At 38.3% G+C, this 72,089-nt stretch overlaps 2 protein-coding genes across 2 annotated transcripts; one reads left to right on the forward strand and one right to left on the reverse strand.

Annotated features, from left to right (window-relative positions):
* Window positions 1-31,733: 31,733 nt before the first annotated feature.
* On the reverse strand, window positions 31,734-32,498 carry LOC142168244 (uncharacterized). Its single transcript, XM_075228903.1, has one exon. The coding sequence runs from the start codon at window positions 32,496-32,498 to the stop codon at window positions 31,734-31,736; it is 765 nt and encodes a 254-aa protein (XP_075085004.1).
* An 8,731-nt stretch (window positions 32,499-41,229) lies between these two features.
* Window positions 41,230-42,416, forward strand: LOC142168245 (uncharacterized). The gene is made up of 2 exons (XM_075228904.1): window positions 41,230-41,691; window positions 41,799-42,416. Exons 1-2 carry the CDS (start codon window positions 41,230-41,232, stop codon window positions 42,414-42,416), a joined length of 1,080 nt encoding a protein of 359 aa, XP_075085005.1.
* The last annotated feature ends 29,673 nt before the right edge of the window (window positions 42,417-72,089 follow it).

Genomic DNA, 72,089 nt, shown 5'->3' on the forward strand with positions numbered 1-72,089 from the left:
GACGATGTTAGAATATGCCATCAGGTTCAATAAGTTAGCCCATCATACTCCTACTTTTCTTCCTAGAGCTAGAGAGCGAGTCCCCTGACTCATTAAAGGACTCAATTATGATCGTAAAATTTTGTACGACTCGGGAGCTATAGGTTGATACTTCATTTCCGCTAGTGGTAGAAATTGCCAAGATATTAGAACGTGTTCGGGGTGAGGAAAAAGGAAACTAAGGAGACCAAGAGGTCTCGAGGTTCTGGAGTATTCAGTCGATTCTACTCTGCAAGTATAAATTATTATGGCGGGGGCTCGGGCAGTCGGCCAGCCCAGTCAGCACATCAGATTACTCGGGGTACTCCAGTAAGTTCTTTTAATGCACCACTGACATGAGTTTCCTACAATGGTTATTCTAGTTATCTGGCACAGACTCAGTATGAGCAGCCAAACCCGCAAAGGGGTTGTTATGAATGTGGTGATACTAGGCACATCATGAGAAAATTGTCCCAGACTTGGGAGAGACATATTTCATCAAAGCACTCATGCTATGTGCCCTATTATAGTTACTACACTACCCACATGACCAGTAAGGGGTGGAGGACGGGCGGGTAGAGGGCGTCCTATAGGTGGAGGCCCAACCGTTGATATATATATTTTATGGTATGGTAGAGGTCGCTACATCAAATGGTGTCGTTATAGGTATGACCTCAATTTAATATAAAGGAATAATTTTCCTAACTTGATTCGGTTCTGAGTATCGAGACGAGTCCTCCTATTTTGCTCCACTTATAAGTGAGCTTCGTAATTCTATAATCTACTTTTATGTTTACTCCTGTTGGGAGATTCTATGGAGATAACTACGCCTATCATTCCATGTTGGTCACTAATAAGAGTTACGAGGCTAAAAGTGGCTTTCTGTTACTCATTTCGGTAAGTTTTGATGAAATTTCCGGATAATTAATTACAAATTATTAATTATACGCCCTACCGGTGTGGGGTTAATTATGTGTTGTGATTTTGTGTAACCGAAATTATTTAAAATGAGAAAATGGAAATTTTCGATTGGCACGATGTGCATATTACTTGTGATTCAGAACTGAGGACGAGATCCTCGCATTTTAATATATATTGATATGTTTAAACCGATCTACGAGCTGCGGTGGAAGTTATATAAGGATGAGATCCTTGTGAGGAAAATTCTTGTGTTTAAGTTCTCCCTTGTGAAATTAAATTTGTACTATAGCAATAATAGGGAGTCATGCCTGTTAGGCTTATTTAAAAATTCTTGTATGAAATTCTCTGTGCATACTTGCCAAATTCATGTTGTAATTATTGAGTTTTAACCTACGAGGTAGGTGCCCGCCCAAGTGGCGTTAAACGTGACTCGTTAATTCGGGTAAATAATTATGAGGTCTTCATGCCTCACATCTCGTTATCAGTATTATGACGGTTTGAAACGAAATTTTTGTTAACATGAAGTTAATTGACGATTCTGTAATTGATTGTGAACAACTACTAAGACCGGATTGACCCAGAAGGGTGCCCCATTTAGATGGCCAGACGAGTGTGAGTTGAGCTTTCAGAAGCTTAAAACCGCTTTGACTACAACGCCAGCGTTGGTATTACCCACATGTTCAGGATCTTATACTGTATATTGTGATGCATCTCGCATTGGGCTTGGTGAAGTATTGATGCAAGATGGCAGGGTGATTGCATATGCGTCACGGTAGTTGAAAGTTCACGAGAAGAATTATCCTGTTCATGACTTGGAATTGGCAGCCATTGTTCATGCGCTGAAGATTTGGAGGCATTACCTTTACGGTGTCTTGTGTGTGGTATTTACTGATCATCGTAGCCTTCAGTATTTGTTCAGACAAAAGGATCTAAATTTGAGGTAGAGAAGATGGTTGGAGCTGTTTAAAGACTATGATATCACCATTTTGTATCACCCCAGAAAGGCTAATGTAGTGGCCGATGCTTTGAGTAGAAAGGCTGTGAGTATGGGAAACCTTGCTTATATTCCGGTTGGTAAGAGACTGTTAGCTGCAGATGTTCAGACTTTGGCCAATCATTTTGTGAGGTTAGATGTTTCAGAGTCCAGTCGTGTTCTATCTTGCACAATCGCTCGGTCTTCCTTGTATGAGCGCATCAGAGAGCGACAATATGATGATCCTCATTTGCTTGTCCTTAAGGACACGGTACGACACGGTGGTTCCAAGCAGGTTGTTGTGGGGGAAGATGGCATTCTACAGATACAGGGTCGCATTTGTGTGCCTAATATGGATGGACTTCGTGAATTAATTCTAGAAGAGGCCCACAGTTCCCGGTATTCTATTCATCCGGGTGCCGCCAAAATATATCAAGATTTTGTGGAAACATTATTGGTAGAGGAGAATGAAAAAGGACATAGTGGCATATGTAGCTCGGTGTCTAAATTGTCAGCAAGTCAAGTGCGAGCATCAGAGACATGGTGGTTTGCTTCAGAAGTTAGAAATTGCTGAGTGGAAGTGGGAGCGTATCACTATAGATTTTGTTGTTGGGCTCCCAAGGACTCAGAGAAAATCCGACGCAGTTTGGGTCATTGAGGACAGGTTGACCAAGTCAGAACATTTCATTCCAGTGGCAGTTACCTATTCTTCAGAGTGGTTAGCTGAAATTTACATTCGTGAGTTTGTCCGCCTTCACGGTGTGCCCGTGTCTATTATTTTAGATCTAGGTACGCAGTTCACTTCGCACTTCTGGAGGGTTGTACAATATGAATTAGGCACGTGGGTTGAGTTGAGTACAACATTTCATCCTCAGACAGACGAACAGTCAGAGCGCACTATTCAAATATTGGAAGATATGCTTCGTGCTTGTGTTATAGACTTTGGAGGTTCTTGGGATCAGTTTTTGTCTCTAGCGGAGATTGCATATAATAACAGTTATCATTTAAGTATTCAGATGGCTCCATATGAAGCATTATATGGTAGACAGTGTCGTTTGCCCGTTGGCTGGTTTGAACCGGGAGAGGCTCGATTGTTGGGTACCGATTTGGTATAGGAAGCCTTGGATAAGGTCAAGATTATTTAGGATCGACTTCGCACAACTCAGTATAGGAAAAAGAGTTATGCCGACCGTAAGGTTTGTGATGTTGCATTCATGACTGGAGAAAGAGTATTACTCCGGGTTTCACCTATGAAAGGTGTAATGAGATTCGAAAAGAAGGGCAAGTTAAGCCCTAGGTATATTGGACCGTTTGAAATTCTTGAAAGGGTGGGCGAAGTGGCCTACAGGCTTGCATTACCACCTAGTTTATCAGCGGTTCATCCGGTGTTCCATGTGTCTATGCTCCGGAAAAATCATGGTGATCCGTCCCATGTGTTAGATTTCAGCTCAGTCCAATTGGACAAGGATTTTACTTACGAAGAGGAGTCATTAGCTATTCTAGCCAAGCAGGTCCGACAGTTGAGGTATAAGAGTTATCCTTCAGTTCGGGTGAAATGGAGAGGTCAATCAATTAAGACAACTACCTAGGAGTTCGAGTTGGACATGTGGAGCAAATATCCACACTTTTTCACCTGCTCAGGTACTTTACTAATTCCGTTCGGGGACGAACGTTTGTTTTAGAGGTGGAGAATGTGATGACCCAAAAGGTCATCCTTAAATTTAATAATTATTTCTGTATTCTGAGACCTCAAATAGCACCATTCAGCTTTCCTCGACTTGCATGCACAGTCCGTAAATTGTTTCGGAAAGTTTTTATGTGAAATATTGATTAAAATATGAAATAGAGCTTTAAAACTCAATAATTTTGAGCAAACGGACCCGAATCAGTATTTTGACAGTTCCAGTAGGTCCGTATTGTGATTTGGGACTTGGGCGTATGCCCAAAATCGAATTCGGAGGTCCCTAGCTCGAGTTATCGCATGTTGTCGAAAGTTTGAAGTTTAAGGCTTAATGACTTTAAAGAATTGACCAATGATTGACTTTGTTGATATCGGGTCCGTATTTTGGTTCCGGAACACGGTATAGCTCCATTACTATATTTATGACTTGTCAGTCAAATTTGGTGAGAAACAGAGCTAGTATGACGTGATTCAGATGTCCGGTTGTTAAAATAGAAATTCTAAAGTTTTCTTAAAATTTTTATTTGATTTGGTGTCCGATTCGTAGTTCTAGGCATTATTTTGGTGGTTTGATTGCGCGAACGAGTTCGTATTAAATTTATGGACTGGTGTGCATATATGGTTTGATCGGCGCATTTCGGAACCTCGAGGGCTCGGGTGTAATTCGGATCTTGATCGGCACATTTCGGAACCACGAAACTGCTGAACCTGCTGCTACTGGTTTCCTTCTATGCGATCGTGTGATTGTGTCCACGATTGTGAAGGCTTGATGGTCACGGATGAAATTTGTACTATGCGATCACATAGTAAGGTCCGCGATCGCACAGTTGCAACAACTAAGTCACCGCGAATGCGAGGGCCAAGCCGCATTCGCGAAGAAGGAATGAGCCAGAAGCTGAAGCACAAAATTTGTGCTACGCGATCGCATAAGGTAGTCCGCGATCGCGAAAGGCTGAGAAGCTGTGCTTCGCGTTCGTGAGAGCACTACCACGTTTGCGTAGAGCAAATGCTGGGCAGCCTAAAAATGTGCTTCGCGATCGCGAAACATTGTCCGCGATCGCATAAGGGATAAACCTGGGCAAACAGAAGTTAAGTTCTGTAAATGGGATTTCGCCCCATTTTCCTACCATTTACGATTTTGAGCTCGGGTAAGGCGATTTTTGGGCAATTTTTACGAGAAAGCATTGGAATAAGTGTTCCGTATCCTATATTGATTATATTTCATGATTTCATACTCATTTACATCATGAATCCGTGAATTTATGGAAGAAAAATCAGATTTTTATAAAATCTTCCAAAAATATAAAATTTAGATTTGAAGGTCAATCCGATGTCGGAATTCGATAATTATTATATGATTGAACTCGTATCGGAATGGGTGTTCGGGTTTCGTCTGTTTTTTTGGGATTCAAGATGTGGGTCCCACTGTCGAATGTTTAGATGAATTTCGGATTTTAATCAGATATATTAGTAAATTCATATGGAATTATTTCTTACGATTTGTATTGAATATATTGAATTGTTTATGACTAGATTTGAGAATTTCGGACACGAATTTGTGAGGCAAAGGTTTATTGAAATCTTGAATTTGGTTGCAAAGCGAGGCAAGTGTCTTGATTAACCTTGACTTGAGGGAATAGAACCTTTGAATGATTTGTTATATGAAATTCATGTGAACGGCGGATAGGCGAGGTGACAAGTGTCTATACGTCGTTAAATTAATTGTTTGCATAATTATTTAAACATTATAAATTATTTTAAGACATGAATTGATTGTTATAATAATTGTTTCTCTCATATTCCTTGTCAAATATTAACTCTTGAATTCATGCAATAATTTTTACATGCTTAATTGATTTATGTGTATTAATTGCTGCTTAACATTTAGCATATTAAATATGAAATTGCCTATTTTCTCCCTGAAATTTTCACAATTAATTGCTACTTGTCATTACTTATTTCCTGAATAAATTATAATCATTGTATACTTTGTTGTCTAATAATTTCTTATTGAATGTGGTATTTATTGGAGTATTTTTATTACAATCAAGAGTTGTTAATTTTATATTATTGGAGCGGGTTGCACGCTGCAATGGAAATTTATTGAAGAATTATATTGTTGGAGCGGGTTGCACGCCACATTGAAAATGGAGTGAAATAATAGTTGGATATGACTGCCGAGTTGGCTTAAACTATTGAAATAAGTTACTTGTTTTATTTCTATTATTGTTGTTATTACTATTATTGCGTACAGGTTAATGTAAGTGACCTGCCTTAGCCTCGTCACTACTTCGTCGAGGTTAGGCTCGGCACTTACCAGTACATGGGGTCGGTTGTACTGATACTACACTCTGCACTTCTTGTGCAGATTTCGGAGTTGGTCCCAGCGGCGTACTGTAGATTGTGCTCGGATTCAGCTACCATTGGAGACTTGAGGTAAGGCTTCACGGCATTCGCAGTTCTGAAGTCCCCTTCTACTATATTTTAGCTGTGTGCTTTCTTTCAGACAACTTTATTTTGTTTAGACTCTTGTTTGTAATATTCTATAAGCTCGTGCACTTGTGATACTAGTTCTGGGATAGTATTCATACATCGCTAGTATTATGGAGTATTCACTTTATTTCAGACTTTATTTCCGCATTTATTTCTTTGTTATTAATTAGTTTAGAATTGTGTTAAAATGGCTAATTATATTCTAATGTTGGCTTGCCTAGCAAGTGAAATGTTAGACGCCATCATGGTCCCGAAGGAGGGAATTTCGGGTCGTGACACACTGAGTCATGAGCATCTAGATATCTAGTCTAACAAAATAGTGTCTAAGTATAAATACAGAAAAGAAGGAAAACATAGTAGGAGAGACAAGGTCTGCGGACACCGGCAGCTACCTCGTAATCTCCGGTACTCGATCGCGCACGAACTCAATGCCCTCCGTGATCAAACACACTTGGAGCTTCACATGAAGTGAAGGGTGTAGCATGAGTACAACCAACTCAGCAAGCAACAGAAATAAATAAGGAACTGAGAAGGTAGTGATGAGCTATACAATTACAGTTCATTTTCAATAATTCCAGCAAAGAATAGACATGCTTTCAAATCCGGCAGTTCAAATCAAATCAGTTTTATACAGTTAAAGTGTAGGTAAATCCGGATATAGAATCTTTCAGAAATTTCACAACAATGACAGATAGCAACTAAGTGCATCAACAAATGAAAAAGCAAGTACAACCTCTCAAGGCAGCAGTCACTCAACTCATCTCAACAGCTCATACTCTCGGCTCTCAGCCCTAAATACACACTCTCAATAGGTACTTGCACTCACTAGGGGTGTGCAGACTCCGGAGGGGCTCCTTTCAGCCCAAGCGCTATATCGTTGCGGCGTGCAGCCCGACCCAATCATATAAGTAGCCATAAGGCTCGTTGCGGCGTGCAACCCGGTCCATAATCCATAAATAGCCATAAGGCTCGTTGCAATCCATATATATACAGCCCTAAGGCTCGTTGCGGCGTGTAACCCGATCCATATACATACAGCCCTCAGGCTCGTTGCGGCATTCAACCCGATCCATATACATACAACCCTCAGGCTCGTTGCGGCGTGCAACCCGATCCATATATATACCTATAGCTCACAGCTCGGCACTCAGGCCCTAACTCAGTCACCAACCTCTCCAGTCTCTCGGGCTCTCAAAAATAATAAAGATAAACCCAAACAAAATAACATAGTGTATCAACAAGAATCAAGAAGAGACTGAGATATGATGCGCAAGTAAAACCATTACTGAGTACATGACAACAATTAGCAAATAATTCAACAAGTACGCGACCTCTGCGGGTCCCAACAGTACTATCACATAGCCTAAGCATGATTTCTAACATGATTTGCAGACAAATTTTCATAACATAGAGAGAAGAGGTAATTAACAATAGTCTATTCGACTTTACAGTCTCACGAGACAGACCAAGTCACAATCCCCCACGGTTCACACCCACATGCCCATCACCTAGCATGTGCGTCACCTCCAAAATAGTGACATCATACCAAAATTCGGGGTTTCATACCCTTAGGACCAGATTTAAAACAGTTACTTACCTCAAACCGCGCAAAATCCTACTCCGCAATGCATTTGCCCCTCGAATCAATCTCCAAACGCCTCGAATCTAGACACAAGCAGTACAATATAATTAATATAGGCTAAAAGAATCAATTCCACAAGAAAAACACGAAAGCATAAGCCAAAATCCGAAATAGGCTCAAACCCGCCCCCAAGGCCCACATCTCGAAATCCAATAAAAATCAAAAAACCCAAAAGCCCATTCACTCACGAGTCTAACAATACTAAATTCATCAAAATCCGACATCATTTGGTCCTCCAAATCCCCAAAATCCACTCTCCAATTCTCAAGCCCTAAACCTCCAAATTTCACTTCAAAATCTCGCTAATTAGGTGAGGAAATCAGTGGGGAATCAAGATTAATGATCAAAAATGAGTATAATAAGCTTACCTCAATAATCCCCTCGAAAATCTTCTCCAAAATCGCCTAAGTCCGAGTCTCAAATGGTGAAATAAGACTAAAATTGCGATTCCTTGCTTTTAAACCTTCTGCCCAGACTTTTCGCATCTGCGGACCCACTGTCGCATCTACGACGCCGCACCTGCGGAAATCCATCGCAGGTACGGATCACACTTAAAATCCCAGATTCCGCTCTTGCGGCGACAAGACCGCATCTGCGCCTATCGCAGGTGCAGAAACCCATCGCATCTGCGGCTAAAACTCGCACCTACGCCCAAATGCCCGCTTTTACGACCATCGCAGGTACGGGAAAATCTTCGCACCTGTGGCTTCTGCTCAACTCCTCCTTGGCCGCTTCTGCGGTCCCATCCCCGCTTATACGATCTCGCACCTGCGGTTCCCACTCCACAGGTGCGATTACACCAGCAACAGCAGCACTTCAGCTGCCCCTCTCAAATCCAAACCAAGTCCGAAACCTCCCGAATTCCACCCGAGGCCCCTAGGACCTCAACCAAATATGCCAACAAGTCATATAACCCAATACGAACTCAGTTGAACCTTCGAATCACTCAAAACAACATCAAAACACCGATTACACCTGGATTCAAGCCTAAAGAACTTCTAAACTTCCGAATTACGCAAACGACACCGAAACCTAACAAACCACGTCCGATTGACCTCAAATTTTGTACACAAGTCATATTCAACATTAAGGACCTATTCCAACTTCCAAAATCGAAATCCAACCCAGATATCAAAAAGTTACCCCCGATCAAACTTCTCAAAAATTCTACTTTCGCCATTTCAAGCCTAAATTAGCTACAGACCTCAAATTCATAGTCCGGATACGCTCCTAAGTTCAAAACCAGCCAACGGAGCTAACTGAATTGACGAAACTCCATTCCGGAGTTGTCTTCACACACTTTCGACTATGCTCAAAAATCCTGAGGCTTAAGCTTTCATTTTTAGGGATTAAGTGTCCCAAAACACTCCGAAACCAAAAATAAGACCTCCCGGCAAGTCATATAAGCAGAAACAGATACGGGGAAAACAGTAAATAGGGGATTAGGTCTAATACACTCAAAACGCCCGGTCGGGTCGTTACAAATAGTTAGTTGATGGAATCCATGTCTCGGTTTAGAGATTGATAATACACCTTTATGAAAGTTTATAAGTTTTCATGTGTAAACCCGGCCGGTGGATTTTGTATCCGACACATAAAATAAGTTAAGTGAAAATCTAAAGAAAATAATCAATAAATTAAATTATCAAAAATTTAATTTAATTAATTAGTATTTGAATCTTAACATGGGAAGTTAAATAATATTTAATGGCTGAATTTCAAAATTAAATAAGGAGTGAAATTACAAATTTTTAGTGGAATAATTTGTAATTAATTATGATGGATATTAATTTCAAAAATTACTAATTAATTCCATAATTGGAAGCCTTGTTAATTAAATTCGGTGGTCCCTGCTGTGCCTAAATAATAGGAAATAAAGGAATCATTTTTTCTAGTAGAAAGAAAAACCCAACAGGTTTTAGAAAAGGGTTTTGACCCTTAAAACTTGTGCTATAAATACATAAGGTTTTCCACCTAGATGAAGTAATAGATGGTGGATGAATTCCAGCCCCTTTTTCCTAGAAATTTTGCCCACACAAAATTGCTATTTTCGAATATTATTTGGGTAACACAGTCAAAGAACGTGGGACGTTCGGAGATCGTGATCGTGCGGGTGGTGGAGATTTTATTGAGTTGCTGTGGAATTGGAGGCTCACGTGATAGAGGAGCTTTGTTCAAGCTTCAAGAGGTAACCCGTGAAATCTCGTTTATGCTAGTTGTCTCGATTACATGTGATTTTGTACTGGGATTGCTTTCGCTGCTTATAATAATCCATCAGTGCGAACAACCCTACAGAAACTAATCCCAAAAATTCTTCGTATGCTACTGCAATCACCACCGCTACTCCTCTACCTCCTCCCAAAATTAGACACCCAAGAGAAGCTGTTATTGCTCGACATAAAACACATAATAGGATGCCAACAGTAATCTTCAAGGCCACAGATTATTATGGGGTCATGGTTGAAGAATGTAGACTCACTATTGTGGGTCGCTTCTTGAAACCTAGGCCCCAAATCGAGAAAATTAGGGCTATTTTCAGTAAACGATTTTCAGTTAAAGGCATGGCCAAATTTGGGGTGTATGACAACTATAATGTCTTCTTAGACTTTACTAATGAAGATGATTTCAATTCGATTTGGTACAGAAGAATGGTGGAAATTTATGGGCTTCAGATGTGGCTTAAAAAATGGACCCTAGACTTCCGACCTGACGAAGACATTCCCATTGTTCCTATATGGATTCTATTGCCTGGTCTTCCGTTTAATATGCATATTTGGCAATATGTTAAACAAATCTGTAGTGAGGTTGCAACTCCTCTTGCATTGGATGTTGCCACCAATGGTACAACTAGACCTAGTATGGCTAAAGTTCGAGTTGAAATTGATCTGCTTAAACCTTTAGTAGACAGTGTGTTTATTGGGTCGTAGGATGAAAATTCTCCACTCAAAGGCTTCACTTAAAACATTGAGTATGAGGGCATCCCTAAATACTGTAAGCAGTGTAAGAAACTTGGGCATAATCTTATGAATTGTAGAGTTATGGAAAAGAAAAGAGCTTCAGAGATAGAGAAAATAAACAATGAGGAAGGCTTGACACAATCAACTGAAGGCACTAGCAAAGATCAAACTGGGAAGAGTGAAGAAATAATAGATAAACCAGCTGATGATAACAACAAAGAAAAGGCTACTAAGGCTCAGAACAACAATAAAATAGACCTCAGTACCAATGAGGGAACTAAGGGCGACAGAATAACCCTAGAGATATAACACAAGAAGGAAGTTACACTCGACTATCATAATCAACAAAAAGGAGAAGGGAATTCAGCAACAATTGCAGAAAGAATTAGAAAGTAGAAACAGAAAAGCAAGAAGAAAAAGATGCCAAAGAAAAAAAGCAAGGTGACCTTCAAACCTGGTCAAAGTTACAAAAGGAACAAGCAAGATAGTACCTCCAGAAGCTCCTCAAATCACAACTATAAAATCATAGAGGGATTAAATGATACAAACTACAGGTTGGAAGCAAAATAAAATAATGACACTCAGAGTAATCAAGCTACCTCCATGATTAAGGAAAGACATCCTCACAAGCCTCCTAATGGTATCCAGATATCTGCAAATACTACAGGGGAGGATACAAATAGTTACAATGAGCTGACAGGAAATAAAAGTTAACATGAGATTTCTACGGATCAAATAGAAGAAGAAAAAGACATTGAAGTGAATTCAAATTCTTGCTCTATATGTCTTCCACCCAATATAACTGAGCAGCCGGGTATACAAATACTTGTTGAGATATTTGAAAATCAAGAAGACTATAAAGGCAACAATACAATGAAAGAAACTGATAACACTATGCTTGACCCACATCAAAGCATAGGCGTACTACAATAGAATGAAGGTAACAAGCAAAACAAAGAGAACCTGGATGAGAAAGATTACTTACTTGAAGGCAGAGGAAGAAGTAGATCCAAAAAGGTTCACACGAATCACAAAAACAGAAATACTTCCTATGTGAAGAGATTACAAAAGAAGGATACTACCTCCACCCCAGTTATCCATGATTAATACAATCTTTTGGAATATTAGGGGGGTAAGGTCTAAGAAGTCCATCCACAGGAAAAAATAATTGATCAAGATCAACAACATTATCTTTGTTGCAATCATAGAACCAATGGTCAGCAAAGACAAAATCGATAGCTATAGGAAGTTTCTGGATTATCAACAGTGTATTTCCAATGATAACGGGAAATTTGGTGCTTATGGAAAAATGTCAGTCAAACAACTGTCATTGAAAATCATGAACAACATATTTCTATCAAAGTTAATGATGGTGCAAGCAATCTCCCCATTGTCATCACAGTTATTTGTGCTAAATGTACTAATGGGGAAAGAAGAGAGTTGTGGAACAGCCTTGAACACATCACCCTCTATATTAATGGCCCATGGTGCATTGGAGGAGACTTAAATATCATTCTAGGCCCTGAGGAGAAATTGGGGGGAAACCCTCATAAGATGTACAGAAGCCTGGAATTCCAGAATTATATGGATAATTGTGGTACTACTGATATTGGCTATTGTGGTTCTAAATTTACTTGGTGCAACAATAGAAAACCAAGTAAAAGAATCTGGAAAAGGATTGATAGAGTTTTTGTCAATGATAAATGAACTAAGAAATTTCAAAATAGTATTGTTAAACATCTAGTTAGGTCGGGATCTGATCACAAGCCTCTTCTGATGAAATCCTCTAACACTTCTACCAGCCACATTAGTTACTTTAAATTCCTCAACTTCTGGACTAATCAGGAAGGTTTTCTCAATATTGTTAACGAGGTATGGGATACTGATATCAATGGCAATAGTATGTGGAGACTTCAATCGAAACTGAAATTACTCAGTAAAAGATTGAGTCAATGGTCCAGGAAAAAAATTGGTAACATTCATGCTCATGTCCTTGAATGGGAAGAAAAAAATTCAGAATCTAGAGGAAATTGATATTACCAACAATACTGAGGATGGCAGGGAGGAAACCAACAAAGCTCATGCTGAATATATCATATGGTTGAACACGCAGGACTCCTTTCTTAGCCAAAAAGCTAATATCCAGTGGTTTGACAAATGCGACAGAAACACTCAATTTTTTCATAGAAAGCTTCGAGAAAAAAGAATAAGATTACAATTGAATAGGATTAAAAATCACAAAGGAAATTGGGTTCAAGGTGACGAGCAAATAGCCAAGGCTGCTATTAGGTATTTCAACTCCAACTTCAATCTTCGGACTCCTACTCTGGACCTTTCTATAATGAACTGCATCTCTACTAAGATCACTCAAGAAGACAGGGACAACTTGGATATAGAGCCTTATGTGGATGAAATAAGACATGCAGTATTTAGTTTGTCTGCCACCAGTACTGCTAGACCTGATGGAGACAATAGAACTTTCTTCCATACCTGTTGGGATATTATCAGAGATGACATCAACGACTTTGTTTAGGACTTCTTCAAAGGTACTCCTCTTACTAAATATTACACTCATACTTGCTTAGTGCTTATTCCTAAAAATGACCCCTACATCATTTAGTGATTTTAGGCCTATTAGTCTTTCCAATTTCACTAACAAGATTATTTAAAAAAATCCTCTCTATTAGACTCAATCCTCTATTGCCTAGATTAATCAGTGCTAATCAGAGTGGTTTTGTTAAAGATAGGCTTATTTTTGAAAATGTCCTCTTAGCACAGGAAATTATTCAATACATTACTAAGAATAATAATGGTGGTAAAGTTGTTTTGAAACTTGATATGGCTAAAGCATATGACAGACTATCTTGGAATTTTGTTACTTCAGTTCTTAGGAAATTAGGTTTCTTGGAACTTTGGAACAGCATGATCATGAATCTATTGTCTGGCATTTGGTATTCTATTATTGTTAATGGTAATAGGAAAGGCTTTTTTTTAACCTCAATTCAAAGTTTGAAATAGGGAGATCCCCTATCTCCTACACTTTTTATCCTAGCTTCTGAGGTACTTACCTGCTCTCTTAATAATTTATACACTGATGCCTCTTTTACTCCTTTCACTATGCCTACTAGAGGTTCTCAGATCAATCACCTTGCCTATGATGATGGTATTATTATTTTCACTAGTGGCAACAATGATTCTATTAATCTTATCATGAAGATCATTAAAGATTATGAAAATAGCTCTGGACAGATGGTCAACACTCATAAAAGCTTCTTCTTTGCCACAAATACTTGTGCACATACCATCAATAGAATCAGAACTGCTACAGGTTATATGGACAAGAATTTTTTCTTTACATATCTAGGTTGCCCAATTTATGTAGGAAGGAAAAAAGTTGCATATTTTGATGATATGATCAATAAAATTGTTAAGAAGCTTAATGGCTGGCATGGTAAGATTTTATCTTATGGTGGTAGATTGATTTTAATTAAGCATGTCCTTCAATCTCTTCCTATTTATACCCTTTTCTGCCATATCCCCCCCAAGAGTACTTTTAACTTGATTGAAAAATATTTTGCTAACTTCTTTTGGGAATCCTCTGGAGATCAAATAAAATACCATTGAAGATCATGGAAAAACCTATGCTTCCCATGTGATGAAGGAGGCATAGGTGTTAGAAGAATGATTGATTTTGATAATATTTTAGCAACTAAAAGGTGTTGGAGACTCAGGACCATTCCATCTCCTTGGGCTAACTTCTTGACTCAAAAATAATGCCAAATATCCCATCTAGTGAGTAAGAAATATGCTCTAGGGGATTCACATGTATGGAAAATATTGAGAAAAATAAGAGACAAAGCAGAACCGCATATTCATTAGGTAGTAAATTCTGGCAACTCTAACATGTGGTGGGATAATTGGTCAGGGATGGGCCCTTTAGCACTTCTCTTCCCAAATGAAAGGAAGAATCCGAAAACTCGTGTGAAACAATACATTCACAATGGTGAATGGAACATTGAAAAGCTCAGAGATACAGTCCCAGATGATATTGTGGACCATATCAAAGGAATCAACATTGGAGACCAAACATCCCCTGATCAAGCTATATGGAATATCTCTGATAGTAGGGGTGGGCATCGGTCGGTTCGGTTTAGCATATCGGTTATCGGTTTACAAATATAATAAACCGACAACCAAATCGATAAGATATTAGTTATCGGTTATCAGTTAATCGGTTATCTATCATTATCGGTACGGTTATTGGTTTACCCGATAAGATAACTCAATCTAGAGTTAAGCAAAAAAGAGAAGAGTAAAACTGTTTTAAAACTCGTTTCTGGCCATAACTAAAAATGTTTTATAAAATAATTTTATATTGGCTCCGGACACAACTAATATTTGAAGCTTCTGCTTGGAGAAACTAATATTCAATTTGTTGAGAGTTGTAAAACAGTTTCACTTCAATACTGTCGTAATAAATGGAAACCCTACTATTGGTATTGAAACAATTTGACAACATTTCTAGTTTTCAGTTTGGTGCTGCTACAACTTTCCAGTTTCCAACACTACATTGAAGTAATATTCAATCAAACATAATGTTGATGCTACAACTTTCAATATATTCAACAAAGAATCTGCAACACTACATTGAGGTAATATTCAATCAAACATAATGTCGTTGCTACAACTTTCAACATATTCAACAAAGAATCTGCAACAACATAATCAAACACTACATTAAACAAAGAATCTGCATTAATATTTAACATAATGTTGCTGCTACAACTACTCAATCCTTATAGGCTTCACCAAATTGCGCTCCAAACAATGCTCAACATACCTAATTAAGGACTTAGTACCAGTTTGCCGTGCATTGTAACATAAATCAAGAAGACAATGACTACATCTTACTTTCCACCATCCATCATCACCTTCTTCAATCCTTTCATAGTGACTCCAAATATGTGAGATAGCTTTGAGACCATAAAGTCGAGGCATGGTTACACCTATTAAACATAAAAAGAAAAAATATTAAGTCAAGTAATATGTTTAAACATACTATGTGTTAAATAAGTTGAATAATTAACTTACCAAAGTTTTAACTCACAACTATCTAAGATTCTACACATCATCATCGCAAGGTTCGTTTTCAAGTTTGGCAAAATCTATGAGAATATATATTAACAAGTCAAACAATAAAAATATTAAATAGAAGCCTAAGTATATATTTTGCTCAATAAGAATGTCACGTATAGCATATATAGAAGTTTAATTTATGGAAGTTTTGTATACTCAGGGTATCTTTGTGATTATTTAGGCATAAGTTCTTTCTTTTCTGTCATTCACTTAATAAACGATTGAATCAACTGAAGATGAAGATGAAGATGAAGCAACTAAAAACTTACACGAAGAATGAAGATGAAGCTAAAGAATGCGGCTAAGAAATGTGAACTTTGAAGCAACTGAAGAGTGAAAAGTCTGAAGAATGCGGCTGAGGCTGAGAAAGAATAGGAAAGACCGAAAGAATGAAGCCCTAGCATATCTGCATATGTATATACTTAAGGGTAAAGTAGTAATTTTGTTAATCCTTATTGGGTTATCGGTTAACCCATTAACATAATTGCCAAACCGAGGCCCGAACCGATAACCCAATAGTGAAAACATTCTAAACCGTTACTGAACCGTTAACCCAATAACCCAATACCGATAACCCAATAAATAATTAACGATTCGGGTTATCGATTTTATCCAATAAATGCTCAGCCTTATCTGATAATGGTAGGTACTCCAATAAAACTACTCAGAACATGTTTAGATCTATTAAAACTAAGGATCAATTCCTTAGTAAGGTATGGCATTCTAGCATTCCTTTTAAAATTTCCTTTCTAACTTGGAGATTATGGCTGTCAAAACTTCCTTTTGATAAAGTACTACTTAACTTTGGTAGACAAATTGTTTCTACATATGTTTGTTGTACTAACCATGCCAATAAGTCTATACAACATGTGTTTATGGAAAGTGATGCAGCAAGGTTTATCTGGAAAGAAATAGGTGCTCCCCTGTGAATTAAGAATATACACATACCTATTCGTGGGTGGCTCAACCACTGGTGGCAACAAAGGTCCAAAAATGCTGTTCACAAACAAGCTTTGCAAATAATTCCAATCATCACCTGTTGGGAAATTTGGAAGAATAGATGCTCGTATAAATATGGAGATCAAAAGTTCAACTTGTACAACATGAAGCAATAGATCATTTGGAATGTTATGGCTGTTGTACAACGGTCCTTTCTAAAATGCAAGTTGACATTACCTTAGGTCAAGTACCGTGATGATATGGTCAGACTACAACCCATCCTTGAAACCATTATGGTAACATGGATGAAGCCACAATAGGGAACTTTCAAGTTAAACACAGATGGAAGCTTTATCCATTGAAATAGCAAAGCAGGGCTCGGAGGTGTTTTGAGGAATGAGCAAGGTGATTTGTGTATGGCCTTCTCTCTGTCAGCAAACTGCAAAAGCAACAATGAAGCAAAAGCTTTGGAGGCTTTGGCTGGGATTAAATGGTCTATTCATAATGGAATTTCAGACTTCGTGCTTGAAATGGACTCTATGCTCATAGTCAACATGATCAAAGAAAGACATACTGACAATTATAAAATGAAGAAAATGATAGATGATATCTTACAGTATATGAACCCAGCCAATATCACTCATGTGCATTGCTGTAGGGAAGCTAACCAAGTAGAGGATTACTTGGCAAAAATGGCTTCCAACATATCGGAGAGTAAGATGTACATGTTTTTCTACCTTTTGCCCAAGGAAATCAAGGGAACTTTCATTTTAGACAAATTTCAAGTACCTAGCATTAGAACAAAGTATGATAAGGAAACTTTCTTTGTGAGTTAAGCCTCCCATCTTGTAATTTTGGGCACAAGAGGATGTTTTACCCCTGACTATGTTTTTTTTTTTTGGTTAGGGTGGACTCTACAGTATTGTAATCTTGGAGGTAAGGCAATCTCCCTATAATGACCCAACCGGTCATTTTGACTTTTAGAACCCTGTTCCCCTAAATAAAATTCTCAGTATGTACTTTTATTAATTTATGACTTGCAGGGTTGGTTGGTTCGGGATTTAGAAGTGTTCGGGTTGAAATCGAAATACTCGGTTCCTTCATTTGGTTTTAAAAGCCCAAGTTTCACTTCGGTTAATATTTTGAGAAAATGACCCCGGAATCGAGATTTGACGATTCCAATAGGTTAGTATGATGATTTTGGACTTGGGCATATACTCGAATCAGGGTTTGGACAACCCGGGAGCGTTTTAGAGCTTAATAGTGAAAAATCAACTAATTGAAGGTTTAATGTTCTTTAAATTTGGTTTGGAGTAGGTTTTGGAGTAATTGAAGCCCGTTTGGAATTTCGAGTCTGAGAATAGCTCTGTATGATGATTTAAGACTTTTACGCAAAATTTGGTGTCATTCCGAGTAGTATAACTATATTTCGGCACGTTCGTGATAAGTTTGAAAATTTTAAGTTGAATCAATTTGGTTTGAGGTATGATTCTTAGTTTTGATATTGCTTTACATGTTTTGAGGATTCGAACGAGTTCGTTTTATGATTTCAAACTTATTGGTACGTTCGGGCGGGGCTCCGGGGGCCTCGAGTGTTAACCGGACGAGGCTCGGATCGATTTTGAACCTTGGAGCAGCAGCTGAAGCTTCGAGCTTCTGCTGCAACCGCACCTGCGCTTGGCCAGCCGCACGTGCGTGAAAGGCACCGCTAAAGTAGACTGGGCGCAGATGCACAGGTACAACCGTAGAAGCACATCGCAGATGCGATGTACAAGCCGCAAAAGCGGACGGGGCCGGCTTAGGGAAGAGCCGCATCTGTGATGCCTTTTCCGCAGATGCGGAGCCGAAGAAGTGGCTTGCGAGCCGCAGATGCGAAACCATTGCTTGGCAAAATGGGTTAAAAATCGGGGCTCATCCATTTTTGAGCCCATTTTCTCCATTCTTGGGCGATTTTGGAGCTTTTTGAGAGAGGATTTCAACTAGCAACTTGGAGGTAAGTTAATTCTACACACTTTGAGTTAAATATATAGATTATGGGTAGATTATAACCTGTAAATCTTAGAAATCAAGGGTTTAGATGAAAAACCTAAGTTTTGACAAAAATGAGATTTTAACCACGAAAATGGTTATGGAATTGGATGGTAATTGTATATTTGAGTTCTTGAGATAATGGGTAACGTTTTCCTCCAAATATTTTCAGAATCTGGGCATGTGGGTCCGGGGTGAAATTTAGGAATTTACCATTTTTGATAGGGTAATTTATTTAATAGTATAATTTTGATTTTTCGAATATGTATTAATTATTTTATATAACATTTGGATAATTTCGGATTTTTCCGCACCGAACTGGGATTTTTACGCGACGTTGTAATCGGAAAGTGGGCTTTGAGACAAGGTAAGTCTCTTGTCTGACCTTGTAAGAGGGAATTTACCCCATATGTGATTTAAATTAATAATTGTTGCTAATTGTGGGGGCTACGTATGCACGAGGTGATGAGAGTCCGTGCGTAGCTACTAATATTGCTAAAGTCCGGGTAGTTTAGGACTCAAATCATGAATTACTTGTGATAATTGTATCCTTATTTAATTAAAGCAATAGAATTATGTTGCAAATTGTTAGAGGAAATGGTAAAAGGTTGAAATCTCACATACTTGAAATTTTGTTCAGAATATTTAACTGTTGTAGAAATTGGTACATCCTCCTGCGTTAGACCTGAAATGTATATATATATATATATATATATATATATATATATATATATATATATATATACTCATTCTGGAGGTTCATAAGAAAATGTCCTCCTTTCTTGTGGAGCGGCCGAACGCCTCGGCAGTATAGATGCATCTATGGATCGCGCCGCACGTCCCTCGGCAGTGTACACGATACTCTGAATCGGACCTACGACCTCGGCAGAAATGGTGCCTAATAATAATAATTACACTATACCTTGATTTTTTAATTGCTTCTTGTGAAGTTAATTGATAAAATTGAAAATTATTGAAATGTATGGAATTAATTACTTCTGCTTGTTAAGAAAATTATTGTTGTTCATCTAAAAATCATGCTTAATTCAATATATTCTATTGTAATATTATTGACCCATAGTGAGTGTCAAAGTCGACCTCTCGTCACTACTTCTTCGAGATTAGGCTTGATACTTACTGGGTACACGTTGTTTACATATTCATGCTACGCTTGCTGCACTTTTTGTGCCGGACCTGAGACAGGTACTATCGAAGGACCTATCGGCGCGCACCCATGTTATCCAGAGGCTTAGTGGTGAGTTGCCTTTCTGAGCCGTTCTGCAGCAACTAGTGCCTTTTCTTATATTCATATTCTGTCAATTTTATTTCAGATAATATTTAGAATTTTGTATAATCTACTAGATGCTCATACATTTGTGACACCAGGTCTTGGCACACACTAGTAGAATTTGTGGATTTAATTATTTTACTAGGGTTTTAATTTATCTTTTTTCTCATATCTTTCTTAATTTTCAAAATTTCGAAGAGTTTGATTACTCAGAAATTTTTTAAAGAAATGGATATATGTTTAAATCATTAGTTGGCTTGCCTAGCTAGGATATTGGGTGCCATCACGACCTATAGGTAAGTTTGGGTCGTGACAACATGGTATCAGAGCACTAGGTTCATGTAGGTCTCACAAGTTATGAGCAGGCCTAATAGAGTCTTGCAGATCAGTACGACGACGTCTGTACTTATCTTTGAGAGGCTGTAGGGTGTTAGGAAAACTACCTTTCTTCATCTCCCATCGTGCAAATAATATAGTACTAAATATCTTTCTCTTATTCTCTCACAGATGGTGAGAACGCGCTCTAATGAAGTTCCAGACGAGGGAAAAGCTACTCCCCCTGTTGTTAGAAGTCGAGGCAGAGGCCGAGGGAGGTCTCCAGCTCGTGGTAGGGGACGAGGACGTCCCAGAGTTGTTCCAGTTATGCCACCAGTGGGTCCAGTAGAGGATCCTATTATTGAGGAACAGGGCGAGGTGCCCGTAGCAGAGCCAGCTCCGGTGGATTTCACGTCTGCACCGAGATTCCAGGAAGTCATGAGCCGTATACTACGGTTCATGGACACTATGACTCAGGCCGGTTTATTTCCGGCAGACCCAACCACATGTCAGGCGGGCAAAGGAGCACAGACCCATACCGCACAGGCTAATGGGCAGGCAACTGTTGTATATAAGACCCAGGGTGCACTACCCGTGGGTGGAGTCCAGCTAGTGACAGCAGCTACACCTGATCCCAGACCAGTTGCGGCCGCCTAGCCGCAGAAGCTATTGGACAGATGGACTAGACTACATCCTTCTGTCTTTGGGGATGAGCGACATGAGGATCCCCAGGACTTCATTGATCGGTGCAGGGAAAGAATGCACAACATAAGGATATTAGAGTCTCATGGGGTAGATTTTGCTACTTTTCAGCGGGAGGGCATGGCCCGTGGATGGTGGAAGTCTTATCTTCTTGGCATACCAGTAGATTCTCCTCCCATAACTTGGGACAGGTTCACCTGTATTTTCCTGTACAGGTATATTCCACCCTCCCAGAGGGAAGAGTTGTAGTTCCAGTTTGAGCAGCTCCAACAGGGTCAGATGTCAGTGACCGATTATGAGGCGAGGTTCTCTAAGTTATCTCGCCATGCACTTATGATACTCCCTACTGAGGCGGAAAGAGTACAGAGGTTTGTTGCGGGTTTACATATTGGCATTCAGGCCACTATGGCCCGAGAGGTAGAGATGGGGACTTCTTATGAGTTGGTTGTAGAGATAGCCCGAAGGATAGGATGTGTGCGTCAGCGTAGCCGAGAGCAGGTTATGAGGTATAAGCAGTTTAGTTATTTTGGAGAGTTCAGATGTACTTCATTTGGGGGTAGAGGTCAGTTCGTGAGAGGGCAGTCCAGCAGGCCCCCATATCCAGCACCACCGCCTCCTCGGGGTTCCCCAGTGCGACCTTATTTCAGTGCTATGCTAGAGAGTTTTTATCGCCCACCAGCTATTCAGGGTTCTTCCAGTTGGTATTCAGGTCCCTAGGGTAATATTTCTAGTCAGCAACCCATCGCACAGAGAAGTTGTTACAAGTGCGGGGATCCCAGCCACATGCGGAGAATCTTCCCCAAGCTTCGGGGTAGACCAGTGCAGCAGGGTCGGCAGCCTATGATTACCGCACCAGTTGTTCCACTAGCCGTCCGACCACCTAGAGGTGGAGGGAAGGTGGGTAGGGGCCGTCCTAGAGGTGGAGGCTAGCTAGTTGGCGCTCCAGCCCGGTTCTATGCTTTTCCGGCCAGACCAGATGTAGAGGCCTCGGATGCCGTGATTACAGGTATTATTTCTGTTTGCGGAAAAGATGCCTCCGTATTATTTGATCCATGGTCTACGTATGTGTCATCTCAATTTGCTTATTTTCTGGGTGTTTCTCAAGAGTCCTTGAGTACTCCTATTTATGTGTCCACTACTGTGGGCGATTATGTTGTTGTGAATCAAATCTATCGGTCCTGTGTTGTTACATTCTGTGGTTATGAGATTAGAGCAGATCTTCTGCTTCTTAATATGACCGACTTTGAATTATCCTGGGCATGGAATGGCTATCCCCATATCATCACGTCCTAAATTGCCATGCTAAGACTGTTACTTTGGCAATGCCGGAATTTCCTATGTTGGAGTGGAAGGGTTCATCTGTCAGCGCATCTAATCATGTTATTTCCTTTCTAAAAGCTCGACATATGGTCGAAAAGGGTTGTTTGGCTTATCTAGCCTATGTTCGGGATACTACTGTAGAGACTCCGACTATTGATTCAGTGCCTGTAGTTCAGGAGTTCTCTGATGTATTTTCTTCAGATCTTCCAGGCATGCCACCGGATCGTGATTTTGATTTTTGTATTGACTTGACTCCAGATACCCAACCTATATCTATCCCACCGTATTGCATGGCTCCAAAAAAATTAAACAAATTGAAAGAACAGCTTGAGGAGTTACTAGCAAAAGGGTTCGTCAGACCGAGTGTATCGCCTTGGGGTGCACTAGTATTATTTGTGAAGAAAAAAGATGGAACTATGCGAATGTGCATTGACTATCGCCAACTGAACAAAGTCTTGTTGAAGCGTATTGATGATCTATTTGACCAGTTGTAGGGTGCTAGGGTGTTTTCTAAGATCAACTTGAGGTCGGGGTACCACTAGTTGAAGATTCGGGATTCGGATGTTCCGAAAACTGTTTTCCGGACCAGATACGGTCATTATGAATTTCTGGTGATGTCTTTTGGGTTAACTAACGCCCCGGCGGCATTTATAGATTTGATGAACATGGTATTCATGCCATATATCAATTCATTTGTCATTGTCTTCATTGATGATCTATTGATTTACTCGCGCAGTAAGGAAGAGCACGAGTAGTATATGAGAGTGGTGCTTCAGACACTGCAGGAACAAAAACTTTATGCTAAGTTCTCCAAATGTGAGTTTTGGATAGATTCTGTAGCATTTTTAGGACATATTATATCGGGCGAGGGCATTAAAGTTGATCCTAAAAAGATTGAGGCAGTTCAGAATTGGCATCGTCCCACTTCGGCGACTGAGATCAAGAGTTTCCTAGGTTTAGCAGTTTATTATCGTTGGTTCGTAGAGGGCTTTTCATCTATAGCAGCACCTTTGACCAAATTAACCCAGAAGGGATGAGTTATTGCATATGCCTCACGTCAGCTAAAACCCCACGAGAAGAATTACCCGGTACATGATTTGGAGTTAGCTGCAATAGTTCACGCTCTTAAGATTTTGAGGCGTTATCTTTATGGGGTGTCTTGTGAAGTTTACACTGATCATCGCAGTTTGCAGCATTTGTTCAAGCAGAGGGACCTAAATTTGAGGCAGCGTAGATGGCATGAGTTACTAAACGATTATGATATTACTATCCTCTATCATCCGGGCAAAGAAAATGTAATTGCAGACGCCTTAAGTATGAAGGCGAAGAGTATGGACAATTTGTCTTTCATTTCAGCAGAGGAGAGGCCATTATCTTTGGATATTCAGTCCTTGGCTAACAAACTTGTGAGCTGGATATTTCAGAGCCCAGCTGAGTTCTTGCGTGTGTTGTGGCCCAGTCTTCACTATTTGAGCAGATCAAGGCTCGCTAGTTTGATGATCCACACTTAATGGTTCTTCGAGAAACGATACTATGGGGTGGTGCCAAGGAAGTTACTATTAGCATTGATAGTGTTCTGTGACTCCAGGATCGTTTATGTGTTCCTAATGTGGATGGACTGAGGAAAAGGATTCTAGAGGGGGCACACAGTTCTCGGTATTATATTCATCCAGGTGCTATGAAGATGTATCGTGACTTGAGGATTGGTGGCGGAGGATGAAAAAGGACATAGTTAAGTATGTAGCAAAGTGCCTAAATTGCTAGCAAGTTAAATATAAGCACCAGAGGCCAGGTGGCCTACTTCAGCAGATGACTATACCGGAGTAGAAATGGGAACGCATTACTATGGACTTTGTAGTTGGGTTGCCGCGAACCTTGCGGAAGTTTGATGCAATTTGGGTCATTATCGACAGGTTGACCAAGTTGGCACACTTTATTCCGGTTGTGACTACGTATACTTCGGAGAGGTTGGCCTAGATTTATATTCAGGAGATAGTTCGGGTGCACGGTGTGCCAATTTCTATCATATCAGATAGAGGCCCTCAGTTTACTTCACATTTCTTGAGATCAGTACAGAGTGAATTGGGGACCCACGTAGAGCTCAGCACAGCCTTTCATCCGCAGACTGACAGTCAGGGCATGTATGATTGACTTTGTAGGTTAGTGGGATCGTTTCTTTCCTTTGGCCGAGTTTTCTTATAACAACAGTTACCAATCCAGCATCGAGATGGCTCCATTTGAGGCTTTATATGGTCGACGATGTCGTTCGCCCATCGTATGGTTTGAGCCCGGTGAGACTAAGTTACATGGTACTGATTTGGTAAAGGATGCCTTAGAAAAGGTAAAATTAATTTAGGAGCGACTTCGTACAGCACAGTCCAGGCAGAAAAGTTACGCGGATCAGAAAGCGTGTGATTTATCATTTAGGATGGGTGAAAAATTTCTCTTGAAAGTTTTGCTGATGAAGGGAATCATGAGATTTAGGAAGAAGGGTAAGTTGAGCCCAAGGTTTATAGGACCATTTGAGGTGCTGAGACGAGTTGGGGAGGTTGCTTATGAGCTTGCTTTGCCTCCCAGTCTATCAGGAGTTCATCCGGTTTTCCATGTATCTATGCTCCGGAAGTATCATGCCGACCTATCTCATGTGTTAGATGTCAGCACGGTTCAGCTAGATAAGAGCTTGGGTTATGAAGAGGAGGCAGTTGCCATTGTTGATAAACAGGTTCGCCAGTCGAGGTCCAAGAAGATTATTGCAGTAAAAGTCCAGTGGAGGGGCCAACCAGTCAAGGAAGCGACTTGGGAGGCCGAGGAGGGCATGCAGAGCAGATATCCACACTTATTCAGCACTCCAGGTATAATTCTAAACCTGTTCGAGGATGAACGTTTGTTTAAGAGGTGGAGAATGTAATGACCCAACCGGTCATTTTGACTTTTAGAACCCCGTTCCCCTAAATAAAACTCCCCATATGTGCTTTTATTAATTTATGACTTGCGGGGATGGTTGGTTCGGGATTTGGAAGTGTTTGGGTTGAAATCGGAACACTTGGTTCCTTAATTTAGTTTTAAAAGCCCAAGTTTGACTTCGGTCAACATTTTGAGAAAACGACCACAGAATCATGATTTGACGGTTCTAAAAGGTTCGTATGATGATTTTGGACTTGGGCGTATGTTCGAATCGGGTTTTGGACAATCCGGGAGCGTTTCAGAGCTTAATAGTGGAAAATCAAATAATTGAAGGTTTAATGTTCTTTAAATTTGGTTTGGAGTAGGTTTTGGAGTAATTGAAATTTGTTTGGAATTCCAAGCCTGAGAATAGCTCCGTATGGTGATTTAAGACTTGCACGCAAAATTTGGTGTCATTCCGAGTAGTATAACTATATTTCGGCACGTTCGTGATAAGTTTGAAAAATTTGAAAAATTTAAGTTGAATCAATTTGGTTTGAGGTATGATTCTTAGTTTTGATGTTGTTTTACACGTTTCGAGTATTCGAACGAGTCCGTTTTATGATTTCGAACTTGTTGGTACGTTTGGGCGGGGCCCCGGGGGCCTCGGGTATTAACCGGACGAGGCTCGGATCGATTTTGAACCTTGGAGCAGTAGCTCCAGCTTCTGCTGCAACCCCATCTGCGCTTGGCCAGCAGCAGGTGCGTGAAAGGCATCGCAGAAGCGGACTGGGAGCAGATGCGCAGGTACAACCGCAGAAGCGCATCGCAGATGCGATGTACAAGCCGCCGAAGCGGACGAGGCCGACTTAGGGGGAGCCGCATGTGCGACGCCTTTTCCGCAAATGCGGAGCCGTAGAAGTGGCTTGCGAGCCGCAGATGCAAAACCACTGCTTGGTAGAATGGGTTAAAAATCGGGGCTCAGCCATTTTTGAGCCCATTTTCTCCATTCTTGGGCGATTTTGAAGCTTTTTGAGAGAGGATTTCAACTAGCAACTTAGAGGTAAATTAATTCTACACACTTTGAGTTAAATACATTGATTATGGGTAGATTATAACCTGTAAATCTTGGAAATCAAGGATTTAGATGAAAAACCTAGGTTTTGACAAAAATGAGATTTTAACCACGAAAATAGTTATGGAATTGGATGGATGTTGTATATTTGAGTTCTTGAGATTATGGGCAACGTTTTCCTCCAAATATTTCCAGAATCCGGGCACGTGTGCCCGAAGTGAATTTTAGGAATTTACCATTTTGGATAGGGTAATTTATTTAATAGTCTAATTTCCAATTTGCGAATATGTATTAATTATTTTATATAATATTTGGATAGTTTCGGATTTTTTAGCACCGAACTGGGATTTGTACGCGACGTTGTGATCGGGAAGTGGGCTTTGAGACAAGGTAAGTTTCTTGTCTAACCTTGTAAGAGGGAATTTACCCCATAGGTGATTTAAATTAATAATTCTTTCTAATTTTGGGGCCTACGTATGGACGAGGTGACTAGAGTCTGTGCGTAGCTACTAATATTACTAAAGTCCGGGTAGTTTAAGACTCAAATCATGAATTACTTGTGATAATTGTATCCTTATTTAATTAAAGTAATAGATTTAATTATGTTGCAAATTGTTAGAGGAAATGGTAAAAGATTGAAATGTCACATACTTGAAATTTTATTCAGAATATTTAACTGTTGTGTAAATTATTGAATTGTTAATAAAGATTGAACATCCTACGTGTTAATATTATAATAACTTCTCATTCCGGAGGTCCATAAGAAAATGTCCTCCTTTCTTGTGGAGCGGGCGAATGCCTCGGCAGTATAGATGCATCTATGGATCGCGCCGCACGTCCCTCGGCAGTGTACACGACACTCTGGATCGGGTCGTACGATCTCGGCAGAAATCGTGCCTAATAATAATAACTACACGATACCTTGATATTTTAATTGTTGCTTGTGAAGTTAATTGATAAAATTGGAAATTATTGAAATGTATGGAATTAATTACTTCTGCTTGTTAAGAAAATTATTGTTGTTCATCTAAAAATCATACTTAATTCAATATATTCTATTGTAATATTATTGACCCATAGTGAGTGTCAAAGTCGTCCTCTCGTCACTACTTCTTCGAGATTAGGCTTGATACTTACTGGGTACACATTGTTTACGTACCCATGCTACGCTTGCTGTACCTTTTGTGCAGGGCCTGAGACAGGTACTATCGGCGCGTACCCACGTTATCTAGAGGCTTAGTGGTGAGCTGCCTTTCTAAGCCGTTCTGCAGCAACCGGTGCCTCTTATTGTATTCGTATTTAGTCTATTTTATTTCAGACAGTATTTAGAATTTTGTATAATCTACTAAATGCTCATACACTTGTGATACCATGTCTTGGCACACACTAGTAGAATTTGTGGATTTAATTATTTTACTTGTGTTTTAATTTATCTTTTTTCTCATATCTTTATTAATTTTTTAAATTTTGAAGAGTTTGATTACTCAAAATTTTTTTAAAGAAATGAATATATGTTTAAATCATTAGTTGGCTTGCCTAGCTGGGATGTTGGGAGCCATCACAACCTATAGGTAAGTTTGGGTCGTAACACTCTCCCTCCTTTCTAAAGATAATACAACACACCCAGTAATACTGGCAAATTATATATAAAAAAAAATTTAGGACATTCTCAATTTTCGTACTCTCTTAATGCTAATGACTAATATTTACACTTACTCAGCAAACGCTTGTGTATAACCTTTAGCTTTAATGTTGCATATGCAAGCGACCCTCCTAGCTAGGACCTCCCATGCATTAGTTTACCTTTCGAAGATCCTTAGGTTACTCTCAATCCACAGTGCATGAATGTACTCTGTGTAGACTAGCTTGAGTACTCTCTCCATCTGAGATCTACTCTCGGTCTTCATAACTATCCATTGATGTTTGACTGACCATGAATATGTAGAAGGATACTGATTTCCAGCCAATGTATGAGCATGTGCCATATCCATTTACCATATTCACATTTAGCAAATCGGTGATCTCTTGTTTTTGGTCTTTGTTGGCAGAAACAACATATGTCATCTATTTGCATTCCCCAATTCTTCAATCTATCAGCTGTTAGGATTCTTCCTTGGACCTGGAGTCACATAGTGAATATTGCTTTTGGCCTTGCTTGGTTCTAACACATCAAACCTTTCCATGGTACTTTTGGTAGTTCACCAAGCACTTGCAAATACACTTGCTTTATAATTGTGTCTTGTGATAAGTTTCCAATAAGATGCAGTTTGTTCCTTGCCTCAAATACTTTTTGAACCATCCAACAGGCTTGTTTTGGTACTCCCATATTACTGAAGTCCTTCTCTTTAATATAGTTACTATGGATCCATCTGATCCATAGCTTGTCTTTCTTGTTAGCTAGCTCTCAGCAGGTCTTGGTTATAGCAGCTTTGTTCCACATGGCCAAGTTGATCATACTCAGCCCTCTTGCAGCTCTTGGAGAACACATCTAATCCCATGCAACCAATGACATTTTGGTTATTGTATTCACACCCCTGACCAGACATAGCTTCTACAATAGGCTTCAATTGCTTTGATAACTTTAGGAGGTATAATAAAGATTTGAGCCCAGTAAGCTTGCATGCCAAAGATTACAGTTTGGACTAGTTGGATTCTGCCTGCATAAGACAGTTTCTTTGTTGTCCATGAAGATATTCTGCTCACAATTTTATCAATAAGTGGTTGTCATTGAAGCACTGACATCTTTTTAGTGTCAAGAGGTATGCCTAGATATTTAAAAGACAGGGCCCCTTGACTATACCCTAAAGATTATTGTATCTCTTGCTTCAATTCAATGTTAACTCCTCCATAGTATATTGAGCTTTTGACTAAGTTTGCTTTAAGTCCATATGCCTCTGAGAAGATGTTGAACTTATAGTGTAGAAGGGAAACAGAAGTAGCATCTCCTCTTGTGAAGAGGAGAAGATCATCAGCAAAGCTCGAATGAGTTAGGTCCAATCTTTAACACATAGGATGATAATGAAAAGCTTTCTCATGTTTGAGTGTCTTTAAGTTCCTACCCAGATACTCCATTATTATGGCAAAGAGAAATTGAGACATAGGATCTCCTTGCTTAAGTCCTCTAGCTGCATCAAATGGCTTGGTAGTCTCCCCATTGATGAATATAGTATAGTTCACTATTGACACATATTCTAGGATCCAATTAGTGAATTGATCTGGAAATCCCACACCTTCTATGACTTGATGCATGTACCTCTAATATACTATATAATAGGCCTTCTGAATATCGACTTTGATGAGGCATATTGGAGATATATTATTCCTTAAATAAGCCTTGACTAACTCATGAGCCAGTAGAACATTATCTGTTAACTTTTTGCCCAGTATAAAACTAGCCTGAGTATCTAACACAATTGAAGCAATAACTCTTTGCAGCCTATTTGCAAGGACTTTGGCTATTATCTTATACAGAACAGTGCATTAAGCTATAGGTCTGTATTCTTTGACTCTGGTAGGATGAGGAACCTTTGGGATCAATGTGATAGTTGTGCAATTAATTGCTCTAAGCAGTTTGCCTGAATGAAAGAATTCCTTCACTGCATGACACACTTTAGAACTAATCAGTGGCCAAGTTCTCTTATAGAATAGTGCATTGTATCCATCAACTCATGGTGCTTTGTCATCTCTAATTACACAGAGTGCTTCAATTATTTCCTGACCAGTGACCACTACACATAGGCTCACCTGCTAGGAGTGTGTAAGAACAAGTTCAAATTTCATTACCTACGTGTTCACTGCTGCAGGAAAATGAACCGTATTTGAGCCCATCAGGGATTTGTAGAAATCGATTATTTCCTATTGAATCTGATGTTGCTCAGTAAGTCTATCTCCATAAGCATTAGTCAATTCTGCAATTACTTTCCTGTGCCTTCTTTCCTTCATGACAGCTGAGAAGTATTTGGTGTTAGAATCACCAAGTATTATCTATTTAGCTCTGGATTTCTGTTGGAGAATACTTTCCTCTATCAGTGACCATTTTTCCAGTCCTTCTAGCAGCATTTTCTCTTCTAGTGCAAATGCATCAGTGTAGCACCTGTTCAATTGCTCTTGAGAATCTAGTAGCATGTGCCTGAGTTGTTCCATCTTAGTTGTTACACCTCTAAACTCAGCATTATTAAGTTGTTTTAATACTTGTCTAAGTTCCTTCAACTTGTACCAGACATCTTTCATAGTTTCTGAGTTCAGTTATGTCTTCCTAACTTCTTCAACCAGTGGTACGAACTCCTCATTATCAGCCCAGATATTGAAAAACTTAAAGGAGATCTTTCCACTTGAGTCAACTTTCCTTAAAGTGACCATCATGGGTGCATGGTGTGACATAAAAGGCATTTTATAGTCTACCTCCATATGCCAAAGGCATACATCCATTCATAATTCCCAAAAGCTCTATCAATCCTGCTGTAAACTTTGTCCGGGCCTTGTTGCTTATTAGACCATGTATAGTATTCCCCTTCCAAGGCAATTCACTCAGATTTAAACATTACATATAGTCTGTGAAATCTTGAACTTCATTATTAATTACTGGATTTCCGTATAATCTATCTTGTGCATTTAACACAGAATTAAAGTCTCCATAAATGAGCCATGTCTTTGTACTCTGTGTTGCAAGAGTTTGCATGTGCAACTACAGAGGCTTCCTTAGATCAATAGTATTGAACCCATAAATGACTGTCATGAGATAGTTCATGGTATCTTCCTACCTCTAACATCATAATGCATTGGTTATATTAAGCATTCTGATCCAACACTGTTATGTCATAGTAGGAAGGATCCCATAATACCCAAATTCTTCCATTAGAAGCATGTTCATAGTTAAACCTTGCTTGCCATCCTGGTACTACCATATTAGCAATACAATCTGCCTTTTCCTTTTAACTCTAGTTTCTACTAAACCAACTAACTTTATATGAAAGAGTAGTTTCTACTAAACCAACTAACTTTATATTGTTCTCTTTAATATAGGTACTCAACTCTTTTTGATTATATCTTTTGTTAGTACCTCTAATGCTCCAAACCAACCGACACATCAAGTAGTTTTAGATGTACCATCTGCAGTTGGTGGTGACAAACTGGCCATCACAGCTACATTTGTCTGCTGACTAGGTCCCTGCTTACCAGGTGTTACCACCAATGCTTTGGCATAGTTCATTGGCATTCCATTTATTTCAGTTGCTCTCTTCTTTCTATCAAGTTGCAGTTGTTGGCCTTCTACTGATAGTCAATCTGATGCACTGTTCTCATCTAAGCAAGCAGTAATCCCCTATTCTCTATTTAGGATCACTGCCTGCTCCTGGCTATTCTTTTATGGAGGAGTTAACATAACTCCTGTACTCCTCCATATTTGCTTCATAGGCTGTGGTCTCTTTTTTGGGGGCTGCTTATCTTGTTTAACCTCTTCCTTGCTAGTTTTTGTACAGTCATGGCCTATTTTTAAACACTTTCCACAGAAATCATGTTTCCAGTCATATTCCACTATATGATCAAAGATTCTACCTAAGTCATCCATGATTAGAACCTTGTTTGGGAGAGGTTTAGTGACATTCACCTCAATAAGGATTCTAGTTTGGTTAGCAGTGCACTCATCTGCAAACAGTAGAATCCCTATTATGCTTGCTATTCTACTCAAGGAACTACCTCCCCAGCAGTTCATGGGAAGTTTGGGAAACCTTACCCATAGGGGAATCTCAGTTAAAAACTCTGCATCAAAGTCAAACTGTGGACTCCATTGTTTCATTATCATAGGCCTATTGTTAACTATGTAAGGACCATCACACAAAAGTTTCTTCATATCAGTCATGGAGTGGAACCTAACCATAAAATAACCATCATCATGAGAGTAGAGCTCAGGCATAGTAACTGTATTCCACATCTGATTTATGTATCTGTGAATGTAGTTATACCTCGGCTTTTCCCCAATTACATAGATAATTAGGGCATATTTCCACTTCATAGTTTCAGCCTCTAGATCTAATTTCTCAAGTTTAGCAACGAGATTAACTTCTACTAACTCAGGGATAATGTAATATAAAGCCATACCATTAGCAGCTGATCGATTACCATTAAGCATTCCGGCCTAAATGGACTCACTGGTTACTTCCGACAATGGAACAATATTTGGCATTGGTGTTTGATTTCCAACTTCCTTCTCCTTACCCAATGGAACAATAACTGATTTTGGCATTTGGTTTCCTACTTCCAGCTCTTTACCCAATGGAACAGTGGCATCCCTAGAGGGTGGGGTGTAACACTGCCCCTCAAGTCAACATGCATAGGAATAGGGCTCTGATTTGCTCGCTTCTGCTGCTGACTTGCAGATGCAGAAACTCTAACATAAGGGATCTAGGTAAGGATTCCAACTCCTACCTGAGTTTTTGAAGCTCCAGATATTGACTGCATGACTGCAGAGGAGCTACTTCCTATGTTTTTGAGCTTTTATATTTTGTCATCAATCTTGATTTATTGCTTCTTAGGACGACCGTGTGACTTCTTTTCTGTCATTGACGAGGTGGGTTTCTCTGATGGTAAGCACCCTCCACTTCCAACCAAGAGGTTGTGAGTTCGAGTCACCCCTAGAGCAAGGTGGGGAGTTCTTGGAGGGAAGGATGCCGAGGGTCTATTGGAAACAACCTCTCTACCCCAGGGTAGGAGTAAGGTCTGCGTACATAACTACCCTCCCCAAGTCTTTGACAAGAGTGGGTTTCTCTAGTGGTAAGCACCATCTACTTACAACCAAGAGGTTGTGAGTTCGAGTCACCCCAAGAGTAAGGTGGGGAGTTCTTGGAGGTATGGAGCCGAGGGTCTATCGGAAATAGCCTCTCTACCCCAGGGTAGGGGTAAGGTCTGCGTACACACTACCCTCCCCAAACTCTACTAGTGGGATTATACTGGGTTGTTGTTGTTGACGAGATCGGCGCACGTTAGCTTAAACTGCGCACCTTAGATTTCAACTAACTCTTCCACTAAAAAAACGAGCCAAATTCATATTATACTTGTAACCCTAAGAGCTTACACCTAAGCCCTTCACACGGCCTAATAGCTCGATATTGCTAAGCCGTTCAAGCTTAACTCTAGTTTGAAGCATTTATTCTCTCAAAACTAAGCCTCCCAAATTGCTTCGTCAATAAGAAGAAAAGGTTACAATTCAATAGCCTAAAAGAAAAATTAAAATTGAATGCAACCAACTTGATAAGTCAGTCTAGACCTATTCAAATAGCACTTCAGGTTACTTCCGAGGCACCCCAGCCCAGCAAGGCCAGCAGCAGACTCATAGATAGAGAGGTGGATCATCTCAGACGTAGCGACGAGCAAGAGCGGATTGGGGGTTTGAAGAAAAACAAACACGAACTTTCGTACCTAATTGCACTAGTCTCATAGATATCTCTTTAGTGTCCTGCCATTCCTTCTTCTTTAACACAATGAAGAAATTAAACACTCGTCCAACTTGTTCTTCTGCACGTTCCTTTTCTCTAGAACTCTCAATGCATGAATGCTTTCAATTGTTCCCTATTGTCCGGAAGAAAAATGGACGTGCGTGGGGCGTACATTGCTATCACGAATAACCTGAACTTATATAAGTGCAAAATTTGACTAGGCATGAAATTAAAAAATTTATGAAAAACTTTTGAAACTTATAGTCTTAAATATGTCATACTATTATATGACTATAAATTTTTGAAGCTCGTCGCTTTACATACGCCATAACATTTATGTGACTATAAATTCATTAAGAGTAAAGTTGAAAGTTTAAGTTAAATTTATTATTAGGTCAAATTTAGAAAGCATGCAATTTTATTAAAACGGGCTAAAAAATATTGTTACATAAATAAAAACAGACGAAATATGACTAATATAAGGAGAATAAAGGACAGATGATATAGAACTAAGAAGTAGATTATTAGAAGATAGACCATTGTACTGGGTCATGAGGATTTGGGATCTTCTCTTTTTTGTCATCATTTTTTCAATATTTTAAAAAAAAACTATATAGTCCCATAAAATAATGGATAGAGGATGGTATTAATGAGAATGTGATATACCTAAAAATGATCCGATGCTCCCTCTGTGCTTTCGTGAAAATAGCACGGGCTAGCTAGTTTTCGGACTGTAATTAAAAATAGTCATTATTTTGCTGCAACACGGAAAGTTCCAGCATAATATATTGGAGATTGGTGCACCTATATATGAACTTCCAGCATATTATGCTGGAACTCCAACACACGAAAAGTTTCAGCATAATATATTGGAGATTGAAGCACTTGTGTATGAACTTCCAGTATATTATGTTGGAAGTCCAGTATATTATGCTGGAACTCCAGTATATTATGCTGGAATATTTTCTGGATTTTGAACAGTTTTCATTCAGATTTATCTTTACATGAAAAATGGCTAAATTTCGAGTATTTTTGAAACTGTGACTATTTTTCAATTACCACTTGTAAATCTAACTATTTTTGAATTTCACTCATTTTCGCTAATTAAACATCGTTATGTTGCTATGGGTCTCTCATCCATTTTGGTAAATACAATGGTCCAATCTTTTTCGGTTTTTAACTCAAATCGAGAAATTTAATCTAGAAGTTAAAATTAGACCGTGGACACTTATTCTTATGTATGGTAAGTGATTATAAAACATATTTTACATCTATTGATTTGTTACAAACACAAGATACAAAAAAATATAAAAGTTTATCTACACCTAATATTTACGTCATATTTAATTTACTCTATACGGTTCCACAAGTATAGTATAATCCAAATCAAATTAATATATTAAATTACGTCCAAATCAGAAACTTGTGGCACAAATAACTCGAAACAACAGCCTTACAAATATCCCTGCTCTACCTTACCATTTTTCAACAGGTAACAAGATACGGGTTAGCCTTCCCTTTGTTAGAGGTAAAATCAGATTGCTTCTAAATTATTATGCATTCTCATTCTCCTTCTTCATTCATATCGTCGTTCTTTAATTCAAAGACGACGACGAGGTTCATCATCGCTCTCCAGGGGTCGAATTCTGGCCAAAATGTTCATTCAACCTCCTTTCAAGATCTTAGAAATCAATGTGATTTCAGCCCAAGATTTACCCCCCGTCTCCAAAATGTTACGAACCTTTGCTGTTGCATATATACATCCTGACCATAGATTAACAACTAGGGTTGATCACAATGGCAAAACAAACCCTACATGGAATTATAAGATGGTTTTTCGTGTGGATGACAAGTTTCTTAATTCAGAATCAGCTTCCGTCACGTTTGAGATTTATAACGTTGCATGGTTACGTGATCTCCCTATTGGCACAACTCACCTTATGATAAATAGCTTTTTTCCTCCTCTTTCATCCAAGAATCCAACAATGAGATCTACTACTCTTCATATTCGTCGTCCGAGTGGTCATTTACAAGGGCTTCTTCATGTTAGTGTCCAATTGATTGACACTAGCCCTCTAGAAATTCTCCCTTCTGGAAGTGAATTAAGCTCTTCTATATGTACAAGCCATGTTTCATCAAAAGATGAAAAAAGTATTAGTGACGAAAAATTTGAAAGCATCTCGACTATTTCCAAAGGCCATGACACGTTGTACGAAGAAGACATTACAAAGAATATTAATTACGTGGTGGAGACACGCGAGGAGAATAAAACTCAAAAAAGAGGAATATTGCAACGTTTACGTAGTAAACGAATAATGTCTAATAACAGTTCAGATTTTTCACCAAATCAAAAGATGAGAAGGACACCAACTGTGTCATTTTGTTCAGGGGTGCAACCTATACCTTCAATTGTGGCAGAAGATATGAAGAAAGGATTGTATCACACAGGGGAAGGGATAGAATATGGAAGTTCTGTATTCGAGAACTGGACTGTACCAGGTGACAAAGATGAAGAAATCCAATCAATGAGATCGAAAAGCTTGACTTGGGGCTCAGATGATCAAATTCATTTGCAAGAACATGTTGAAATTAAGAAGAAATCTCGACCAAGAAGACATGATTCAGATGGAGGAGGATTATTTTCATGTTTTGGAAAAGCATATGGTTTTGAATTCAAGCTTATTTGTGGGTCAAGAAGCAACAAGAAGAAGAAGAGAGAGATAAAGCTTGAACGTCAGAAAAGTTTTCCTTATAATAACAATTATGAGGATAACTTACGCAGGTTTTACATATAATTAATTTACTTTCAATTTTTGTTGAAAGTAATTCTGAGTCTTCAAGCAATGTCTAATATGGTTTAGGGTATTCATAAATCATACTCCCTCGTTTCAATTTATGTGAATCTATTTCTTTTTTAGTCCGTGCAAAAAAAATGACCCCTTTCCCTATTTGGAAAGAATTTACCTTTATACAATGATTTATAGGCATACAAAATATATGTGTTTCATTTTACATGACAAGTTCTAAGAGTCTTTTTTTTTTAAACTCCGTACTCAATCAAATGAATTCACATAAATTGAAACGGAGGGAGTATTAATGACATTATTTCTTAAATTTTACGAACATTTAGAAGAAATAAACATTAAAGGTCTATCTAGCCATATACCCCGTACGTGTTAGTTTGTCTTTATGCATATGTACAAGAAAGAGACTCATACGATGTAGGTTTCAATTTATATGTATAAATTTAATGTTGAATTCCTGTGATATAGTTAGCAATATCTTTAGATATGTACTGGCATAATAGTTGTACTTGAATCCTTTTTCCTTACCTAGTTGTATTGGTGGTAAAAAAGAACTACACGTGGAATATTAGACCGCTGACATGGCATAATGCGTGAAACAATAATATAGCAACACGTGGTAATCTTATTTGATAGGAAAAGAGAAGGCACGAGGAGTAATACCCACGAGACGGCACCGGGCCTAACAGCTGGCAGAGAATGAATAAATAGTAGAAAAAAGGAAAGATACATGGAACGCAAAAAAATAATGGGCAATCAATATCATTAATGCCCATAATTAGCCCAAATTATGGGAAAAACCCGTTATTATTGTGTATTCCTATATAAGGGCATAAAATTCTATTTGTAAGGACATCTGATGCAATATTGAAATATATACTTTACTTTTCTGCTTTCTCGAAATTTTCTACCTTGACTTGGCAATCAATTATTTCCTTAGTTGTTCTTGTTATTTTCCTTTGATATCATTGGGAAAGTGAAGCAAAACTTGGTTATGAGAAACCCGTTTTCTTCTAAACTTAGATTTTGATCGAAAGATATATTTTTGGTTAAATAAATTGCTTCCGTTACCGGGAATCTGATAATCTTTTCACTTTCCAAATTCACTTTTCTATCAAACAATCATGTCAACTGCCAACGATAACAACCAACTGAACCAACAAAACCAACTGGAGGGAGGAACTCCAATCCCTTCACCTCAAAATTCACCTCGACAGTCCCGGGAGGGGACACCTCAAAGATCAACATCGCACACGGATGATCAGCAAGGGGACGAGCAAACTGCCGAGGACGCATTAAAATAACTAATTGTGGAACACGTCAACAATGCTCTTCAAGATTTTGTAAGTGGATTGCCAACTGCACCACCAACTCCACTTCCAAACAACACTGCAACTATAGAAAACCCACGTTCGGGACTTGCTAATTCGGGAAGCGGAGGAACTCCCAGTGAATATCGCGATGGAAGGTCAGGTACACCAAATAATTTTAATTTATAAAGTTTAGTACTAACTTTGCAGAAGCAGCTCAAGGAGCAGAACGATCGCATAGAACAAATACTTGGTGTGCCGCCCGTGATTAAAGGAGTGGATATTGGCAAATATTCACAACAGCCCTGGAAGCCAAGTGCAACTCCATTGCCTATACCGAAGAGGTTTAAAATGCCCGATATTCCAAAGTATGATGGAACGACCGACCCACGGGATCATGTAACTGCGTTTACAACTGGCGTGAAAGGCAATGATTTAACCAAGCAAGAAATTGAGTCAGTGCTGGTCAAAAAATTTGGTGAAACACTTACGAAAGGAGCACTAACATGGTATTCTCTTTTACTAAAATATTCTATTGATTATTTTGCTGAGCTTGCAGATTCATTTATAAAAGTACATTCGGGAGCTCAAAAAGTTAAGAAGGGAATGGAAGACATCTTCAAAATAAAACAAGGAGATACAGAGCTACTCAGGGAATTTGTGGATAGATTTCAACGTGAAAGAATGATGTTACCACGCGTACCTGACAATTGGGCGGCCATGGCGTTGCGAGCAACTTAAATGGAAAAAGCTTGGAAGCCACGAGAAGACTTAAGGAAAGCTTACGAGAATTCCCTGCTACAACTTGGAATGATGTGTACAACAGGTACAGTACGAAGCTGCAGATAGAAGAAGACACTATCACTCGGTCAAGGGGTGATGAAAGAACAAGTTTGAGGCGACCAAAAATCGAAAAAAGGTCCGGTAAGAACAGTTATGAACCTTACATGGGACCAGCAGGACGGGATTCACGCTCAAAACAAGAAAATCCAAGGTATGGTTCTAGATCAAGAGACAGAGATGCGGGTTCATCATCCAAGTTTGGGAAAGAGCGAGATGCTCGGGACAACAATGTTAATACAAAGGCAAAGATTGGTGATTACAGTTTCAATGTTAGCACTTCTGAATTGGTAGCTGTTTTAAGAAATATGGGAGCTAAGGTACGGTGGCCAAAAGAAATGAGATCGAACCCTAGCAGAAGAAATCCAAATTTCTGGTGCTAGTTTCATAACGACCACAGCCATAAAACAATAGATTGCTACTAGGTGAAATAGAGCATTTGTTAAAATAAGGTTATTTAACTGATTTGTTTAGTGAGAAGGGTAAGCAAACGTATATGAAGAATAGACAAGAGCCACCAGAACCTCCATCACCAAAAAATGCGGTTAATGTGATAAGCGGAGGTGAGGAGGTCAATGGTGTGACATATACGGCTGCAAAAAAGACATCAAAAGTCACGGTTACCCAGGCAAAGCGAGTTTGCCAAGTTTTTGAAGAAGATAGTATAACATTTGATGATGCAGATGCAAATGGTGTGATGACCCCTCAAAACTATGCACTAGCAATATCTTTACTTGTACATTATACTAATGTGAAACGAGTTTTGATTGACCCTGGTAGCTCCGTAAATATCATTCTTCTAAGGGTGGTAAACAAGATGCAAGCTGATGACAAAATGGTGCCCAAAGCACGTACCTTATCTGGATTCGACAATTCAAGCATTGTTACAAAAGGAGAAATAATGCTTGCTACATTTGCAGAAGGAGTTGTCAAAGATACGAATTTCCAAGTGATAGATACGGACATGGCGTATAATATGATTCTTGGCAGGCTTTGGATTCATAATATAGATGTTGTTCCATCTACTTTACATCAAGTTATTAAGTTCCACTCTCAATGGGGAATTAGATAAATCTGTGGAGATCAGCATGCTTCTAGAAGTATCAATTCAGTGGTGGATTCAGGCACAACGTACAATGGTGCAGATAAAAGATAGCAATTACAGAACTTAGTTGAGGACACAACAACACAAACCTCAACTGAAGGTGGACAAATGGACGTAGACTCAAGGCCTGATGTTATTCAAGAGCCAGAAAAAATAAAAACATCAAAACAACAATAGAAGAACTCGAGGCTATCACACTTTACGAGCAGTGGCCAGATAGAAAAATTTATGTTGGAATGAAGCTAAGCCAAAAAATGAAAGGTAAACTTGTCAAATTTTTACAAGCTAACGCAGATTGCTTTGCTTGGTCGCATTCAGATATGACAGGAATACCACCGGAGGTGATGACTCACAAGCTAAATAAAGATCTATCTTATTCACCTATCAAACAGAAGAAAATGAAGCAAGGATCCTTCAAAAATCAGGTGATCCAGGATGAGGTACAAAAACTTTTAAAAATTGAGTCCATACAAGAGGTAAAATATCCTAACTGGCTAGCTAATACTGTAGTAGCACCAACAAAGGATGGGAAATGGCGAGTTTGTATAGATTATACAAATTTAAATAAAGCTTGTCCTAAAGACTCGTTTCCATTACCGCATATAGATCAACTAATTGATTCTACTGCAGGACATGAGTTGTTGAGTTTTTTAGATGCCTATACAGGATATAATCAGATAAAGATGGATCCTTTAGACGAGGAAAAAACTTCCTTTATCAAAGACAGGGGGACTTACTGTTATAAACTCATGCCTTTCCGATTGAAGAATGTTGGAACCACATACCAAAGATTGGCAACAAAAATGTTCCAAGAACATCTAGGAAAAACTATGGAAGTCTACATTGATGACATGCTGGTCAAGTCAGCACATGCGGGGGATCATATCTAACATTTGTCAGATACTTTTTAGATTCTCCGCAAGTTCAATATGAAGTTAAATCCCAAAAAATGTGCCTTTGGTGTAGCTTCAGGTAAGTTTTTAGGTTTCCTTGTTTCTAACCGAGGTATTGAAGTAAACCCTGCACAGATCGAAGCCATTGAAGAAATACCAGACATACTCACGAGCAAAAAGGAAGTGCAGAGACTGACATGTAGGATAGCAGCTTTGGGAAGGTTTATTTCTAAGTCTTCAGAGAAATGTTTTAAGTTCTTTTCAGTGTTGAAAAAGCAAAAACAATTCGAGTGGACTGATGAATGTCAACAAGCGCTCAAAAATCTAAAAGCATACTTATTAAACCCATAGTTACTGGCTAAACCAAAGGATGGAGAAAGGCTACTTATCTATCTCGCTGTATCAGAAATGGCGGTAAGTACAGTATTAGTACGTGAAGACAAAGATAAACAATCTCCAATCTATTATGTTAGTAAATGGATGCTGAAACTCGATATCCTCACTTAAAAAAACTTGCTTTAGCACTAATTATGGCATCTAGAAAGTTGAGGCCTTATTTTCAATATCACCCTATCTCTGTAGTGACCGCTTACCCCTTAAGGAATATATTGCATAAGCAAAAACTATCAGGTAGGTTAGCCAAATGGGCTATAGAATTCAGTGAATATGATATCATGTACCAACCTAGAACTGAGATAAAATCACAAGTTTTAGCGGATTTTGTGGCAGACTTCAGCCCGGGGATAGTTCCTGGAGCAGAAAAGGAACTGCAGGTATTCTCCGAATCTAATCCGGGTACTTGGATCCTATTTACTGATGGCTCTTCGAATGTTAAAGGAGAGGGTTTAGGCATTGTTCTAAACCCACCTTCAGGAGAAATCATAATGCAAGCAATAAAGTGCCATCCCATTACTAACAATGAAGCAGAATACGAAGCTGTAATTGCAAGTCTGGAATTGGCACGAGAGCTCGGAATAGAGCAAATCATAATTAAAAGTAACTCGCAGCTTGTAGTTAATCAAATGCAGGGGACTTATAAATCTAGAGAGGCGCGGATGCAGCAATATTTGGAAAAGGCACGAGAATTAATCAGACAATTCCAATCGTAGAAATCATGCAAATACCCAGGGAGGAAAATGCGGAAGCAGACGCGTTAGCTAATCTCGCATCCGTTGCAGCAGTAATGAACGAAGAAAATTCTACCGTAATACATTCGTTTCATTCGGCACTTGATCAAGATAAACAAGAGGTGAATTTCAATAATTTAACTTGGGATTGGAGGAACGAATTCGTTAATTTTCTGCAGCACGGGATTTTACCTGAAGACAAGATAAAGGCTCAATCACTTCGACGAAAAGCTGCGCGTTATTGTTTGGTTCGTGGCAACTTGTATCGAAAGATGTTCGGAGGGCCTCTAGCAAGATGTCTCGGACCTTCTCAAACAGAATATGTGATAAGAGAGGTACATGAAGGACACTATGGAAATCATGCAGGAGAAAGATCTTTGGTAAGAACTTTAATTAGAGTAGGATATTATTGGCTAAAATGGAAGAAGATGCGGAAAATTTTGTGGCCAAATGTGACAAATGCCTATGATATGGAAACAACATGCATCACCCAGCGGAGCTATTACATCCGGTTATTTTACCATGGCCTTTTATGAAATGGGGGATGGATATCGTGGGTCCACTACCACAAGCCAAAAGAAAGGTACGATTTTTATTAGTAGTAACAGATTATTTTACCAAATGGGTAGAAGCAGGTGCCTTCAAACAGGTGCGAGAAAAAGAAGTCAGAGACTTTATTTGGCGAAACATCATATGTCGGTTCGGAGTTCCAAAAAAAATCGTATGTGATAATGGCCCGCAATTCATAGGTGCGAAAATCACAGAATTCTTTTAGAGTTAGCAGATTAAAAGGATAACTTCAACATCTTACCATCTTGTGGCTAATGGACAAGTCGAATCGACAAACAAAGTTATTATTAATAACTTGAAGAAAAGATTAGAGGAGTCAAAATGTAAGTGGCCAGAAGTGTTACCATGAGTCTTATGGGCTTATCGAACGACAGCAAAAATAAGTACGGGGGAGACTCCATTGTCACTTGTGTATGGTACTGAAGCTTTAATCCCAGTTGAAATAGGTGAATCAAGTACAAGATATACCCAAGCAACTGAAGAATCAAATGAGGAAGATATGCGAATAAATCTAGATTTGCTTGAAGAAAGGAGAGAAGCGGCTCTAATAAGGATGGCAGCGCAAAAATAAATTATTAGGCGATACTACAATCGGAAAGCTCATCTTAGATACTTCAAGATTGGGAACTTCGTCTTCAAAAAGGTTTTTCAATCGACAAAAGCGGCAATGCAGGAAAGTTGAGATCAAATTGGGAAGGACCCTACAGGATTCGAGGCATTGCTGGAAAGGGTGCGTATGAGTTAGAAACAATGGAAGGCAAAGTACTCCCATCAAATTAGAATGTTGTTCATTTAAAAAAGTATTACTTCTAAGCAAAGGAAGATCCCCCGGTCAGGTATCATTCGTGTATGGTTTAGTTTTTTTTTTTTAATTATACTAACCATTTTAGATGATAGGCACAAAGCTAGCCCACACCAAATGATGATATTAGACCTGAAAGACACGCATGATACAAAATTATTCCCGGTCTGGGTTACAACCTTTCTGATAAAAATAAAAAGCGTTAAGCAGTCATCATCTAAAAATATACCTCCGAGTCCCGTATGTATTTTTCTTTTTAGGAAATGAACTAAATGGAAGGAATAATCAAGTGCTCGAGATTTCATACTTCAGAGCTCTAACACTTGGGGGCCTATAGATATGAAGGAAAAGAAGACTGAAAGTCAAAGAAGACTAAAGAAGACTAAAAGTCAGAATTGAAGCGTGGATCAACCCAAAAATCAAAAGTCAAGAGCCAATCAAGAGCCAAAAAACAAGCCTGATTCAAAAACTTTTGTAATAAGTTTTGATAAAGTGTAAACTCGCTGACATAAATTACAAGATCCTGCGAGTACTTAGGTTAAGGGCAATGATTAGTCATGGGTAGCAAGATATACCCTAAAATTTTTTGAAATATGTTATAAGAAAGACAATTATGAAAGAGTTGTAGATGTCGCACAAAAAGTTAATTGAATACTTGTAAAGTGTTATGTAATTTGAAAGTTCAAAACATGAAACTTTCTCAAACTATTTATGAAACTTCTTCAAAATATATATTTTCCTACTTCTCTTATATACTTACACCAATATGAAGTTGAGACGTCTTCTTCATTAATGTCGATTATAAAAGGGCCCTCTTTTATAAAATTCTTGTCTATGCCAAAATCACGAAATATTAAAGTATTTTAAATGCAAGTCAAAGAGTTTAAATAAAAACTCAAATTAAACGAAAGATCATATATTAAACTTGGCTAAAGCTAAGTATATACTTAGTTAAAACCAAAATGTTTGTTTGACTAACAAACCCCAAAACAAACCAGGGGTAAAAACTAACCATCCATTCCAAAAAAAGTAAAAAAAAAACTTCCCATCAAAAGTTCAAAAACAAACTAAGTTCTGAAAGAACACTAAGGGGCAGAATCCAATGCGGCATTATTAGCAGCAGGAAATGCAGAATCCAATATGGCATCATCAGTAGCGGTAGAAGATTCAACTTGAGCAGAAGAAGCTTGAACACCAACTTCACCAGGAGTAAGCTCATCACCTTCGGGAACGCCGATCTCAGGTGAGGAAAAGCTCTGACTTTGCTGAGTTTTTTCAATTGTTTCCTTAGCCTTGGCGATCTCAGCATTCTAGTCAAAGCCTTCCTGGCTAGCCTCCATCAAAGTCTTAAGGCGGGTATTCAAAAAAGCCCAACTTACATCAAGTGTGGATTTATCTTCAAGGGCTTCGTAATCTTTCTCCCACTGGTCAATTTCAGCCTTCAACTCTTCTTTCTCAATCAAAGAAGCATCATAAGAAGCCTTCAAAGGGGTGAAGGAACTCTCCAAGAACTAGATCTTATCAAAGGAGGCACGGAGGTCCTCTTGAAACTGAGTGAGTGTTTGAACTAGCTCCCCGGCATAAGTCTCTTTCTGATTAAGGAGTTCTTTCAAACCCCTTATCTCCTAGGTAGCTTTAGAAAGTTGCTCTGCAAATGAAGACTCGAGGATATCTTTGTCTTTGCCAACTTGACATGAAGAACTTTTTCAACTGCCAATGCCGCCGCCATCATCCTTGCTTGATGTTCCAAAGCACACTTCTCTTCAGCTAAAACTTATTTCTCTAATTGAAGACCCTCGTATTGTTCCTTTCAGTTATCCGATTCAATACGATAATCATTGACTAGATACTCAGTATGAACAATTCTCTTCATAAGCTCCGTGCTTATCAAGTTGATATACAAAAGAAAAGAAAGAAGTGTTTGTCAAACAAAAGTAAATAATCACGAGGGAAAGAAAGGAAAAAAGTTAAGACTTGAACCTTCAAAGATGAATGAACATTGTCATTCATCCATGTCAAGGAACTTTGGCTTTCCAACTTTGACTTCTCAACTGGGCCAAGTAGAGGTTTCAACCATACGTCGGCTTGACCAGATATTTTCAACAGATTACCACCTTCAGGGACTTCTATGGTAACCTTTTTCGTCACTTTATTGCTACCAGAAGTACCAACTTCAACATTAGAAGTAGTAGCAACAGGGACAGTTAAGGAAGTGAAAGCAACCACAGGAGGAGCAGTAGCAGTAGCAACAACAACAGGAAAGGTATATTGAGAACGAATGGGGACTGACGCTGGAAGAGAAGCAAGGGATAATTCTTCAGAAACGGGACCAAAATCTTCACTACCAAAACCACGGGAAAATAACTGATCAGTGGAGTCACGAGGGAGAGCATCCATCTCTTCATCAGAACTCACTAAAATAGCACTTTCAGGCTCATTCAAAGGAACTGAACTTGGAGGAGGGGTGGCTTTATCATCTGAAATAACGCGCCTCCTAGCCCGAGGCTTGCGCACTAAGGAACCCTCTTCTTGTTCCTCTTCACCTTCAGAGCTACGGGCTCCGTCTACTTTTCTCTTTGAAGAAGAGCACAGAATCCTTTCTTGAACAAGACTCACCATAAGTCTTGCAGATGAAACAGAAGCGGGACTAACACCACGAATGGGAAATCCTAACAAAAGAAAAGAGTCACTGTGAAAAACTCTTAAGTTAGCAAAACGGAAAATAAAGAAGACTAAGAGGGAAAGAGTATCGTGTGTTTTAACTTTCCACCCAAATCTCTGAGAGAGATACTTCCAAGATCTTCTCTCCATAGGGGCAACAGATAGCAACTTTCCTACCCAAGCACGAAAGTTGGGAATTTCCTCAAAAACGTCCATAGTTGCTGAAAAAGTAGGGATGAAAATACCCGAGAATCAATTTTGACAAAGGAAAAAGGTAAGATTCAAATACTTACGTGCAAAATTCTACTTTTCTGGAAAAGACATATTTTCTTCACCCACCAAAGCACTAGTGGAAGCAGCAACGAAGCGAGCATACCAACCTCGATCTCTATCATCCTCAGGGCTAACTAATACTCTCTTGCTTTTGGCCACAAAGGAAAAAACTCCTTCACGAAATAGTTTAGGGGAGTAAAGATGGAGTAGATGACGAAAAGTAAAGGGCATAGAAGCCAAGTTTGACAAATAATGGAGGCATGCAACAGCTCTCCAAATAATAGGACCAATCTGTCCTAAACACACATTGAAGTAACGACAAAACTCAATGATTACCGGGTCAATATGAGGTTTAAAGCCTAGGGTAAAAGGATATGTATAAACGAAGAAATAGCCAGTTTGGTATGAAGTTGTTCTTTGGTTGGTGCCAGGAACTAAAATTGGAAAATCAGGTTTTCATTTACATTTTCTTCGAACTAGAGCGAGAAGACCATCGGTAATCAAAGTTGGGTAACGATCAACACGATCAAGGGAAGCAGCCATGAAAGAAACTTGACTCTTCATGGATTCACTGTGAGTCACAAAGGATAGTTCTTGAGGAATAATTTCATCAACAGTGGGTTCACGTAGAGCCTAAGTTGTATCTTTATCTTTAGAAAAAGATCTTAGGGTTGTAGAAGCTCTGGGTCTGCAAGAAGATGTATTGGCAGCATTACTTTGAGAGGAGGAACCACGGTTAGAAATAGAACCGAGGCTACGCAATCTACCACCTCTTCTACTTCTAATAGGTACTTTGGAAGAAGCAAACTCGTCAACAATGATAACTTTGCGAGGATCAGGGGAAGACATGATTAATCAAAGAAACGCAAGGAAAAGATGCAGAAAAAAAAAGTAAGACAAGAAGACGAAGAAGGAAAGGTTTTAGAAAATCGAAAAAAAGGGGTGAAGTATTTATAAGAAGACACGATTATTGAGGTCATTATGAAGCGTCATAATGGAACCGTCACTTCGTGAATGATGCGGTTGCAGAAAAACCCTAAAAGACGCTGAAGAACTGAAGGACCAGTTGATAAAAGCTACATGGCATTATCATTAAATGAAAGTGATGAACGTCACATCGGTTTAGAAAAGGGTATGATTATATTCGAAAACGATGGCAGAGAATTCCCGCCATAAAAAACTTTTCACTTCCTCAAATATTCAGTAGAGAATATTCAAGAAAGTGGGGGGACTATCTGTATTGGTGGTAAAAAAGAACTACACGTGGAATATTAGACCGATGACATGACATAACGCGTGGAACAATAATATAGCGACACGTGACAATCTTATTTGATAGGAAAAGAGAAGGCACAAGGAGAAATACCCACGAGACGGCACCGGGCCTAACGGCTGGCAAAAAATAAAAAAATAGTAGAAAGAAGGAAAGATACATGGATCGGAAAGAAATAAGGAAGGAGAATCGTAACAGATGTAAAGCATTTATAGCAATAAATGCATCGGTTATGAGAATTCAAAATAATGGGCAATCAATATCATTAATGCCCATAATTAGCCCAAATTATGGGAAAAACCGTTATTATTGTGTATTCCTATATAAGGGCATATAATTCTATTTGTAAGGACATCTGATGTAATATTGAAATATATACTTTACTTTTCTGCTTTTTCGAAATTCTCTACCTTGACTTGGCAATCAATTATTTTCGTAGTTGTTCTTGCTATTTTCTTTTGATATTATTGAGAAAGTGAAGCAAAACTTGGTTATCAAAAATCCGTTTTCTTTTGAAATTAGATTTTTATCGAAAGATATATTTTTGGTTAAACACTAGTCTTGATTTAGCACGCATTTTCATCATGCAACATAGAGAAATCCTAGACATTGTACAATTAATGTACCTAATTATGACCACCATTTGACCAATTGCTTTCTAGTATCGCATAAAATAAGTGTTCTACACTTCGTTTAATAAGTGTGGTTTCTGAAGAAGGAAAGATCAAAGAAGAAAGAGAAATTAATTGGTTACTTCTCTTAAGCGGAATATGATGATGAAATAATGTTTGGTTGCGGTGAAAAGAGGAAAGATGGACGAAGCGGAACTCAAACTGGAAAACTACATGTGTGTACGACGGAAAAATACTTTGTGGAAAATAAGTTATACACTTTTTCTTAGTACAAATTTCAATAGTTTTTAACGTCTAATCTAACATATTTAAATTGGTGCGAAGGGAGTAACTATTACTCTTTCCTTTTCAACTTATGCAATACACTTTTTTTTATTAGTCCATTAAAAAATATATATATATATATATATATATATATATATATATATATATATGGATGTATTTGAAAAGAATTTATTTTGATCAAATTTTCTATTTTATATATTTTACCCTTAATGAAAAACTCTTAATTATAAATAAATAAATATTATGAAATATTTAAGATCTTAAGTTTCAAATGCTTTATAGTAATACAAATATGATGATATATTTAAGATCCCAAGTTTCAAAAGTATTCCTTTTTTTCTTCTTAAACTTCATTGCGAATTAAATTACGTCACATAAGTTAAAACGGATGGCGTATTAGTTTCTTTTGAGGAAAAGAAGTTGATAATGATTCGTCTTGCTTCCCTGGGTTTCTCATTTCCACCATGTAATAATAATAGAAATTAATTAAATTAAATTGTGATAGGGCTTGTTTGAACATATTAGATCGTATTGCTTTAATAAATTTCAATTGCAAACTTATTTGTCAATATGATATATCCAATAATAAAAGCTCTATTAAATTAAAGGGAATTATATAGTCATTGAATAACTTTTTTATTTTATATTTTTTTTTATTCTATTATCCAATGTTTAGTATTTTTACATTGTTAATAGAAATTTTTATTAGCATATTACTTTGTTTAATATTTTTGTCTACTCGCTTTCTTTTTGCAATATAAGAGAAGATATATATTTTATTAATTTTGAAATATTTTTTGTTTTAAATTTTATTTTGTTGTTGTCAATAATATTATCTGAATTTTAGTGAATAAAATCTCTATTAAATTAAAGGGACTTATATAGTCATCGAATAACTTTTTTGTTATGTATTTTTCTTTATTATATTATCCAATATTTAATATAATTGCATTGTTAATAAAAAATTTTATTAGCATATTACTTTGTTTAATATTTTTGTCTACTACTTTTTTTCTAATATAATAGAAGATATATATTTTATTACTCTTGAAAGATTTTTTTTAAATTTTATTCTAATGTTCTCAATAATATTGTCTGAATTTTATTGAATAAAATCTCTATTAAATTAAAGAGACTTGTATAGTCATTATAATATTTTTGTTCTATATTTTTTTTATACTTATCAAATATTTAGTATTTTTACATTGTTAATAGAAATTTTTATTAGCAAATTACTTTGTTTGATATTTTTGTCTACTACTTTCTTTTCGTAATATAATAGAAAAACTATATTTTATTACTCTTTAAATATTTTTTATTTTAAACTTTATCCTATTGTTCTCAATAATAATTTCTGAATTTTAATGAATATAATTTCTATTAAATTAAAGAGACTTGTATAGTCATTGACTAATTTTTTGTTCTGTATTATTTTTATTATATTATCTGATATTTAGTATTATTGCATTGTTAATAGAAACTTTTATTAGCATATTACTTTGTTTGATATTTTTGTCTACTACTTTATTTTTTATAATATAATAAAAGATATATATTTTATTACTGATCTTGAAATATTTTTATTTTAAATTTTATCCTACTGTTCTCAATAATATTATCTGAATTTTAATGAATAAAATCTATATCTCTATTAAATTAATGAGACTTATATAGGCATCAAATAACTTTTTTGCTATGTATTGTTTTTTAAATTTTATTCAATATATAGTATTATTGCATTCTTAATAGAATTTTTTATCAGCATATTACTTTATTTACATTTTTGTATGCTACTTTATTTTTATAATATAATAGAGGATAGATATTTTTTTTATTTTATTGTATTATTCTCAATAATATTTCTGAATAAATAAACCTTTTTTAATGTAAGACAAAAATTATTAAAATAACAAAGACATTATAAATTGACAATGTTTTATTTTTTGTAGTATTTATTTTTGTAATTTTAGTATTTTATTTTTTATTTTAAAATAATTTAAAAACTCCAATTTGAAATTACTCTCCAATTTGAATGGACATTTTTTTTAATTTTTGTTTTTTATTATAAAATATTTTATTTTATTATTTTATAGATATTTAAATTCAAAAATAATAACCAATAACTAATTATTAACTACTTATGCCACGTGATTTTTTTCTAGTCTACCACTTAGCTTAAGGAGATGACTTTTTCTTCTCCTTTTAATAATATATAAATATAGATGCTTGTATAATCCTTTCTATTTCTTGGCTCGCTAAGTGTGTGCATCCTTTTCCTCGTGTACAAAGAGAACCACAAAGTCATATAGCTGTATAGTACATAATGAGCGGTTGTGTTGCTATAATTATTCCTTGAACCACCCTCTTCTCGAATTTACTTTAGGTTTTGGGCCACCTACCTTTGAATTTGAAGTGACTGCGGCTGTATTGTGTATTGACTACAAATGTGGCTCATCAAAATTAAAACGTAAAAAAGGAAAAGGAAATACTAATTGCTGAGAAGAGCTAAAACAATATTAGTACTACTACTATATATCAGATACAAATACATTTAGTACTCGATTATGAGCCCATAGTCCTCTAGAGTAATACAGTACACCCACAATAATACCACTCGAAGTACTCTTTAGTGCATTTATCAAGAATATATTTCTTTATTTATTATGACTTGGTTGACCGAAGGCAAATCCTTTCCTGTGTTTCACTGGACACCTACCTTCAATTTGTGTTTTCCTTCTGCTCATTTATGCAGTTAATTAACTAATTAAATTAAACTATTTAGATAACAATGAAAACTTCGTAGCGCGCTTTTCTTGCCACATTTCTTAAAAGGAAAGAGAAGAGTGTAAAGTAATTTCTCCTAAATATACATGTAATTTTCAGTAGAAATCGGACTACCTATGCATTTTTTCTTGTTTAAAGAACAAAAGCTGGAAAAACGGCAAGAGGGGAATTAACGCATATAGTACACTCTTATAATATTGATATCCTAGAAAAATTGTTTCTCCACCGGCTTTATGCAGGAAATCTTACTAAGCGCTTCAATTACAAAACGAAACACTCCAGAAACGATTCACTATGTGTTTAGGACGAACTATATATATATATATATATATATATATATATATATATATATATATATATATATATATATATATATATATATATATATATATTGATGTAAAAAAAAAAAAGTACACAAACTCATATCCTATTTGTAAATATTTATTTGATCCGGATCTATACATTAACCATGTGTACTTGTGTAGCTAGTAAAAAATAACCTCTAGCTTGAAATTTTCATAGATTCAAGCTATGCGTCGAAAATTGGAATATCATTAGTGAAAGCTGGCGAATTAAAAAGTAAAAGCAAGATGAGAAAATAGTATTTAGTCGACCAGCAACACAAGTTATTTGCCGAAGGCCATTAGTTTATGTTTCCATTCATATCTGAGTAAGTTCATAGCTGTATTATCTTATAGACTTTTAAAAAATAAAAATTTTAGCCACTACCTGTAATTTATTTTCAATTCGAGGAAAGATGAAATTATAATTCTTAGAATAATGAGTACATAGTATGATTTTGTTTTTGGAGAGGATCCACTAAATGGACTAACGGAGCACTGTCTGGTCGATAGCCCTTGATCCCATGTCTTACCTATAAAAAAAGGTAGAAACTTATTAGCACATATGACTTGCTTGCATACCTTTTCGGAAATATGAAAAGGGGGTTCAGATATAAGATGGCATTAAAGAAAGCGTTTTTAGCACGAACCTAAACAATCGTGTACTTGAGAGCCCCGAGACTTCCTTATAGGTACAGACTTTCCGTACTGCCAAGGACGAAATACACTTTACAAAGGATCTACTTAACTAGCAAATGAGCATTTCATACTTTCTTGCTATACTTCCCAGTCCAACAGAGGTCTTTCCAGTTCATATCATTCATTCAGATTTGAGACGTAAGTAAATTCCAAGCATGTTGAGGTGAAAAGTCAAGTGACGGTGAAGTTAAAATTGCTATGTGATATTACAACAATAAATAGCTACTCATTGCAACTTTGCTATGATAACTTAGAAAATAAAGATATAATCTGCTACAATAACTTTTATCTGGTATTACTATAGGTACGGGAAGAAACTCTTCGTAGGAGGTGTGCTTCTTGTATTTATATTTTAGTTTACTGTTGGAATAGGAAATGTTTAGAGATAAATAACTGTGTTGATGCAGCTACGCTTTGTAAATATTAGCTTTGGTGACTAATAAAATGTTACTTTATAAAAAACTTTGATAGACTAAAATTTTGTTTTACTTTGGATTTATATAACGTAAATTTTTCTCCAAACTACTTGTTTTCATGAGTAGTTCAATCACGCAATACAAGTACAATTAAATTAGTCATCAAAATGTTTGATAGGATGAATACGGTCTCTATCTTGACCAAAAGTCTCATATAGAACTCGAGGAATGAAGAAGATTACACGGTGCAAAAGTGAATAATTAAACCAGTAAATTCAAGATACCACATAGTTAAAAAAAATGTATAATTAAACTTGAGCGGCGGAGAAGAAAGAACAATCTTAAACCAACATCATTCGAGAAAAGTAATGGTCCAAAAGAAACAAAACCATAAATAATCCCTCAAACTCCTCGTTGCCATGCACACTTAACAAATCACAAAAAATCATTGATCATTCTCTTTCTCCCCATCCCACCACCACCCTCCCTCTCTTGATGCCAATTCTTACTACAAGCTGGTCGTCTCCGCCACGGACGACGGCGGCACCGTAGAATAATCAAAATCATGGAATCCAACATCCAAACACCGCCACCTTCCTCCACCATCACCGCCGATCACTCCTCCTCCCTCTTCCCCCACCCTCTTTCCCCTCACCCCCACCCCCCTTCAGCTTCAAACAACACCAACCACATTCTCGAAATTACCCTCATCTCTGCTCAAGACTTATCCCCCGTCTGCAAATCCCTCCGCACCTACGCCCTCACATGGGTCAACCCGAACCGCAAACGCACAACCCGGGTCGACAATCAAGGCCACAGCAACCCCACCTGGAATGACAAGTTCTCTTTCCGTGTAGACGATGAGTTTCTCAACTCCGAGTCCTCCGCCGTACACGTGGAAATTTATACTGTTTCTTGGTTTCGTGATATTCTTGTAGGCACTGTTAAAGTTCTTCTCAATAATCTCATTAACCCTTATGATAGAAGCAAGAAATTTGTCGCTCTTCAAATCCGTCGGCCTTCGGGTAACCCGCAAGGAATACTCAATTTGGGTGTTGCGCTAATTGACAAGTCCAAACGGAGCATGCCGCTTTTTGACGAAATTACTCCTTTGTCCTTGGATCATAGAGATATTTTAGACAGGAAAATTAATGATATTAATGCTCAAGATCAAATGATCAACGAGAACTTTCCAGAAGATGAAGAGAAATTGCAAATTAACAATAAAATCCAGCTGTGGCAATCGCAGAGTTTAGGCTATTCTGACGTCAACAACGGAGAATTTCCTAACCAGGCGGGCTCAATTTGTAATGGGTCAATGGCGAACGGGTCGGTAGTAAACGGGTCGGAGCTGTGCTCCGACATTGGGCCGTCGGCTTCCATTGTGGCGGCGGAGATAGCAAAGAAACTGCAACCTTTGCCGCCACCGCGGGTGCCGTCCAAAGAATTGAGTAAAGAATATTCCGGGGAAGGGGATGACGGAGAGAGCTCAATATTGGAGGAGTTGACGGCGGAGGAAGCGTACGCTAAAGGGTTGGCGTTAAGTACGGAGGCAAGGAAGAAGGAGGCGGCGGCACCGGAAAAATGTCAAAGGGGAAGCGGCGGACACCCACGGCGGAACACCCACGGTGGACTGTATTCTTGCTTTGGAAATGCATATTGTTTCGAGTTCACCATTGTTTGTGGGGCAAATAACAACAACAATCAGGGGAATCGTAGAGTTAATAGCAGTAATAATACTGGCAAAGGCAGAAAGAAGTGGTCTACTGATAAAAATTCAGCTTAATGTTGTACGTATGTACCCTTTTTGTATAGAAGTGTTTGTATTTAACAACTTACCCACACAGAGTATTCCTACTGATTTAATGAATGCATTTGTATTTTATATATACATTTGTCTCTAAATAACAAGAAGATGAAGAGAAATTGCAAATAAACAATATATACGTTTGTCACCTAGTTAAACACATGATGTGGATAAGAATGTATGTGTTTAACCCAAAAATAATTTTTACATTCAAAGCTAATATTAAGGAAAACCGGATTAGTGATAACCAAAATTACTTCACTTTCTTGATAATATAGAAATAAAGTAAATAATTGAAATAATAAGTAAAGGAAAAAAAAAACTTATTTGTTAGATTGCTAATCTCCTCAAAAATTGCAGATTGGAACCTTGAATCAAATAAAATAAAAGATTAATTGTATATCTTAATAAAATAAAAGATTGATTGCATATCTTTAGAGATATTCAGATGATCGTACAAAATGATGTATGAGTCCTTATATAAGGATACACAATTGTAACGATTTTCCTACTTAATTCTGACTCGTTAATGGCATTAATTAATTGCCTTGATTACCCGTTACCAAATTTACTTATAATGGTTATGGTAACAATAGATGATCACACATAATCAAAGCTAATGTTGATCCCCCTTTTATATTTACAACCGATTCATGAATATTTTCCTTTTATGGTCTTCATACATCTCGTGCCTATTTCCTCTTTTTCACCTGTTAAATCTGGTACCTTCTCTAATAAAACACAGTGGGTATTTTATCCGTGCCTTTCTGTCTTTCTTTATTGACCCAATTATAAGTGCCATTTGTCACCTCGTTGTTGGTCCACATGTCATGCCTTTTTTCACTAATATATATAGTCCCCTCACTTTCTGAATATTCAGTAAGTGGCAAGTTCATTTATGGCGGGAATGTCTTGCCGCCTCTTCCCAACCATCATAATTCTTTCTTCAGAAACGACGAGACGTACATCTTGTCTATTTAATATCAGGACACGTGTCTCGTTGCGATTGGTTCTGCAATTCTCAGCGCCTTTTTAGGGTTTTCTACGGCTGCATCAGTTGCGAAATGACGGTTCCATGATAATAGTTCATAATGTCAGTTTCTGAATGATGGTTTTTATTTTTCCTATAAATACCATACCATTGAGGACTTTTAAAATATCTTCTACTCTCTAGCATCCATATTCTAACTTCTTCTTATTATTCTCCTTCTTTCTCTGTGTTTTCACCATTAAAGATGTCTTCTCATTTTTCAAACCCTTCTTCATCATCGGACCCCCGTAAGGTAGTGATTGTTGATGAACTTCTTCCCTCTTCTGCCCCAACTACAAGAAGAAGAGGTGACAAACTTTGTAACTTAGGATCTTTATCTACCCATAGCTCTACCCCTTCTCAGAGGGATACTGCCAAACCTTCCTTCTCTAGAGTTAGAACTTCCATAACCCCTAGATCTTCCTCTAGAGGGAGAGATCACAATGAACCTATGTGAGAACCCATTGTATCTGAGGTTGTGCCTCGAGAATTTTCTTTCATATCAGACTGTGAAGCTATGAGAAAACAAGTTTCTTCCATAGCATCACTTAACCCTACTGATCATTACCCTAGTTTGATCACTCTTGGCCTCCTTTCCTTGGTCTGTCGTGAATGCAATTGGAAACCAAATTTTCCAGTGATGACCCCTAGTGTTGATGATAGAATTACCTCTTATCATGAAGGTTATTCTTTTGTTTATACCTACCCTTTTACTTTAGGGTTTATCCCCCCTTTTAACCCCGTAATATCATTGAATTTTACCGTTACTTCAATTTATGCCTTAGCCAAATAGGTCCGATGGTGTGTAGGGCAGTAGCTTGCCTTCGTTATTCGTCAAGTTTGGTTTCCGCTCCTTTTACTTTTTGTCACTCATTCCACCTGTACTCCTCGAAGCCCTTTCGCGAGGGTGTTTTCTCTCTTATGGCAAGAAGTAAGAGTGTTCCCCCGAGGATGACCGTGATCGTGGCTAGTATGCCCGATTTATAGTTATTCCCTGTATCGACCCGGCCATTAGTTTTGAGTATTACAACCATGTTTCCCTATTTACTACTCAAATTGTACTTTACAGTTATTGTGTGAATTATCGGGGTAATAGATTCGGGTCCAGTGAGGTTTTGAAATGAATTGGAACACTTAGTTCTAAGGTTTAAAGCTTAAGTTAAAATAGTAACCAGATGCGGACTTATGTTTAAACGACCTCGGATTTGAATTTTGATGATTCCAATAGCTCCGTATGGTAATTTTGGACTTAGAAGCGTGTCCGAAAAATTATTTGGAGGTCCGTAGTGGAATTTGGCTTGAATTGCCGAAAGTTGAATTTTTGGGAAGTTTGACCGGGGGTTTGACTTTTTGATATCGGGTTCAGAATCCGATTCCGGAAATTTTAATAGGTATATAATATGAAATGTGACTTGTGTGCAAAATTTGAGGTCAATCGGACGTGATTTGATAGGTTTCGACGTCGTTTATAGAATTTGGAAATTTAAAAATTTATTAGGCTTGAATCCGTGTGTAGTTCATATTTTTGAGGTTGTTAGGTATGATTTGAGGACTCGAATAGGTCCGTGTTATGTTATGGAACTTGTTGGTATGTTCGGACGGGGACCCGAGGGCCTCGGGTGAGTTTCGGATGGTTAACAGATTGATTTTTGAATTTGGAAGACTGTTGGAACTGAAGCCTTTTGGTAAAATCGCACCTGCGGAAAAGTGGTCGCAGGTGCGAGCTCGCAAGTGCGAGCAGGGGTGCGCTGAAGCGAGGTGCGCATGTGTAGAAGATGCTTCGTAGGTGCGCAATCGCACCTGCGCGTGAAAGAGCGCAGATGCGGGCAGAGGGCTATGAGGCATTGGTCGCAGGTGCGAGGGAAAATTCTGCACCTGCGTGAGCGCAGATGCGGACGGATGCGCAGAAGCGGAAACTGGGCAGGCGAGTGGAGTCCGCAAATGCAACGTTTTGCTCGCACAAGCGAATGCGCAGGTGCGCAAATCTTGTCCGCAGATGCGGAAATCGCTGGGGCAGAACCTTAAATTCGAGGGTTCAACATTTTCACCCATTTTCGGATTTTGGAGCTTGAGTTGGGCGATTTTGGATAGGAAATGTTCCACGCAACTTTGGGTAAGTGTTCTTAACTCCCTTGTGATTATATTCCATGAATTAATTTTCATTTTTGGTGTAAGGTTATTGAATCTTCAAGAGAAATAGAAGGAAATTTCTATAATATCACAAAACGAATTTTTCAAGTTTGAATTCCGATTTGGTGTCGAATATGAGTGAAATTAGTATGGTTGAACTTGTAATTAGATGGGTTGTCGTATTTTGTGAGTTTCATAGGATTTCGAGATGTGTGCTCCACGGGTGATTTTTGGGGCGTAATTTCGAATTTTATGAAAAATATTAGTGTTTTGATATGGAATTAATTCTTATAAATTGTATGGACTGAGTCAAATTATTGTGACTAGATTCGAGCCGTTTGGAAGTTGATACGCACAGAATGGAATTTCTGGAGCATTGCTTAGCTTGCTCGACATTGGATTTGGCCTGTTCGAGGTAAGTAACTCTTCTAATCTTGGAGTTGAGGGTATGAACCCTGAATATATGTATTTTGTGAATTGTTGGGAGGTGACGTACATGCTAGGTGATGGGCGTGTGGGCGTGCACTATAGAAATTGTGACATAATTATTTATGTGGAATTTGTAGTTAAATAATCTTGGCATTTTTCATGCAGTTTTATGAGTTATAGAAATTGAGCTAAAAAGGATATTGAAAATCATGTTGAGGCTATGTGCCGGTATTATTGGGACCCCCATAGGTCATATTGCTGTGAATTATTTGTTTTAAATTAAAAAATTTATACTCAGTCATATTCATTTCATTGCACATCATATCATCATTTTTGGGCTATTTTTCATGACATTGTGAGCCCGAGAGATTGGAGAGATTGATGATTGAGTGAGGCCGATGGCCTGATTTGTGAGGATATTTATGGGATTGGGCTGCATGCCGCAACATATTGCATATTTATGGGATCCGCCTGCAGCATATTTATGTTTGATATCGGCCGAGGGCCTGATTTTGAGGATGAGTGTGGATCGGGGCTGCCCGCATGCAGCATACTTTATTATTATAGCACGTGAGTTGTCCGTGCAGATTATAGTGCTTTGGTTGAAGGAGCCCCTTCGGAGTCTGTACACACCCCCAGTGAGCGCAGGTACCTATTGAGTGCGAGTGCCGAGTACCGAGTGCTAAGTGACTGGGAGGCATGACTGATTATGAGGTATGCTCGAGTGGCAAGAGTGATTGTGAGGTATGCCTGAATGGCAAGAGTGATTGTGAGGTATGCCCGAGTGGCAAGAGTGATTATGAGGTATGCCCGAGTGGCACGAGTGACTGTGAGGTTTGCCCGAGGGGCTGTTTATGATTTTATCACTGAGCTGCATCGCATTGGCATGCACACATGACATACATGCATAGAGATATATTTTTCCTCATGATGTACAACATCACATCATTCATGATTTCTCACACATTTTGACAGATGGGCATAGTGATGCATTTATTTTATACGGGTTATCCGGAAGGAAAATGAAACATCTTATTTATTATTGAAAAGATTATTGGAAAAATTGATTGTTTTCAAACTATTCATATTATTGGCAACTTCGGCAAACGATGTGGGTTTTCACTGATGTATTTAAAAGAAAGAACTACTATTTTTGAAATCATGATTTGGCTGAGTATTTTATCCCTGAGTTACTTCTGGTATTATTTGCTTTATGTTGTTATGGATTGTTGTGGACTATTGGTTTTGGACCCGAACTTGGTGGAAGCTCGTCACTACTTTCAACATACAGCTAGGTTTGTTACTTACTCAGTACATGGGATCGGTTGTACTGATACTACACTTCTGCACATTGTGTGCAGATGTTGGCTGCTGTTGTTACTGTGCTCGATAGTTGCGGGATTTGAAGTTGTACCTGTGTTCCTGTTGTAGCTGCCTCTTGTTCAGGGTAGCCTTAGATTTATAAAAGCTCTGTTTATGTATTATTCAAACAGACTATGTATTTATTTCATTTCTACTTTGTATACTCTATTCTTAGAAGCTCATGATTTGTACTACCAGTTCTTGGGATTGTATAAGATTAAGATCTTTATTTACTTAAATTGCTTTGATAACTATTATTGGAATTGGATAATTGAAAGTTGGCTTACCTAGCGGGTTGGGTTAGGTGCCATCATGACTAGTTGAATTTTGGGTTGTGACAAGGTGGTATCAGAGCTCTAGGTTCATAGGTTCTACAAGTCATGAGCAAGTGTCTAGTAGAGCCTTGCGGATCGGTATGATAACGTCCATACTTATCTTCGAGAGGCTACAAGGGATTTAGGATATATACTTCTTATCTTTCTTTCTTTATCGTGCGGGATTGATTTAGCTTTAGACATAACTCTTTGAATTCCTTCCACGTATTTGTATGCGCACATGAGCGCATGGTATCAGTTGTGCATCGCCAACTTGTGATTCCATAAATGAAGTTTGAGATATTCTACATTTTGGTGATGGGACAGTCTGGAGGACTTGAGGCCAGGTTTAGACCGTAGCTTAAGCTCGGTAGCTTCAGTTGTAACTCGTATAATTGGACTTATATGTCTGGTAATGACCCTACAGTGGAATTTGTGACTCGATGAGCGATGGAATGGCTTTGTGATGAGTATGATGTAACTGCGGAATGTGTTAAGACAATTTGAATGTGACGAGAAGTGTTTCCTTGAAATGTAAAGGAAGGCCATTGGGTTCTTGATTTTCGTTTTGATGTGATGTACAATATCGAGTGTTAATGTTTTGAAGGATCTTTCACGATTGTTAAATTTTGGGACCAATTTAAATTCTCATGTCTGGTTAGTGAGTTTGGACTCAGATAGGCTAAGTGATTGAATAGTAATTGTGGTTGCGAAAAGATATAACAAGATGCCAATTTGAGGCCAGGGAGGTGGGTTATCTCCTGGAGAGTAATCTACGTAGGTGTGTTCCTTGTAATGTGAGTGGAGGGTTTCTTTTCTGCCTGTGGGGCGCATGTGTGGATATTTGAATTCGAATTTGGCTGAGAAAGTCGACTTGAGTATCAAGAGAATGATTGCGATGTTAGCGGATGATTTGGGGTATTTTTATGGTTGGCATTGCATGAGTTTGAGAAGAAGCTTCGTTGAACTGACTGTGGCATTATGACAGTAATAGAGTATTGGGATTGTGAGTTATGGAATGTTTTAATCTATGACTTTGAGCCAAGTGGGGGAGCCTGGTATTGATAATTCAATTTCATGATTTTTATGTAAAGGTTTAGTTTTGGGCTGAGGCATACTAGTGGGTCAGTTATGACTTGCAAAGTTGAGACCGATAATGACTTGAATAAGGAAATTCTTGGATATGGGTTATATTGTACTTTATGAGTATGTGGAAATCATGGGGTGAGTGAGTTGTTATTTTCAAAATATGTAGTACGCACAGAGTATGAATTTGATTGGAGGTATTAAAGTAGAATTACTTCTTTGAGTGTTGTTGCGCTAATGGGGCACGTGTCCTTGGCCCATTTGGGCGGTGCAATTTAGATTGGAGCAAAGTGGGTGACTTCCGAGAGGATTCTAGTGGGTTTGAGAATTCTATATAGCAATTGAGAATTTCTCCGGACTTGTGTATGGATAAAACCTGAGATTTGTATTTAATGGTGCCTGGACTTACGAAAGCTCTGTATGACTAGGGATTCTATATTTTAGTATAAGGAAGGTAAGAAGAACAATTTCGAATTCACATAAGATATTCTCAGAGTGAGTGTTATAGTTGTGGTATTTTTGAAGGTGCTTAAGAAGAATACAGAAGCTTATGGGCCGTAGGGCGTTGTGGTTCTATGCTAAGGTTTGTAGGGTGAGTTATGGTTAAAGATCGTGGTATTTTAGCAAGAAGAAGTATCACTCTGAAGACAAATTCGGAAGGGACTCGGAGAAAATAGGACAACTGGGTAGTAGGCTGGATCAGTATGGTAATGGATATGATCGGTTCTTTGGGTGCTTATAATGTGGGGGGTTTCTACAGGTGCTTTGTGGCAATACACCTAGACTTGGAGACCTGCATGGCTTGGTCGAGTTAGAGGAATTCAGTTTTAAGGTCTTGATTATGTGCAAGTGGATTCCAAAGTATTCTTGATGGTTTCTACCGGTGTGGAGAACATGTTGTGTATTGTGATTTCCTCCTGGAAAGAAGCAAGAGAAAGGTTTCTAACTAAAATGGTATGTAAACTATTGGTGACTCAAAGTTGATAATAAGATTCTTGTACTTTTCACATGGTGGCAAGATAGATGTTATGTGTTGTATGAAAGCTAGATTTTCATGTACAAGGTGGCAGTACAGTCTTGAAGAGAAGGTAACGAATGTTGGACAACATGGATGGTTTCCAATAACTAGATGAATACTATTACTACTTGGTGTTGTATGAAAAAGGGGCGGACTTCAGAAGGCACATTGTATTTTGACTTACGGATGTATAAATTAGTATTGTGGTACTCACATGGTTGATAGACTGCTGATATTCAAATTTTGTCAAGTGGTACGGAAGAACTTTTAAAGTATTTCTCATGGGATGTATTCTATGGATTTGGAGATTTGGAGTTCCCAGGAGCAGATTGTTTCATGGTTGTGGGCTGTGAAGTTGTGGCCGGAGCTAGCCAGATGATAAAATGTGTTATGATTCAGTCATTATGGATTTTTGGATGGATTTTTATCTATTTGTGGGTAACCCGAGTTGATTTGGGGGTCCATAGGTAGGCCCAATTAAGATGTGTATTCTACACCGAGCCGGAATGGTTGGCTCCATACTGCTATTGTTGAGGGATGTGTCATTCGGTTGATGTTGGACTTATTCGTGTTTTGAAATGATCTGTGAGTTACTCCTTTATGCTGCGGGGAGTTGTGATTCATTGGTTATGTACACAGATAGTGCGGTTCTATTTAAGTTTATAGCGAAATTTGAGCGTATTTGGGTATTACATGATCGATTGCGTAATGGTTAGGTTCTTTCAGGTTTTGTGTGGCATTTTTGTCATTTGCCTCTCCGTCGTTATTGATTTTTTAGCAGAGCGACTCGAGGTATATGTTATGGACCAGTGGTTGGATGGGGTCAAGCAGGGTGGCTCGGAGTATATAATATGAACCTCGTGTTAAAATCGGGTGATGGTTCTACGGTGTATGATGAATTTTCAGTGTTTCGTTGTGGAGGTACTTGTTAATCTGGCGGGGCAGTTCTCTCATTTGAGTCATTTTCCATGACTGGGTACATTTGAATTGTTGCGTATTAGTGCGCGGATGGCACGAGTTGTGGCTCTGAGTTATATTGGTGAGGCATGTCTATGGAACAGTTGTATTTAGTAATATAAGGTCATTGGACCTAGAATGGGTACTATCAGGTTTGATTTTGGTATATTCGGGGGTATAATATTGAAAGTCAGCTCAGAAAGGGATTATGGTTCTGGTTGGGGCGAGAAGGCTCCGTGACTTGTTGATATGGTAAGTGGTCATGAAATTTCGCATGTTTCTTTTATTATCAACAGTGTACGAAGGTTTTGGGATGAGGTTTGGTTCGATATGGGTTTAATACTAGTATGCGGTTGGTTTTAGAGTAGTCACTGCGATCAGGAATGGTGCTACGAGCATGCGAGCTGTGTAATATGTTGGTTGATTATATCCGTGGTTATGGTTATAACTTGATACAGCTTGTTCAAACTAATAGTGTGTAAATGTAAGATTTGTGTCTTGAAAGAATTTTTAAAGGTTGGAAATTAAACTCTAAGGTTTATGGGCTAAGGTTAAATTAATGATTTTCAGTTGCATTGTGTAGTCAAGCCTTATGTGGGATAGGGTGACGTGGGTTCACCCCCGGGTACGTGTGTGGTAAGATGGAACAATGATTTAATGGCTTGAAAACAACTCTTGGCACGTTCGAGGATGAACGTATGTTTAAGTGGGGGAGAATGTAACGACTGGCCGGTCGTTTTGAGTATTACAACCTCATTTCCCCATTTACTTCTCAAATTGTACTTTACAGTTGTTGTGTAATTGCTAGGGTAATAGGTTCGGGTCCAGTGAGGTTTGGGAAGGAATTGGAATACTTAGTTTTAAGGTTTAAAGCTTAAGTTAAAATAGTGACCGGATGCGGACTTATGTGTAAACGACCTCGGATTCGAATTTTGATGATTCCAATAGCTCCGTATGGTGATTTTGGACTTAGGAGCGTGTCCGAAAAATTATTTGGAGGTCCGTAGTAGAATTTGGCTTGAATTGCCGAAAGTTGAATTTTTAAGAAGTTTGACCGGGGATTTGACTTTTTGATATCGGAGTCGGAATACGATTCCGGAAATTTGAATAGGTATGTAATGTGAAATGTGACTTGTGTGCAAAATTTGAGGTCAATCGGACGTGATTTGATAGGTTTCGGTGTCGTTTGTAGAATTTGAAAATTTGGAAATTTATTAGGCTTGAATCCGTGTGTAGTTCGTATTTTTGATGTTGTTAGGTATGATTTGAGGACTCGAGTAGATCCGTGTTATGTTATAAAACTTGTTGGTATGTTCGGACGGGGACTCGAGGGTCTCGGGTGAGTTTCGGATGGTTAACGGATTGGTTTTTGAATTTGGAAGACTGCTAGAACTGAAGCCTTCTGGTGTAATCGCACCTGCGGAAAAGTGGTCGCAGGTGCGATCTCGCAAGTGCGAGCAGGGGTGCGCATGTGCGGAAGATGCTTCGCAGGTGCGCAAACGCACCTGCACGTGAAAGAGCGCAGATACGGGCAGAGGGCTGTGAGGCATTGGTCGCAGGTGCGAGGGAAAATTCCGCACCTGCGTGAGCGCAGATGCGGACGGATATGCAGAAGTGGAAACTGGGCAGGCGAGTGGAGTCCGCAAATGCGACGTTTTGCTCGCACAAGCGAATGCGCAAGTGCGCAAATCTTGTCCGCAGATGCGGAAATCGCTGGGGCAGAACCTTAAATTCGAGGGTTCAACATTTTCAGCCATTTTCGGATTTTGGAGCTCGGGTTGGGCGATTTAGGACAGGAAATTTTTCACGCAACTTGGGGTAAGTTTTCTTAACTCCCTTGTGATTATATTCCATGAATTAATCTTCATTTTTGGAGTAAGATTATTGAATCTTCAAGAGAAATAGAAGGAAATTTCTATAATGTCACAAAACGAATTTTTCAAGTTTTAATACCGATTTGGAGTCGGATTTGAGTGAAATTAGTATGGTTAAACTTGTAATTGGATGGGTTATCGTATTTTGTGAGTTTCGTCGGATTTCGAGATGTGGGCCCACGGGTGATTTTTGGGGCGTAATTTCGGATTTTATGAAAAATATTAGCGTTTTGATATGAAATTAATTTTTATAAATTGTGTGGACTAAGTCAAATTATTGTGATTAGATTGGTGCCGTTTGGATGTTGATATGCGCAGAATGGAATTTCTGGAGCATTGCTTAGCTTGCTTGACATTGGATTTGGCCTGTTCGAGGTAAGTAACTCTTCTAATCTTGGAGTTGAGAGTATGAACCCAGAATATATGCATTTTGTGAATTGTTGGGAGGTAACGCACATACTAGGTGACGGGCGTGTGGGCGTGCACTATAGAAATTGTGACATATTTATTTATGTGAAATTTGTAGTTAAATAATCTTGGCATTTTCCATGCAGTTTTATGAGTTATAGATATTGAGCTGAAAAGCATATTAAAAATCATGTTGAGGCTATGTGCGAGTATTATTGGGACCCCCAGAGGTCATATTGCTGTGAATTATTTGTTTTAAATTAAAAAATTCATACTCAGTCATATTCATTTCATTGCATATCATATCATAATTTTTGGGCTATTTTTCAGGACATTGTGAGCCCGAGAGACTGGAGAGATTGATGACTGAGTGAGGCCGATGGCCTGATTTTTGAGGATATTTATGGGATCGGGCTGCATGCCGCAACATGTTGCATATTTATGGGATCGGGCTGCACACCGCAGCATGTTTGATATCGGCCGAGGGCCTGATTGTGAGAATGAGTGTGGATCGGGGCTGCCCGCCTGCAACATACTTTATTATTATAGCACGTGAGTTGTCCGTACAGATTATAGCGCTTGGGCTGAAGGAGCCTCTTCAAAGTCTGTACACACCCCTAGTGAGCGCAGGTACCTACTGAGTGCGAGTGCTGAGTGACTGGGAGGCATGAGTGATTGTGAGGTATGCTCGAGTGGCAAGAGTGATTGTGAGATATGTCCGAGTGGCAAGAGTGATTGTGAGGTATGCCCGAGTGGCAAGAGTGATTGTGAGATATGCCCGAGTGGCACGAGTGACTGTGAGGTTTGCCCGAAGGTCTGTTCATGATTTTATCACTGAGTTGCATCGCATTGGTATGCACACATGACATACAGGCATATAGATGTATTTTTCCCCATGCTGTACAACATCACATCATTCATGATTTCTCACACATTTTGACAGATGGGCATAGTGATGCATTGGTTTTATACGGGTTATCCGGAAGGAAAATAAAACATCTTATTTATTATTGAAAAGATTATTGGAGAAATTTATTATTTTCAAACTATTCATATTATTGGCAACTTCGGCAAACGATGTGGGTTTTCACTGATGTATTTAAAAGAAAGAACTACTATTTTTGAAATCATGATTTGGCTGAGTATTTTATCCCTGAGTTACTTCTAGTATTATTTGCTTTATGTTGTTATGGACTGTTATGGACTATTGGTTTTGGACCCGAACTTGGTGGAAGCTCGTCACTACTTTCAACCTACGGCTAGGTTTGTTACTTACTCAGTACATGAGGTCGGTTGTATTGATACTACGCTTCTGCACATTGTGTGCATATGTTGCCTGTTGTTGTTGCTGTGCTCGATGGTTGCCGGATTTGAAGATGTACCTGCGTTCCTGTTGTAGCTGCCTCTTGTTCAGGGTAGCCTTAGATTTATAAAACCTTTGTTTATGTATTATTCAAACAGACTATGTATTTATTTCATTTCCTCTTTGTATACTCTATTCTTAGAAGCTCATGATTTGTGCTTCCAATTCTTGGGGATTGTATAAGATTAAGATCTTTATTCACTTAAATTGCTTTAATAACTATTATTGGAATGGGATAATTGAAAGTTGGCTTACCTAGCGGGTTGGGTTAGGTGCCATCACGACTAGTTGGATTTTGGGTCGTGACATTCCCACTCGTGACTTAGTGGGTGATGAGAATATATCCTTCCTTGAGAAGTGGAACTTTGCACGTGAGTATTTTCCTATATTTCTTTATTTTTCTCAATGTTTCAATTTTTCTCACATACTTTTATGTTTATTCTTCAGCAACCATGGAAGTATTTAGAGAAATCCCTGACTTTCGTGATTGGGTAGAAAGAAATATTGACCGCTGCTCTCATGGACCATAAATCATGGAAATATCTTTCTTAGAAATTTGGATGGAAAGTGAAAACCCACGGTATATTTATATTTCCAAGGTTCTCTTTCCCTTTGTGTGTTTTTTTCTTCTTTGATCCCTTTTGTTTTTGCTAATTCTAGGGTTTTCCATTCGTGGCATCAGCCCTGCTTCCGTTCCTTCTGCTAGGCTTTCCCTGAGCTCTGCACATGAACATATTCTGAGTGTATCCTCTTCTAAGAGGAAGAATGCTAAAGATCGCGACTCCGAAGAAGAAGATAATGAAGAAGGTTTCTTAGTGAGGAAGCCACGAGTCAAAAGACGCGTGGTTTTAGATGATGAATACATTGTTTCTCGAGACTCACCTTTAGGCTCCGCGCCTTTTAGTCTTGTTGACGAGCCAAAGAGTGTCCATTTAGACATCTCTGATAAAGATATTGATCACTCTGGTAATCTCCCTTCAAGTCCCATTGATACACTTTTCACCCAATGATTTGAGGGTGAAGAAGATTTTGGCCTTGTTGCTGAAGAACCACCACTCGCCACTCTTCCAATGACCCTAGTTACTATTACTACTACTACTAATCCTCCTGTTTCTTCTGCTCCCTTACCTATAGTCGCTCATGTTGCCGTTCCTATCATTGCTTCTCGTGAAGAAGCCGAACCTTCTAGCGGTAGACAAGGCATGAAGAAAGTTTTGATTAAAGTTCCCGATGGTGGGAATCTGTTAAAGAAATCAAGCTGAGTTGTTGTATGGTTGAAACCATTGATTGGCCCCGTAGAAAGGAAAAAACTTGAATCCCACAGCTCTTTGACCTTAATGAATGATGTTATTCATTCTTCCCTCAAGGTATATCCTTATTATCTTTACATTTCTTCCTTTCTTTCATGTTTATAATCCCTCTCCTTTGTCTTTTTACAGATCAATTTAATAGGACGGAGCTCGTGAGGAGGATATCTTGGATTGATCAACAAGTGATTGAGCTGCACACTGAAGCTGACAATTGGATGTTTTCTTGCTGAGGAAAAAGAAACTTTGGAGCAACAACTGAAGATAACCACCGTTGAATTAGCGGTTTTGAAGGCTTCTTCTAATCAAGTTGAAAAGGATAAGGATAGATTGGAATCTTCTTTGTTGAACAACAATAAAAGGCAACTTATGAAATTAAAAGCTTAAAAGAACTTCTAAATCAGAAGGAAGTGTATGCAGCTGATTTGGTGCAGACACTCACCCAAGCTCAAGATGATTTCCGTGCCTCTTATGATAAGATTCAGTTGCTTGAGAGCTCTCTTGAACCTTTGAAGGAATCCTATGAAGCTTCAGAAGCTAAGAAAGAAGACTTGGGGGTTTAAATGGAGCAGTTGGAGAAGGACTATGAAGCTCTAGAAGACAAGTTAACACTTGATGTTAGCTGGGCTTTTTTGAATACTCGTCTCGAGACTTTGATCGAGGCTAACCAGGAGGGTTGATCCCTCTACCCCCGTCAATGATGCTCTTTAGTTTTCACCCTTTGTCTTAGAAGTGACTTGTGTTGGTGTTTGTTGAAACATTTTTTTTGTTTTTGTTTCTAAGTGGTTTCTGGGAAGTTTTTCCTTCCCTCTTTTCAGGATATTGATATAAATATCATTTCATTACATATTATGCCTTTTTTCTCTTTAAGTATTTGAGCTTATACTTGCATTCAAAAATGCTTTAGTAGACCGCGTTTTTAGTATACACGGGGTTTTTTTTATAAATGAGGACCCTTTTATATTAACAACACTAATGAAGATGACATCTCATCTTCACATTGGTGCAAGGTTATGAAATATGAAGTAATTTGAAGAAGTTTTTATTTATGAACTTTCAAATAAATATTCATGTACAATATTTTCATAACTTCTTTCTTTATAGCAGGTTTACAAGTACGAGTACATTTTTCTGTGATTAAATTTATGGCCTTAACTTAAAAGCTCATGGGAGTTTTCTATAGGTTCTTCAACTCTTTACTGTCCCTTCTTTCTGCGAGCTTGAAAACTTTGAAAATTTGACATTTTCTTCAAGGTTTTTCCTTTGGCTAAGTTATCCTTTTGTGGTGTACATCTCAGGTTCGCCTTCCTGTTGTAGTATTGTTCAATCATCTGCTTTTGTGCCGCCATCCGAATTAGTGTTGCCTCTTTTCTCTCTTCTATCAAATCTAAGTTTATACCAATTTCTTCTTCGTTTGATGCTTCATTTATATGCGTGCACCTTGTGGTCGGTTCCCCTATCTCTACTGAATTAAACCTTCAGTCCCGTATATGAGCGAGAATGGAGTTTCTCCCGTGTTTATCTTTGTCGTCGTTCGGTAAGCCCATAATACTACCGGTAGTACTTCTGGCTACTTGCCTTTTGATTATTCCAATCGCTTCTTTAGGTTGCTGATGATGACCTTATTTGTCGACTCAACTTGTCCATTAGCTACTGGGTGATAAGGTGACGAAGTAATTCGTTTAATCTTCCAAGTTTTGAAGAAATGAGTAACTTTCGCACCTACGAATTGAAGCCTATTATCGTAAACGATTTCCTTTAGGACTCCAAATCGGCATATTGTATTTCTCCAAATAAAGTCCATAACTTACTTTTCTCATATTTGTTTAAAGGCACCTACTTCTACCTATTTTGAGAAATAATCCGTTAGAATAAATAAAAATCGCAACTTTCCTTTAGCTTGAGGCAGTGAACCTATGATATCCATCCCCCATTTCATGAATGGCCACGGTGATATGACTGAATGTAGCAATTCTTTTGGTCGATGAATATTATTTGCATATCGTTAGTAGTTGGCACTTATCACACCTTGCCACAAAACTTTCTGATTCATTTTCCCTAGCATGATTACTATAGTTCCCTTCGTGTACTTATCTTATTACATATTTTGTTTCTGAAGGTCCAAATAGCTTCCCTATCCTCACAAGGTAGGGGTAAGGTCTGCATATACACTACCCTCCCCAGACCCCACAGTGTGGGATAATACTGTGTATGTTGTTGTTGTTGTTGTTATTTGTGAAGGTCCAAGGCACCGTGCTAAAGGTCCTCCAAACATTTTGCGGTATAAATTCCCCCTTATTAGGCAATATTGAGCAGCTTTTGTCACGATCCAAAATTGAATTAGTCGTGATGGCACCTAACTCAACCCGCCAGGTAAGCCAAATTAATAATAAATTAATTTTAATGAAATTTGATGAGACAATAATGATGAAATAACTGAGCTTTGATACAAAATCCCAAGGACTGGTAATACAAATCATGAGCTTCTAAGATTTAGAATTTACAAAGCTGGTATGAAATAAAGTATATCATCTGTTTGAAATATACATGAACAAATTAAAATTCTAAAGCTACCAAGATCAAGAGGTAGCTATAACCGGAACGCAGGTACATCTTCAAATCCAGCTCCCACCGTACACAGCAACATCAACATCCAACGTCTACACGCAAGGTGCAGAAGTATAGTATGAGTACAATCGACTCCATGTACTCAATAAGTAACAAACCTAACATTAGGTTGAAAGTGGTGACGAGATGGGATAAGGGTCAGAGTCCAACTCCAATAACCAACAACCGTTCATAACAATTTAATAAAGATGGTAAAAGAAATAACTCAACCGGTTCACAGTTACGAAAAAAAAGGCATGCTTTTCAAGTATAACAGTAGATCCCAGATCTTTCACCGAAAACCTCAAATATATATGAATAAGTTTGAAAATTGTGTTTTTCCCAAAATCCTTTCAACAATAAATAAGATATTTTATTTTCAAATAGCATGAAGAAAATACATCTCTATGCCTATATCTCAAGTACGCATGTCAAATGCAATGCATCTCAATGATGAACTCATGTACTCACACTCTCAGAGTACTCAATCTCACTGTACTGTATGGGGCAGGTCTAGCCCAGGGAAGATCCATCCCTCAATATAAATGTATAGGGCAGCTCCCTGCCCAGGGAACTCCATCCTAAATCTGAATATATAGGGCAACTCCATGCCCAGGGAACTCCATCCCAAATGTGAATATATAGGGTAACTCCATGCCCAGGGAACTCCATCCCAAATATAATATCCACTGTGCTCACTGTGGGTGTGCAGACTCCGGAGGGTCTCCTTCATCCCAAGCGCTATAATAATCCAATCATAGCATGAATCAATAATAACTACTGCGGCGTGCAGCCCGATCCCATCAATATCCTCACAATCAGGCCCTCGGCCTCACTCAGTCATCAATCTCTCCAGTCTCTCGGGCTCACAATTTCATGAAAATCAGCCCAAAAATGATGATATGATGTATCAATAAATAGCAACAGAGACTGAGATATGATATACAAATGAATGAGTATGACTGAGTATGTAACTGCAATTTAAGAAAATAACTCCACAACAGATATGACCTCAGTGGGTCCCAACAGAATAAGCATATAGCTTAAACATGGTTTCTAACATGGATCATAGCTCAATTACTATAACATGTAGAAATCTCATGGATAAAACAAGATTAGGTAACTACACAGTACCACAGAAACAACCGAGTCATAATTCACATGGTGCACGCCCACACGCCCGTCACCTAGCATATGCGTCGCCTCAACACCAAACACATATCACATATATTCAGGGGTTCATACTCTCAGCACCAAGTTTATAAATGTTACTTACCTCGAACAAGCCAAATCCAATACCGAGCAAGCGAAGCGAATGCTCCAAAAATGCCATCACGCGCGTACCGACCTCCGAACAGCTCGAAACTAGCCAAAAGTAACTCAAATACATCAAATAATGCCAAAGGAAACAAACTCAATCGATAAAGATTGAATCTATAGTCAAAGGCCCAAAATCAACCCAAAAGTCCAACCTGGTCCCGTGCCTTGGGACTCGACAAAACTTATTAAATCCGATAACCCATTCAATTACGAGTCCAACCATACTAGTTTCATCGAATTTCGACTCCGAATCGATGTTCAAAACTCAAAAACTCACTCAATGAAACTTTGGGCTAAAACACCCAATCTCTCTTTAAAATTCATAATCCAATTGCCAAAAATGAAGATAGATTCGCGAAATATAATCAAAATCGAGTGTAGAACATTTACTCCAAACCATGTGATGAAAGTTTCTTCAAAACTCGCCTCAATCCTAGCCCCAATCTCAAAATATGACAAAA

The sequence above is a fragment of the Nicotiana tabacum genome, chromosome 13, assembly GCF_000715075.1.
Source record: "Nicotiana tabacum cultivar K326 chromosome 13, ASM71507v2, whole genome shotgun sequence".
NCBI classification, from domain to species: domain Eukaryota; kingdom Viridiplantae; phylum Streptophyta; class Magnoliopsida; order Solanales; family Solanaceae; genus Nicotiana; species Nicotiana tabacum.

Bases quoted from the DNA above. Each gene is read 5' to 3' on its own strand.
- LOC142168244 (XM_075228903.1), bottom strand. From the start codon at position 32,498: ATGCTTAATGGTAATCGATCAGCTGCTAATGGTATGGCTTTATATTAC.
- LOC142168245 (XM_075228904.1), top strand. From the start codon at position 41,230: ATGGATGCTGAAACTCGATATCCTCACTTAAAAAAACTTGCTTTAGCA. The intron at 41,692-41,798 runs GTAATTGCAAGT...TTATAAATCTAG, and splicing joins ATGAAGCAGAATACGAAGCT to AGAGGCGCGGATGCAGCAAT.